At 42.0% G+C, this 61,879-nt stretch overlaps 5 protein-coding genes and 1 long non-coding RNA gene across 6 annotated transcripts; all 6 read left to right on the top strand.

The window, feature by feature from the left end:
• Positions 1–10,446: 10,446 nt before the first annotated feature.
• LOC138612190 (angiomotin-like 2a) lies at positions 10,447–17,798 on the top strand. Its single transcript, XM_069685503.1, has 11 exons — positions 10,447–10,582; positions 11,141–11,937; positions 12,425–12,593; positions 13,825–13,969; positions 14,062–14,151; positions 14,719–15,014; positions 15,112–15,287; positions 15,382–15,483; positions 15,588–15,784; positions 15,963–16,094; positions 16,520–17,798. Exons 2-11 carry the CDS (start codon positions 11,219–11,221, stop codon positions 16,603–16,605), a joined length of 2,112 nt encoding a protein of 703 aa, XP_069541604.1. The 5' UTR covers positions 10,447–10,582; positions 11,141–11,218; the 3' UTR covers positions 16,606–17,798.
• A 5,426-nt stretch (positions 17,799–23,224) lies between these two features.
• Positions 23,225–27,344, top strand: LOC138611855 (uncharacterized). The gene is made up of 5 exons (XM_069685109.1): positions 23,225–23,602; positions 24,070–24,160; positions 24,658–24,775; positions 24,944–25,202; positions 25,440–27,344. Exons 1-5 carry the CDS (start codon positions 23,297–23,299, stop codon positions 26,265–26,267), a joined length of 1,602 nt encoding a protein of 533 aa, XP_069541210.1. The 5' UTR covers positions 23,225–23,296; the 3' UTR covers positions 26,268–27,344.
• A 576-nt stretch (positions 27,345–27,920) lies between these two features.
• Positions 27,921–32,250, top strand: LOC138612002 (uncharacterized). Its single transcript, XM_069685289.1, has 5 exons — positions 27,921–28,037; positions 28,547–28,646; positions 28,734–28,854; positions 28,951–29,182; positions 30,616–32,250. Exons 1-5 carry the CDS (start codon positions 27,924–27,926, stop codon positions 31,888–31,890), a joined length of 1,842 nt encoding a protein of 613 aa, XP_069541390.1. The 5' UTR covers positions 27,921–27,923; the 3' UTR covers positions 31,891–32,250.
• A 1,603-nt stretch (positions 32,251–33,853) lies between these two features.
• Positions 33,854–35,002, top strand: LOC138611075 (uncharacterized). The gene is made up of 3 exons (XR_011309601.1): positions 33,854–34,139; positions 34,711–34,795; positions 34,915–35,002. It is a non-coding gene; the product is annotated as an uncharacterized lncRNA (long non-coding RNA).
• A 163-nt stretch (positions 35,003–35,165) lies between these two features.
• Positions 35,166–37,038, top strand: LOC138611769 (zinc finger protein 658B-like). Its single transcript, XM_069685003.1, has 2 exons — positions 35,166–35,353; positions 35,516–37,038. Exons 1-2 carry the CDS (start codon positions 35,204–35,206, stop codon positions 36,737–36,739), a joined length of 1,374 nt encoding a protein of 457 aa, XP_069541104.1. The 5' UTR covers positions 35,166–35,203; the 3' UTR covers positions 36,740–37,038.
• Positions 37,039–38,602: 1,564 nt separating this feature from the next.
• Positions 38,603–42,817, top strand: LOC138611253 (uncharacterized). The gene is made up of 3 exons (XM_069684235.1): positions 38,603–38,821; positions 39,785–39,985; positions 40,155–42,817. The coding sequence occupies exons 1-3, from the start codon at positions 38,603–38,605 to the stop codon at positions 41,529–41,531; spliced, it is 1,797 nt and encodes a 598-aa protein (XP_069540336.1). The 3' UTR covers positions 41,532–42,817.
• Positions 42,818–61,879: the final 19,062 nt, after the last annotated feature.

Below are 61,879 nucleotides of genomic sequence, written 5' to 3'. Positions count from 1 at the left end.
AATATCAGAATTTGGGTGAATATGAAACATGTTAATCTCAATGAGCCTTCCGATGTTTCTTGTTAAGTAATCTTAGTTCAAAGGTGACTTCAGTGTCATATGTTTGGAAACTGTCATGTCAGGATCATTTCTTCATTCAGTGGTTTAGTTCTGAGTAACTGGAAAACAAGCCAGTGAACGGTAATGTAACTGGAGTTGTGTCACTTTGCTTGACCCTCAGGGCATTTCAAAAACTAGATCCTATTACTCTGAAGATGATCGTAAAAAAGTGTCAGAGTTAAAAAAAGAAATTAAAAAATTGTTCAGTTATTAGTTGTTGTGAGCCAAGTTGAGGAATGTGTTTTTATGATGGTGTGAGGGGTGGACGTAACAAAAATCAAAGTATGGATCCGTTTGGTAAAATGATAACACCAGACTCGTGACAGACATCACACACAATAAGATAATAGATAAAAATGCGATGACATTTTGTCAGACCTGAAAACATGCTGCTGATTCGGCCTTTTCTCCGACATTAACGACACAGCTGATCCACTGACAGCTTTATCAATCTGGGTCAGCACACAATGTGACTTTTCATTAACTTTAAAGTGATTCAAATTATTTTTTTCCCCATCTATTGGCTGCTTGAATCTGATCCCAGAATAAATGTCTTCTCCCCAGGCTTAAAAATAGTTAGTCTGTGTAAAATAAGACAATGAGCCCCTTTGAGTCGACACAATAGAGTCTCTGTGTGTCAGCAGACCCATCCAGGACTTGAGCTGCAACCATTAACATATCTCACAGCTGAATCATCATCACTTACTGGTACCAACACCAAAGCTGGAAATCATCCGGAAGATAATGGATTTTTTCCAGTTGACACTTTTAGAAACGGTTTGATTTTTGCACAACAGGCTCACAGCGAGCCGAGGAGAAAGAAAACAAGCAGCCTGAGCTTTAAACAATGTTAAAGGAGTCATGAAAGGTCAAGAGATACTTGAAATGATCACGTTGGGGGAATGTGTCATCTAAAATCCAATTGTTACCTATAAATAAAGCAGATATATAAAGCATATAAAAACATAACCAGTAAAATTATGTAACAACACAATGGAGTGACAAAATGACACACACTGTTATCTTTAAATATATAACAATTTTATAATAAATAAAATGGTTCTAGCCACTTTTAATTCATGAATGTGAAATCATTGTAATGTCAGTGGCTGCTAAAACAAAATGTCATGTTTCTGAACTCAGTCAAGCTTTCACTTTAAATTGTCACCATCAATATTTCATAAATGCAGTGTGATACAGTAAAATAGTAGAAAGGGTGAAAGTTTTTTTTCGTTTAATTCAGGTCCTTTGAGTGTATCTAGTTACTGTACAGATTATTTTGGCTTAGTGCAGTATTGCACAATATCACCACAGGGTATTGCACAATGTTATTTGATTAACACTCGATATTTCACAATATCCGCATGACAGTTGTAGACAAGCAAATAGCTGAGTGGTGACAAAGAAAGAGTATTTACTAGGGAGTGGATCAACGTTTTTAAAATCATGTTTCACCTGCAGACTGAATAAACAACCTCATTGAAAAGTAGCTTCGACTTGAAAACTCCAAATTCATCGCCAGCATGAAGGTCACATTCTAGTAAGATTTAAACTAATGGGGCTTTCACATTAGGGACCCGGGCCCGGATTTGAGTACACTTGACCCCAAAGTCTGGTTCGTTTGATTAGTGTGAACACTGTGTGCCGTACTCGGGCCCGGTTCCTTGATCCGTGAGAAGGTCAGCTCCATTGAATGGGCTTGGGATCATGCGATTCGCACGCTTTTCTACTCTGGAACGACAACATAAACAATGTTCTGTAGTTGATGATACTCTTCTTCTTCGTCTTCTCCTTGTTTTTGAGGTGCATTACTGCCACCTTCTGCTTCGGAGTCCTACCACAAGTGTACTCGGGTACGGTACGACGCAATCATACCTAATGTGAAAATTTATTTTTATGTTTGCAGAAAAGCTGCGTTACTTGAAATTAACTTTTTTCTTCTAAGTTGATCCATTCTGGTCGTGTATTCTGTGCCTTTAACAGACCATCCACGGGGATTAAACACTATTTTTAATACGTGAAGCATGTTTCCATGACCAAGGAAATTCTCACAGTAGCATATATTAGCTGTGTCTCAATTCAGGGGCTGCATCCTTTGAAGGAAGCGGGCTACAAAGGAGTCATTTGTAGCATGCTTAGACCGCTATGGCCGAACTGAAATGGCCTAGAGAGGATTTCCTCTTTGCGCAACCAGCTGTTCCCGCCCATACCCTTGCGTCGCCAAACGCTGCTGCTGTCACCGAGCAACAGGTAGCTAGCTGGCTAACTAGCTATCATAACCAACGTTACGTAACTTAGCCTTAGCACAATGAATCTCAGGATACGTTGGACAAGAAGGATACACCTCATGGATCCTTCATGCAGGGAAAAGGAGGACGCATTTTTCAGCTGCATCTGAAGAAGCCTGCGAGATGGGACAACCTTTGTAGCGCAGCTGCGCCGCAATTGGCTGTGAAATAGTCCTTCGAAAGAAGCAGCCCCTGGATTGGGACACAGCTCTTATGGTTTGGTCTATAATAATTGCAAAGTGATGCTCACAGAAAGTCTATCACACCCTAACATCCTCAGGAGTTTTAGGCAGTTTAGAGTTTAATGTCAAGTTTCCCTCTGTAACCAAAAAGGTCAGGGCAGTAAATATTACTTTGGTGATATTTAAATGTACTCTACTCCCCTGGCCATGAGGAGAAGAGAGTGAGCATGCATAAGGAGTGCGGACGCTGAAATGAAACTGGTTATTTGATCATGAAGTCTGATGTAACGCTGTCTTACTCTCAGGTTTATAAGTGAAGTGTATGAACCAAACTGCGGCCTGGAGTCTCTGTTAACAGTGACAAACAGATTCAGTAAGAGCTGGACATCGGCAGCGACATGACCCTCCATCCTGATAAATTTTACACCCTTGACTGTAACATCATTATCACATTTTCTGCTTTTGTTTTGGGTCAGTGGCTCAGATCAACCTCCAATCAATCATCCATTCATCATGCCCCCCCTCCAATAAGTCCATCACTGCTCACCCGCTCATCTCACCCTGAACTGAACCCTCACACATGCACCCCCCACTCGCCATCCCAGCCCACATTCCCCTCATTGCTTCTGGACCATGGAAAGCCCCCGGTACATTTTCAGAGCTGCTGAGCCCGTATTCAGACACAGAGCTCTCTCTATCGCTCTCTCTCTCTCTTTCTCTGTGCTGCCAGCCAAAGCCAGCCATCAGATCACATGCTATGTGCAGCCTCAGCAGCAGAGGAGCACAGCTATTTGCTGGGGGGCACACATGCTGGGGCCCCGAATGAATGACTGGCATTCTGGTGACCTCCCAGGATGGCAGCCGGCCGCCGGGTTGGAGGGCTGTTTTAGGAGCGGGTGTCATGGCTTGTTGCTGTGTCATTCGTCTGCGGTAGGCATGTTGTCTCCGGGGCAGAAGCTGCAAAATGTTTCCACACTTCTAAAGGGCAGCTTGGATGGTATTTATAAAAGGCCTGAGAGCTTTGCTTCACAGAACCTGATCTCACAGAAATACACGAAATGACAACGACTTACTAACACCGAATTCCAGCATGGTGGAATGTAATGTGTTAAAACATGCCAGATCACGAAAATTAGCCAACGGAAAGTCAATTAAGAACCTTTGTTTTGGTGGACACACGGTTACCTGGTCCAACATTGTCACACAAAAGGTGGATGTGCTAGGTTGTTTTGTTTTTTTTACCTTAGAAAATATAATTTTACCATTTTTGTTGTTGTTGTTGTTGTTGTTGTTGCGAGGGTGATATACATATATATTTCTTAAATCCTTTAAGAAGAGTAACATGGAGGTGCTGGCTCATTTCAGTTGGTAGAGCAGGCGCCCCATGTGGCTACAGTCCACACTCTCTACTCTCAACACTTCCTGTCTCCCTTCAGCTGTCCTATCAATAAATGCAAAAGCCCCCAAAAAATAATCTTTAAAAAGAAAAGCAACATGAATTTCACATGTGCAAAAACACACATGATCACATGTTCACATGTACTTTGGACATGTGTAACGTGGTTCTGGAACATTCTGGATGAACATCATAAATAATATAACTAATGCATACACCTAATCAGAAAAAGATTCCACCCTTTTCACAGCAGTGTTATTCTGGTGACCTCACAGACTATAATAAGTACCGGTACCTCAAACCAAGAGGTATTCATCTGTCCAAAACACACACAAAAAATGCTGTTATGTCTTTCATTGTAGCGCATCTCATGTTATGTGTGTTAGTCTGCTGCTCTAACTTTTACATGGCCATCAGTCAACTGTTTCCTAAAAACAGCTTGCTAGCGCTAGCCAGTGTTAACATTGAGCTAGCTTATTCCGGTTATAGTTACCTAGCAAGCTAAATGTTAGCTGGCTGCCTCTAGCACAGTTGGATTATTTCCCTGCTAGCTACCTAAGCCTAAGTTTACCTTTAGAGATAGTCATGAGCAAAGAGCTGTCGCTGTGGTAGTGCATAGCAAAGTAACGGTGCTGAGTTTGGCGGAGTTTCAGCCGATGTACGGTGGATCTGTTTTTCAAATCAAGAAAGTTTTTTCTTCTTCTGAGACTCTGCTAAATGTCGGATGTTAGCCAAAGCTGACTCGAAGTTTCTCACACATATGACCCTCCAAAAACTGAAATGTTAGTCACTCTACAAAAATAACAAGCATTTGGCTGCTAGCTAGACATTTATGACTAATTCTCCATCTTGACCTTTGACCTTTCACAGTTTCTGTCACATACCAGCACTACAGTTAACTTACAACAACAAAACTATGTATGTAGTTCTGTGTTCACTCAAAGAGAAGTGACAGAAAAGAGGCAGGAGAAACAGGGAGAGAAAATGGAAAAAGAACTTCATTACAGTGACACTCAGCTATTTGCCCTAAGCGCTGTATGAGTAATACGTCTGAGAGCAGAGGCCAAATACTCAGAGAGTTTTGAGACAAAACGGAACAGTAAGGTTGCCATGACGATGTCAACATGTAAGACTCATGTGTTAAAGGTGCAACATGTTAACGTTTTATTACCCAATAGCAAAAGTTCCCAATAAAATCTTTGTTGAGTAGAGTTGTTGATGAATAGCTTAAATAGTTCCCGAGGTGTGGAAGATCTCTGGCTTATAAATTTCAAACTAACCTGTGTGTGTTTTTTTAACACAACTGAGGCCAATAAAAGTCTCTCACAGCACTGTATTTAAATGTTGCCAACACTAACTTCCACGCAGCAAAGCACAATACACAAGAAGACTTCTCAAATATCATGAGCGAGGAGAAAAATGTGGACTTTCCAGTTCTGCAGACACTCGGGGCTGGTGGCTTGTGGTCTCTTTGTAAACACACCTCAACATCACCGTTATGGTCAATTGAAGCAATTCAAAAGAAATAAATAAAAAATGTAACACATATACTGATATTAATTAGATTATCAACATTTACTTCTGTTGTACAGTGTTTTGGTAGTACATACAAGAAAGAAAGGCATGTTAGCTTTTTTGACAAGAGATGTAAGAAGATCAGTCCACTCTCATGTGTGTAAATAAGAAGCTGCTACTTAGCTTAGCATCAACAATGAAAACAGGGGGGAACAGCAAGCCTTGCTCCATCCAAAGGTCACAAAATCCATATATGGACACATCTTAAACTCTAACTTCTATTTTCAACCTTTTTCCACTTCAGCTTTGCTAAGCTAACCAGCTAGCTGTAGCTTTGTATTTACTGTGCAGACATGAGAGTGATCTTCTCGTCTTATATTCCCAAAATGTCCACTTTTTCCCACAACTTTGTCGGCAACATGTTCCAAACAGACTTTCATCTCCTTTAAATCAGCTGTGAGAGTCACAACAAATCAACCTATCTGAACGACACATCTGTTTTGTCATCTCTGCATACTCACACAGATTCATCTCTTGTGACTCATGTCTGAAGTCTGCTTGCTGCGAACGTCTGGAAATTCCCTTTAACATGGCTCGACTTGCTGCGACAAGCACAGATTTCCCGACTCTTCGCTTAAACTAAACCGATCGCTTATTTATTTTACTTATTTTGCTCTAAAGGTGAAAAAGAGGATTTCGATGAGCTCATAACCCCACCTTAAGTCATCAGTAATTTCATCTGGAGATCAACCCTGGCATCACAAACCGAGCTGTTGTGAAATACGACTACATGGGAAGCTAATCATCAGAGGTTTCCTGAGAACAGGATACTACTTGAATGCAGCGCACCTTGTCCTTGTCTATTGTGTGCTGTGTGAACGAGGAAGCCGTCCATGGATGTGAGACACAAGGAGAGGAATCCATCCCACTCCTTCAAACCCAATCAGTTGAATTCCTCTCCAATCCTGCCCTATCAGGTGACCTTGTCTGCTATTCTGTGTCATTCTTTCCCACACGGGCCGACACTGTTCCACGCATCCTGTCCCTTTAAATCTCTCGTGTCAGATACAGACGTTTCGTTCTCAGAGTTTATGATGCAAAAGGGAACAAAAAGAATCTCATACAGATAAAAAGAGAGCCGAACATTTGTTGTTTGGTCTTCAGTTTAACCACAAAAATCTGCGTTCATATCGTCACTTATCTTAAGTGTGACAAGTGAAGCAGCCCTTAGAACAAATAACACGTCCGGGAAAGACATGATAACTTATTCTAAACAATCCAAGAGCAAGACTGAGAACATTTATAATAAATATATTACATTAAATTACATGTATTTCTTACAAGCCTGTTCAGCAGTTGTCTCCACTGGTTTGAGGATGGATTGTCCAACCACCTCTCTAGGCATCAACAGCAGTAAACGACCTTGATTTATTTACCATGTACTTACATTTTACTTTAGTTCCTTTACACCAGACATCTGAAATGTTTGCTGGGTTTCACTCAGTCGCGTTACATTTTCTACACAAGCAGCCTCATAGCCAGTTATCCTTCACACTGATCTAACATGTATCAACGTCGTCTGTTCAGCCTGATTGTTTGGCGTATCAGCAATTTGTGGTTTCTAACTCTCAGAGAGTAAATCCAGCTGCCAGTCATGAAAGACTTTCAGGTTTATTCTGTAAACACGCTGTTAATCTATCCTTTAAACGCATCCCAGACAACCGGATTACACTGCCTTTATCTAATACTACAATAGTGCTGTTGGCAAGTGTTTTTGAAATGTTAAATGCACAGTTTTAGTGCACATGAATGTGGGATTTAAAGCATTAATAGAGTTGGGAAAATTCAGATGATACTGGAGCTGCAGAGCTGTTACTGTTACTTGTTTCAGCTACGTGATCCATCCTCATATTCACTACAAAAGTAATGAGTTTGTATCTCTTAGCTAAAAACTGCATTGGGTAAGTTGTGTTAAATACTTGATTATATTATTTAATCATTCTGAACTTTATTTAAACTTTGCACTATGGTATTTTAAATCGATAAAGTTGCACTAGAACCGAAATAGCAGTTGTAGCTTCAAGGCCTTCCTCTCTGTTAACACACACACACACACACACACACATTTTGACGACAGCATTTTTATACTGGCTTTAACACACGGCTAACATGAGTAAATTTAGAGTCAGACTGTTTCCAAATGTGTAACTGGTAGTTTAAGCTCTCTCTCTGTTGCCTCATTTGTGCTCATGTTTCCACCGAAACCTCAGTATGACTTTTCTGTGTATAGCAACAACAGAATCGTGTTTTATTTTGTATTTTGCATCCTCAAATATTCCTCGACGCCTCCCTCTCTTCAAACAAACAAGGTATAACTCATGATGTCTACGTTTTGTCTGCTCTGGGCTCAGCAGACAGTCGCTGAAGTATTTTTGTGGCACACCACTTTAGATGTCCATCTCCTGTAATGACTTTCTGAAAGCGTCCATAATTTTCAAAGGGTCAGCCCTGCATTCCTTTGGAAGTTCACAGGAAGTGTGGTACAATGGAGGACAAAATGGCCAGAGGCGTTGTCCAGCAGCACACACACACACACACACACACACATTGAGGGAGTAGAGGAAGTCGAGAGTTGGTGTTAAATGACATGAGCAGACTTTTAAAAAGGTGGAGACTGTGCTGCTTCACAGTATCTGAAGGGGAAATGCAAACATGTTCCACTTTGCTGACCAGTCGCCTCCATGCGAGAGCCGCCCACAGAGACGCAGTGTCTGCATGTTCTCCTGAAAGAGCCCGTTTCGAATACGCAGCATCTGAAACATGAGGGGAATGTGTGTGTGTGTTTAATTAAGGCAAGGGAAAGAGGCATTAGAGGCTGTGCACACATACAATCAATACAAACTCAGAGTTTTTAGATCAGTGACAATCAGCCTGAGGCCAGCGGCTGCAACAATCAATTAGAGGCCGGCTGTGTTTTCATGGCATCCGATCCATCTGATTCAGTTTTCCTGCACTTGGCTTTAGGAGTGGAAATGTGCAGAAGCAGGATCCATGTTTCTTTCTGTCTCTCCCTCCGCTGCCCAAAGACATGATTAGGTTGTTATGACTGACATCTCTGCTATTTAAAGGGCCCACAGTAAAAGTCAGAGTCTAAAGTCCTCAATATAGCAGCAGTTAGCTCGGTGCAGGTAATAAATAGCTCTGTCTTGTCTTTTAGCTCGGACAGAAATAAAGCCTGTCATAAAGATTTGCTTTCACCCTCGAGGCGAGACGTTGATCTCATCTGGGAAACAAAAATAGACACGTGCCGTACAGTGTTGTGGTCATGTCTGGAAAAGAAGAAGAAACTCTATGACCAATTAAATGACTAAATGTGCTGATGCAGGAGTGTTAACCGACATCCGTACATATCCTGATTCTACGCATAACTCGGTCTCAGCAGGAGGGCGACCCCTGCATGTTTGAGACGTGAGTCTGTAAATCAGCAGGAGGAGTGTGCATGTGTGGCATTCTGCAGGCTCAGTTCTGCACCGTGTAGTGTGATGTCGGGTACAAAGAGCCACTGTGTTTGTAGTAATGGGGCACACACAGACCTCGGATTCCAGGGGACAGCTGCCGCACACACACACGCTCAGACACACTCAGACACACGGGTAAGGCATGCACGGCCTTAACACACTTGCACAGAAGAGAGATGTATTTATTCATAGTGTCGTGCAATTTACTCTCAAAGTACTTCTCATTTAATGCCCCTTTATTCTACTGCAGAGAGAGGCATTTTTCAGATTTTACTCCAATACTTTTATAAGCAGCGATAGTAACCTCGTTTCAGATTCAGATTTAACATTAAAAAAACATGTTTTTAAAATTAATTTTAATGTAGCGTCACCTACCTAACAGTTTTTAAAACAGGTGAACTGAGCTGCACTTTGACCAACTACAACATCACTTATTAAAGATCCAAGGTATCACTTTGTGTAATTACCCAGAATGCATTTGACTGTATTATAGGATAAAGTACTTCAGACACAGTGTTCGGTTGGCACACTCACTTGATTATTTATGTCGCTTTATATTGTAGCAGGTCAGCTGAAATTGCAGCTGTGTGAAATGTGTCAATAGAGAGGCATAGAGTTCATTTATTTCTAATCCGACTAATGAATTAACACATTCAATTAAATCCTTAGTTTGTCCTATCTCCCTTGTATCTGGTACCAAATGACATACTTCTTTCCGGTTGTATACACCTACTGAAGTACTGTAGGAATACTTAAATAGGATTTGACATAAGTGAACTTTTAGTTGAGCATTGCCTTTATATGTGGCTTTCTACTTTAAATCCTCCCATATTTTCATGGGAAAATGAATGCCCTTATTACTTCTCCACGTTTAACAGCAATAGTTTCTTTTCAAAATCTCATTTTAAATGCTTAGTTTATAAATGATCTCACTGTGTAGGTCTAATCCTTTACATTTGACTGTGGTCATTGTGCTAGTGCTTTTGCCAGGCTACATGTTCTAAGTCAAATTTATAATGCAGACCTTTAACTTCAAAGTACTTTCCAGCGTGATATTCCAACTTGAACTCATTTAAATTCTTCTTCCACCACTGAATGAGTTCATCAGGAACAAAAAACGCGCGTGCACCACCACCGCTGCTGCTAAAACCTCTTTAAAGTCTCCTAGGAAGAAGAACTACTGCCAGAAAACAGGGCACATATCTCACCCTTTCCTTAAACCTGACCACATTAACTAAAAGCTCAGTCTTCTTTCCCCTATACTGCTATTAAACCACTCACTGGTAACGATAAAGCTCGTTGCAGCCTCCCTCCTCCCCCTCCCGTGTGGTTTTACGCTTTTGATCCCAGAGGGACCTCGCGTTTTACATTCCTGGCATTCCGACCTCAGTCCCTCCTCGGTTACTTATTATCGCCGCCTGCTCTCTCCACAATCATTTCACAGCAAGAGAGCGAGGCAGCCCGTCCGGGGGGAGGAAGATGATACACGTTTAAGTCGAAAAAACTCACGGAAATAGAGGAATTACTTACATTTTTAACTTCGAGGTCAAGAACAACGTTTGGTTACGATGAGAGCGTGAGCTGGTAAGAGAAGCGTCTTTTTCTGCCTTTTTCACGACACAAAAACTAACACAAATAGAGATGAAGTAGTTGAATAGTAGCGTCTGGTCGTACACGGTGAGAGTGTAAAGTGTGTTGAGGAATTAAAAGTCTATTTATAGTGTTTTAAATCAGAGAACTGTGCTGAAAGAGCAAAGATAAAGTTATTTTACAATGCGGTTTTGTGCGCTTTTGCTCCCCCGTGAGATTGGAATTTTTGGCGCATGCTGTTTCAGCCTGCTGTGAAAAATGTCTCCACATCTCTGTGTTGTCGCTGTTGAGGATGTAAACTCAAGGCTAAACTATTTCATATACTAATCTAACTAAAGCTATAATAAGTGAACTTAATATGATTTGGAATAAAAGGAAATATGTTTACGTGACATTAAAGTTTGTATTGCTAGTGTTGCTGTTATTGATAAGGCCTACATGCTTCAAACACAGCCTTTCCTCAACATGTGACTGTATTGATGCTATGTCAAAGCTATAAGTTGTCTTGTGCTGTGTATACTCAGACTGATTATTTATTCTGCTCTGTTCCAGGTTCATTTATTTAAATAATTTCTGCATAAGAAAGAGCTCCACCGTCTTAAAAGAAGAAAACAACGTACACAGAGCATAATGTCCACTGAAGAGCCGTCTGGAACGGTCTTGCACCGGCTCATCCAGGAGCAGCTCCGCTACGGAAACCCCACAGACACCCGCACCTTACTTGCCATCCAGCAGCAGGCCCTGCGTGGAGGCAGCGGCAGCAACAGTGGACCCAGTAGTGGAGGCGAAATGGGCAGGAGCCCAAGATCCTCTTTGGAGAGTCTCACCCAGGAGGAGCCTCCTTTCCCTCAGCTCTCAGCGAGGCAGGAGCCTCAGGGCCAGGAGCATCAGGGGGACTACCACCACTCAGAAAGTGGCTACCAGCTCTACCAGCTGCACGGGGAAGAGCTGCCCACATATGAGCAGGCCAAGGCGCACTCTCAATATCTGGCCTCTCACTGGGGAACCACAGACCCCATCAGGCAGCTCCATGAGGGGACCCTCCTGCATGAGGGGACCTTCCACGAAGAGGCAGATCTGATGGAGCTGAAGTGCAGCCACGTGCGGTCACTGAGCGAGCATCGCATGCAGATATCTCTGGAGAGGAATAATGCTGCTGCAAAGGCTGAGGCCATGAAGAGCACCTCTCACAGCTACCCTGAGCTTCCTTACTACACACTGCACGGCCCTCAGAGCGTGGGGCCCAGCATGGACAAGCGCACCCCACCTCCAGAGTACTCAGCCCCCATGCAGGGCCAAGGATTTATCCCTCAGCAGGTCCAGGAGCCGATGCAAGCACAGCAGCACAGGTACAAAGAGGACTTTAGAAGTACATGATTAAGCGCGTGATTGTGCGTGTGCACCTACTTTAACATTACATCATGTTCAGCGGTGTAGCTTTTGTACAAGAGCCAGCCGTGCAATCATCCTTCAGGACTCGTCATTGTGTTTCACATGCGTAAACACATACTTATCGATGTTAGTCACACCGTACCGATTTCCTTCTTGACATACTTAGAGCAAAACAAGTCCAGCCCTGTAGCTAGTTGTAATGCCTGGCATACTGGAACAGGATAGTTTCACATGCTTGTGTTGCCTCGGATGCTTTCACAAGAGTATGTTCCTCATATAGGCTTATACATTCTTCACAGCCTCTGGAGTCAGCCTGTCTGCTCGCTGATAGAAAAAAAAAATTCAAATGCTCTGCTCAAAAAATAAAGAAGCACAGATTTAGCTGTAGCAGCCACAAATTCAGACACATGAGTTTGTGTTGACTCAGTTATGTCTCTTTCATAGGTTTGTCCAGTCCAGTCAGCCTGCTGAACTCCCCTGCTACAGCACATTCGCCAGCCTGCCCCCTGCTGGCTTGGAGGAGCCCAACCAGGTGGAGCTGCTGCTGATGGAGAATGAGAGGCTGAGGCAAGAGCTGGAATCACACAGGGAGAAAACCAGCCGTATTCAGAAGGTAAGAGAAGGGAATCCATGTATATTTTTTTATGCTGCTGACTGATGTTTCACTACACGCACGACACTCAGTTACTGACAGCAGCACAAAACAGCAAAAAGTGAATTAAGAGGGAAAGCATCTCAGCCAGCTGTCTGAAACACAACCCCGGTCGACAGTTGTCCACCCGTCGTCCAAACTCCGGGCACACTCCCTCATCCGAGCTGGACAGATGAGATCAGCAGCTGCTACCTTCCATACCACAGAGGCACAAACAGAGGTCACAGCCCGCTACTGTGTTTACACACTCCTTTCATTGTGGGGCTGACCTGTTTGAGGCCAGAGAGTGTGTGTGTGTGTGTGTGAGTGAGTGTGCTTCCAGGGGAGGCCATAGATTTTCAGAGTAATCTAGGGCTTGTCAGACAGCAGTCGATCGGGATGTGACCCACACACACAGCTGATGGGGGGTGGGGTGGGGGTGTGTGTGGCAGGTGGTGTGTAAAAAGTGAAAGGCCTCTTTTGTTTTTCAACCAAACAGCACTTTTTCCATCTTTTGCTTTTAGCCCCAATTTCTATTTCTCTATTTTGCCCACTAAAAGAGATTTTCTTGTTCAACATGGTGAAAACAGCTTCACAGATATTTGACACCTCAGTCAATCTTCGTAAAAGTCCACCCGCTCTCTGCTGGAGTTATGTCACATGGCCCTTGTCTCAGCCGAAAAGAATGATAATTGCCGGGGTTGGAAAGTTTTCTCCGTTAGGCCGCAGCCCTGAGTAAACATGCCTGTGTGACTGCTATAATGGTGGGTTTCTCTTTGCCGTTTCCACAACTCCAGGCACAGGCATGCACACCTTCCCTCCGCTGGCAGCCCTCCCAGACCTCTGTGTGTGTGTGTTTCCTTGTGTGCGTTTTCGGCAGTGTGTTGTGTAAATGCGCGCGCCTTGTGTGCTCACACCTGGAACGAGAGCTATCAGCCCTCAGGAATGTAGATATAAATCAGTCTCACAGGGAGTGGTGCGGGCTTGAATTCCTTCTCAGAGTTATACCACACACACACACTGAGTGTACTGTATACACACAGCCGCATATGTACCCAAATGTACATCGTACATAGTGTATGTAAACATACTGTAACATGAATCTGCATTCCAGCTCCTCCCTGGCATGTGAACTAGGTTAACCAAAAAATTCCTCTTCTCTACCTTCCCCTCTCCTCCATCTCCCCTTTTCCCTTTTCTTCGCTTTTTTCAGCTGGAACAGGAGATCCAGCGTATTTCAGAGGCCTACGAGACACTGATGCAGGGCAGCAGTAAGAGGGAAAACCTGGAGCAGACACTGAGGAGGAGGCTCGTGGCTGAGATCAGGAGGCTGCAGGATTTCAACAGAGACCTTAGAGGTACAGACTTCACACCAAACAACGATTAATTCCAACAGATCTATAATTTACACATTTTACGAGTTTAATTTTGAAACTTTGTCGCCTTACAGAAAACTTGGAAAATGCCAGAACGCATGTCGCAAAAGAAGTGGAAGTAGCCGACCATAACCAGCACATCATGGCGAAGCTCCTTGAACAAAGTAAGTTTGGTTTGGCCCATTTGTTACATCCTCCTCTGGGCTGGATTGGATTGTCTCATAGCATGGGGCCCTATTTCAAGCTTGTAGGAATTTCACTTGCATAACCTCAGCCTATTTAGTGAGAAGGCTAAATAACAGGGAATTCAATCCACACACCTCATGGCAAAGGGAAACTCTAAATCACAGAGCAGCAGTGGAAGTGGTGGAAATGAGGCTCCCCCACCTGTTGTTAGTGTGATTTATATTGTCTGTTTAAGGAACTGGACTCAAGCAGAGTGGTGCTGTTTGTATGGCCTTGATGAGGAATGCTCTGTGCTATGTGGGTCAAAGGGATAGGGCGGCTTTCTCCCCCTTCCTCCTCCTCCTTCCTCCTCTCAGCATTCCAGAAGTGCTTCGCTAAATGAAGAACACTGGCCACCATGTAGAAACTCTGGTGCTTATTACTGGGGTTGGACTCAAGAGGGGGGAAATTTGTACGAAGAATCTCCTGCAGATTTGTAATGCTTTTTCAATCTACTCATGAATAATGTAATTAACCCCGCAACCTCTCCTTCTCCCTTGCTTCAGACGAGGAGCAGAACTTCGAGCGGGAGCGCATCGAGCGGGAGGTGCAGCGGTTACGCTCCACGGCAGAGGAGCAGAGCGCCAGGGCAAAGCGGCTCGAGGAGGCCCTGGAGGCATCTCGAGGACGAGGTCGCCAGCTCGAGGAGGAGCTGAGGAGGAAGAGGGCTTATGTGGAGAAGGTGGAGAGGCTTCAGAGCGCGTTGGCTCAGCTCCAGTCTACCTGCGAGAAGAGGGAGAGCCTGGAGATGAAGCTGAGGACGCGACTAGAGCAGGAGCTGAGGAGTCTGAGGGCACAACAGGTACATGTCCCCAAAAATGTCCGATTGTCATATTTCAGTATTATATCATTCCAACAATTCTTATTAACTGTTTCAAATCTTCTCTCCTCCACCTCAGAGGCAGTCCCAGCCTCCAGGAGTGACCATGGGCTCCCTCCAAGAGCGCCTGCGCGAGCGCGAGGAGCGAATCCTGGCCCTGGAAGCCGACATGGTGCGCTGGGAGCAGAAGTATCTGGAAGAGAGCACCATGAGGCAGTTTGCAATGGAGGTGGCCGCCACTGCTGCAGCCCAGAGGTAAACATTGCAATGCCAATGACATTAGTTTGATGCACTTTGTTTTTTGTAGCTCATTTGAACTGGAGTTAAGAGAAGTCTTTTGCTTTTGCAGAGACACCACCATCATTAACCACTCGCCCTGCCACTCCTCTAACAACAGCTTCAACGAGGAGCTGCCTGTCGCCGACTACAGGAATCAGGAGATGGAGAATAGGTGCGTACCTATTCTTTAACTCTCTTGTTTTCAAAGAATGACCTACACATATCATGACTTTTTTTTTTCATGAGCTAATCTAATGTGTTTCTCTTTTGCATCAGGATCCGTGCTCTCTACGCTCAGATCTTGGAAAAGGATGCCGTGATCAAGATCCTGAACCAGCGGCTGCACCAAGACCAAGGGAGGAAGGACGAGCAAAGTCCCCGAACGAACCTCCTGAACACGGCGGGGGCTCCTCTTAGACCCGCCTCCTCCACTCCCTCCATCAGCATCACCAAGAGCACCACGAAGAGTAGAGGTAAGAATCTTACTTTTGACTAATTATTTATTTGGCTGGCATAAAGGCCAAGCAGAAGACTCTCTGCCCTTCTCTAGATGTTGCGCAAGCTGCTAAAAGACAGTGCTGCTAAAAAGATGTTCCTATTCAGTGAAAATTGAGCACTTTACTGACAGATACTTACATTGTGTTCTTTTAGGGAAGAGTCTTTCCGATGATCAGACTTTGCCAAACCGCCAGTTCTCCGCTCAGTCTGAACCTGGAACGTTAGAGCGGCAGGTGGAGGGAACCAAAGCCAGAGAGGCTGCCAGCACGTCTAAGCTCAACAGTGGTGAGTGATCTATCAAATATGCATGAGTGTGTTTGTGTCAGAGGGCCAATAATCCCATAATGCTCTGGGTGTAAAACCTCAATGCTAAATGATTTGCACACATGCAGCACAGAGCAGAGAAGCGCACTCTTCTGTCCGCATAAAGGGAGTGTTGGACCTCGGCTTCATGGATGTTCACATTGATTAACCATGCCGCCTCTTAAGCAGCCAATCAGAGAGCATGTGTGCAGGTCATGGTTCATACTGTGGGCCTGGAGGAATGTGCATGGTTGGGAAATAATGTGGATCTGTTGACTGAGCACATTCACTGTGTTTTTGACTGTGGAAAATCTTTGTTAACCTTTAGTCAAGCCAAATGTGAACATGTTTTTCACTCTTTTGGCCTCAAAGCATTTGTGTAAATAATTTTCCTTTTTTTTTTCCAGACAAAGCAGCGCCTAAGAAGTTGCAACTAAACCCCTTCAGAGGCCTGGATGAGCTGGAGTCAGAGGCAGTGGAAATCTTCATTTAAAGAACTGAGAGACAAAAAAAACTCCCTGAGAATCTGTGAAGAGTGCAAGTCTCTGAATAGTGAATGGATTAAATATTGGATGCAAGAATGTCGTGGAAAGAGGCCAATGCACGAAAAAAAAGAAAAGGACTGTTTTCACATTTTAGAGACAGAGCTGTGCTCCGACTCACTCCCTCTCACTGAGCCGGACAGCTGCAGGCGGCCTGCCCGGCCAGGGGAGCCAAGATGAATCTTCTGAGGTACTCGGACAGTATTGTGGATTGTAATAGGGCAACATGTTCTCAGAGAGTGTATGCCAAAGTATTTATATAAATATATATATATATTATTGCTGCTTTCCCCCTTTATCTCCTTTCCCAATCCAGTGAATTAAAAAGCTTCATATTTATCTTATCTGGTGTCCACATTCCCCAAACATTATGTTAAGCCTCAAGCTCTTCTAGATGAATATTCAATGAAAGGTTATTAATGTGACCTGCATTCCCCTCCCCCCCTACAACGATGGCGTCAATCTGAGGAGCCTCATTCCCGTCACACGGATCTTATCTATTTAGGAAGACTTCCCCGTGTTCAATAAATTATCTGATAACACATGAAACACTGCTGATTTGAATGCTCCCGCTGTCCATGTCTCTGAAGCTCGAGCGGCTGGTTCTGCAGAAGCCAAAAGATGTGTAAACAGCGAGATGCAGAGTATATAACGAAAGACAATTTGGTGGGTTATTTTGCCAAATGTTTGTAATTTTAGGAGGGCGTTGCATCGTGGTGTTGATTTCATCATCTGTTGCTTTTTCTGATAACTCCTCAGAGTATGTTTGCATGTGTGATGACAGTATGTGAGTGTGTTTCCTGATGTGGTGATTCAGCTGGTTTGGTCGCCACTGAGGGATAAGAGTTGAAAACTACACCGTGTTGTTTACTGTGAGCTTTGAACTAACAAACAGGTTAATTATTATTATTATTATATATTTTATACAGATGTTTGTATTGTTATTTTAGATATTATAGTGCTTTGAGCAGGATGCCAAAGAGTTTATGTTTGTTTGTTGTAAGTTATGTGCCGACAATCACGGTCATGTCAAGCTGTACACAACCAACCGAGTGTTGACTTCAAAAACAGACATTTCTGTGAACTTCAGACCATATGAAGGTTTCTACAGTTGAATTCATGCAACATTTCATAAAGCAATAAAATATTCTAATATACATGAACTGGCTCTGGATATTTTTCTGTTCGCTGATATGAAGATGATCTCAAAAAACCTCCTGCTTCACTCCCTCTTCTCGCTCACATTGTCACCCTCTCTCCTCATTCCTGCGCTCTCTCTCTCTCTCCGGCACACAGCAGAGTGCTCTTCATTAATGAATACCAGAGCTGCATTTTTCTGGGTTCAACTTTCTCGGGTGGCCTGCTCTCTTGTTCTCCTCTTGCCGTGGAGAGCGTGCTTGACATAGATCACATTCCCACAGGGACACGTAACCCTAGAAGCGACAAAGGCAGGTTTCTCCCAGATTAGCCGCTAATGCCGTTTGAAATTCCTCTGTGCCGCTGTGCACCTTTTGCTAACGTGCGCTGCATTCCTGCGCGCTTTTATTGCCTCCAATTTAACTCACACCCAGAGGTGTTTGTGCACTATTATAGGCTGTGCCATCGGATATGAAGATGAGCGAATGGAGAGCTCTGTGGTATCTGTTTTCAGGATAGATCTTTCTTTCCCTGTCACACACACACACACACACGCACACACACACGCACACGCACACACACACACACACACACACACAGACACACACACATCGACTTGCACCAGTTTGGGGCGGTTGAGCTGCACTGACAATGAACCTTCACAATGCAGCAGGACAATGAAACTGAACGTTATGGTGACTTCAGCGTCCACTCGCATATTTCACCAGTGTACTGCCACAACATGTGTGAGATATAAAGTATTGCCGTGGTAACCAATACCTTTTAAGTGATAGTATTAGATAGCCTTTAATGTGGGGGGGCTGGGACAAATATTTGGTTTGGTTTTTGTCAAATTAAAACATATTGAAGATTTCTTTTCAGGCGTCTTGGTTGTTTTTGTTTATTGTAACATTAAAACTTTAATAATGCAACCTTTATAAAGTTGGTATAAGCTGTAATTAATGCCTTAAGGTTAAATAGGTTAATGCTTTATAGATCAGTCAAGTACTTATTAACATATTAACATTGTATTTACACTTACATCCACTGCACACTTAACTTTAAACCCATTTATTTATGTCTTAACATTTATAACTTCATGGCTTATTGGGAAAGTGACAAATACCATCATAAATACCTGTTTTATTACCAAATAGATAGAGAGGATATAAAAAAGCTTTAGTCCATTGATTATTTATCATCAGAGTTAATAACTAATCTATGATGGTAGAGTCTGTCATCCCCCACTCGGAAGGTTGATGGTTCGATCCCCAGCTCCTCCAGTCTACATGCCGAAGTTACTGAACCCCGATTGCTCCCATAAGCACACCCTGCTGTGTGTGAATGTGAGCGAATGATTGGCTGATCAGTGACCTTGCATGGCACCACATTAGTGTATGAATGCGTGTGTGAAAGGGTGAATGCTGCACTCCATTTACATTTGAATGACAACCTGTACACTTTTTTTTTATAAATGGGTATAACTTGTCAGCACTAGACTTATTTCCATCAGTGTTTCTGGTGTTTCTCACAATGTTGTAAAGCATCCCTACTGTAGAAGAGTCACTGAAAAAGACGGTTAATCTGAAAAGCTTTATAAGGGCTTGGTTTGGTGCGGTGATCTCCCTTTGTAGTGAGGAAATCAAATAATGAATGTGTCTGCGAGTACTACAAAACAACTTCTTTGTGTTGCTATAATTAAGATATGACTAAACTTTGGGTGGAGTAGTCATGTGCACATCCACAGAACCTGAATAGGATTGAGGGAAAAAAATAACAGAACAGTACCTGCACACTGTAATTAAAGCTCCCTTACACTTTTCCTGAGCCATGTTATGAGCCAACACAAGTCATCCTCAGGCAAACAGACCTGTGTTTGGTGGATACCTCGCTTGTAAGGGAACTTTTATTCCAGTGTGAAGGAACTTTTTCATGAATATGCCCATATTAACACGTTACATATATTAAAGTAGAAAAAATCTTCCATGTTGTTTGTCATCTATATTCACTTTATTAACTGTTGGTAGAGTTGTCCTGATATTGATACCAGTATCAGTGCCTGAATCAGTACCAGTAACGGCCTACAATACTGCCTAATAATATCTGATGTTGGGCATCAGCGAGTATGCCAGTCTATTCACCGATCCTATACCATAATCAACCCCCCAAAAAATCCACTGGCTTCAGGTAAATTATCATGTGACAATAACAAACAACAGTGCTAACAGAGCGTGTAATGTAAGGCTAAGCTAGCAAAATGTCAGCTATCGGTATTTTGCCACCGATATTATTTATATTTTTTTGATCACACTATTTTCAGAGGGGAACTCGGTATCGGCAAGTAATCAAGTCAAGGTATCAGGAAGACAAAATGGTATTGGGACTGTAGACGTTGGTTCATGTGGCAGTAGAATTCTCTGAAGACTCTGGAGACCCCTGATGTGATTTAATGAACTTGAGTGTCTTTGTGGAGCCAAGTTGTCCATTAACCTTTAACTTTATCAAAGTATTTAAAGTCAGTTCTCTATGCCAGCTCTGAAACTTTTCTTATTAACAACTGGGAACGTGAAGTTGGAAAGTATCCCACTGTAGTGCGGTTTGATAATCGGCCGGGGAATTTCGTTAAAACACCTGAGCATGCCCGGACTTGGGCAGAGAGGATACGAGCAGGAGAGATAGCACGGATGCTTTCGACAGAGGAGCTTGTATGGGAAAACACAGAGCAGGAACTGGTGGTATGCGATGCCATCAATCTTATTTATGAACTGAGAGCTCTTATCTGGTGCACTGACTGACAACATTGTGAAGACTCGCCAACATTCCTCTGCGAATGTGAAAGGCAGCTGACATGTTTCGACTGCGGCTCTCTCCTTCCCAGAATTGAAATGATGAAGGAGGATAGAACGTAAATGGGAGTCAGGGGTCAAATTCCTTTGTGAAAATTACATTTTCTTCACATTTTGGAGCCGTGTTCCCTCCTCTCTTTCTCCCTCTCTCTGGCTCAGTCACATGGGAACTTCATATTGGCTGCAATCACCATGAAAGGAATGGGTTTGTTGCTGTGTAAACCGTGGAAATGATCCTCTCACACTGTGTGTTTGTGTGCACTGCTGGCTTTATTGCCCCATCCTAATGTTTACAGTTTAACAGCACATTCCTACTAAGCATCGGCCTTTGAAGATTCAGCACGTTCAGCAAATATGCTGACAATGGATGATGATATCAAAGAGTAGAGAGGAGGTTTTTGAAATGCAGATTGTCCTCGGCTCACATTGGTATGCTAATAAATGCAGCCTTATCATATATCTGATATATCAAACACTTAAAGAAGGAGAAACTATAATTCACACTTCAGTGGACTCAAATTCTCCTTTACACAAAACACACTCAAATAATAGCTGCTGTATACATGCATGTACACACATACTAACACACACAAGGGATATAGAGGAATGTGTGTGATGAGACATTGATTGACTGGCTTCCTCGGGGCAGATACACGCAGCACGGATTAGATCAGAGACACAGCAAGCACACATCCTCAAAAAAAAACTGTATCATGTCTCTTGTCATAAAACCCGAGCATGTTTTTGGATATTGGTTTTACATGTGATATGCCCAGAGGGACACAGAAGTATAACATCTTGTCACCACCTGTTACACAAGCCTGCCGGAAAAGCCGCTGTTGTGAACGGCATTCCTGATTGTTAAAGGGGCCGTATGTGAAAAATCCACAAGGATGACCCTGTGTGTATGTTTCAGCAAGATGTAGCCTTCACATGGCCGGGATGTCTTCCTATTTTAACACAAAGCCAAAAGGCTCGAGCAGGAATTGAGGAAAAATGTGTTTAAATAGTTAAATATGATCTCACTAGGGAGTTTAATATTAAGACATTTGATTTGTTTTCTCTTATCATGCATATTATTATGTTATTTTTCCGTCTGTTCAAAACCAACTGCAAAGAACACACAGGCAGCATTACTTGTCATGCACAAGCTGCACAATATTTTGACTCCGGACTCGTGGCCCTACAGACATTAAATGGTTAAAAGACAGAATTCTTGAGGATTGTTAACTCTTACACATCCTCCGAGGCTCAAACATTAGGCATGCACTGTAGCTTTCTGCTCCACCTCTTGGAAAACATGTGTTATTTGACTTGGGGGATTAGTTCTGTTAACTGTTTTAAAGAGCTAAACACACACACACACACACACACACACACACACACGTAGGTCATCTTTTGGGAATGTATGACAGCGTAAGTCAGGGGAGGGTTTGGCGAGTATTTTAACATTTTTTGACCACTGAGTCAGAAACTGTACTCTACAGTTTCCTCACTGTTAAGATTTGGACATTTGATCTCCACATTATTTTGACACTAAACTGTCTGAGTTACAACATTAAAATCACTTCTGAAATCCATTGTTGGGACATTTTTTGGATCACTTACGGTTGCATTTTATATTTGCACATGATTTTAAATCCCCGGGTCTGGACTAACAGTTAAAATAAGAGGGTAACATTTGCAAAAGGACACAATAAATCCTACCAGTTACTTATATATGTCACTTTCAAATGATTTTAATGGCTGGGAAGTGAGTTTTTATCACTGAGGCCTACAATAGACAACTACTAGCAAAAGTCAAGGTCAGGATAAAAAACATTTGAAGCAGAACAGCGCCACCTTCTGGACGTCTTAAGACTGAACACACATTAGCACACATCCGTCTGTTTTGAAACTGCAATGGGACTTACCTCTGGTTTGTTCAATGTTTTCCAATCGTTCACTCGATGCACTGGCATCACCAACGGTCGAAACTGTCGGGAAACGCGAGGGCGTTTGAACCAACAAATAATTAGCAGGGGAAAAGTGAAACAAAAGCCAATATTAATCCTGCCGCAATCACTATGGCAGGCCAAAAACTCATCCAAAAATCACAAAATGTTGTCATATTCAAATTAACATTATCATGGTGTCATAAAATTGTTCTTTAGTTTAATGTTAAAAAGCTGTGTCTTGCTAACTTCTTAGCTGAGTAATTTATTTTCTCTAATTCTGTCACTTTGAGTCTGCTAGGTTTTAATAACTATTGAGCCGTCATTGACCATACAGTACTTATATTGAACCGACAACCGGTGCACGCTTGACGTTAAACTAAACATACCCGTCCGTAAAAACCCGCGCAGTCGACATTTACCTCGGAATGGCCCGCCCTATTCTGCCTTTGATTGGCTGACCAGGTAACACAACCCAAACCCTAACCAATCATACTCCTCGTGTATGACGAAGCAACAATTACTAGCCAATCAGAGGCAGAGTAGGGCGGGCAATAACTCTGGTCTACACTCCAACACAGTAGGTGGCGCTAATGCAGCTAAAAGCTGGTGCCACCCGCCATAAAACAAAAAAAAAAGAGGAAGAAGAAGAAGAAGAAGGAAGCAGAACGGCGCTGTTGAGTTTCAGAAATTGCTAAACTACCCATTAAAGCTGAGATCTTAGGATGTGCTCGGTTGTTGGATGTTATTCGGGGCGTGGCAATACGCCAAGGTTCAAGTTACCAGAGGATCCAGAGATGAGACTGGAGTGGGTTCAGTTTCTCGCTACAGTCAACAAACAACGTTTTAAGGAGTCGTCCTGTACAGACATTGCTATTTGTATGTATCACTTTAAAAATGATTGTTTTGAAAAACATTCGGGTTTGACTGAGAAATTCCAGTTAACGTTAAAGCCCAGTGCAGTGCCATCACTCTGTATCAAACCAGAGTCAGACGAGCCTGAGCCACATCTGGAGAGCCCAAAATGTGAGGTGAGACTTTAATAGCTGACACAATAGGCTCTGATTTAAAGAAAGTTGTAGTCTATTCAACATTCCGACGTACACAAAGCATCACCTAATGCTGTATGTGCGACATTATACTGCTAATATTCTAGGGCTCACTTTAAGTAGAGCACAAAAACAAAGTTTGGTTTCATTTGCTGTTACGTGTCAAGTTAACATATACATTCATAAATGAAAATAAATGGATAGTATTGCCATTTTCAGGTAAAATTTCCAATGCTTTGTATTTTGCTTTTGGTTAACAGCTCGATTTTGAATTGGTTTCTCTTGTAGATAGATAGATAGATAGATAGATAGATACTTTATTGTCATTGCAATGATAAAACAATACAACGAAACTTAGTTCAGCTGCATCCTTGTTGTCTTAAAATGATAAATAATGTCTTCAAACCACTAAGTGTCCTAAAATATTATATAATTATAACTTTGTTTAGGAGCCTTGGAAAACGACAGAAGTTTCTCCTCAGAGTAATCAGCTTGAACCACGTGATAATCCAACTGAAGAATTAAGACTGACTCCACAGGGTAAAAATTATGTTATTATGTGTTAGTAAACACAAGTTCTGAACAAGTAATTTGATTGGACCAGAGGCGTTCCATGAGCAGTGATAAAGAGTATAACAGCACTGTGACTTTTAACTTGATCACTCTGTCACAGGTGTTCTGAATGCTGTTACGTTTTTTTTTACGTTGCACAATGAACCTTACAGTCTTTTATTTATTTGGATTGATCAAGCTGGTACCTTAGTATAACATGCCTCCAAAGCATCTGTTAACAGACTCTTATATTAAATATCTGTTTTTGCCTTTCACTACTATATAGTGCTTGTAGAACTGTTGTGTAAAAGCAATATCACGAGAGGGAGCGCTGGCGTACTGAATATCAGCATGGTATGGACTGTCTTTGGCCACAGCCGTTCTGATATGCAGTACAACAGCACTCCCTCTTGTATGTCATTGTATATGTAGTGAAGAATTTTCTCTTTAAACCTTATAATTCATCGTTATCACTTAATTTGCAGCTACCCAAGGAAGCCCAGTCCCAACAAGAGTGTCATCTATTGATTCTTCAGATGCTTTCATATCCATACATGACACTTTGCAACCAAATAATGTGAATATTGATTTGATCAGAGAAAAGTAAGTTTTCTTAAAATCTCTGCTAAATATGTTTGCTTTTTTTTGGCTGCTTTTAACACAAAGTTGGTATACTATAATAGGAATCAGAAATACTTTATTTATCCCTTGGGGGAATCCAGGAAGCGAGTGTTTTGGTATAACGTTTTTGTTTCTTTTTTTTTTCTTAAGAGCTGCAAGTCTGAAGATGAAAGGAAAGTATGTTGTGAATGAAAAACGCTTCCTCCAGTTGTTAAACGGAAAGTGCCCGTCATGTGGCTGCAAACTTCAGATGGAGAAGGGCACCTACGGGCTGCACACCATCTTGAACCAACAGTGCCTTCAGTGCGAGTACAGACACCAGTGGAAAAGCCAGGTCAAGGCCAATGTCCCAACAGATGAAGGTCAACACCTGACAGGAGGCACAGAAGTCACACCGGAGACCCAACAGGTACAACATATCAAGACACCCTGCATGTAGCATCCAAGAAAATGTATATAAAGAACCATACACACATATGATGTTAAGTCTCTGTCATAAGAAGCCCAAAGGTTCAAGTTTTTTTTATTGCATTCCCTCACTATATTTTTGCTTTACTTGCTTCTTAGGTTTATCATACATCATAATTAACACCAGACTTAAAAATGTTTAATATTACTCATGCAAATTCTTGGCATTGTATCACAGGTGGCGCCAACCGACGACACCCGGAGCAGTGTCACAGGGGTCCCTCAGAGGGTCGAAGTTATTGATGAAGAAAGTGATCACACGGACATATCAGATGAATCCAGTATTCAGGGGGACAAGGATTCAGATGAGGACTGGAATCCAAAAGACAAGCTTCATAATGACCCTGAAGAGGAAAGCGACTCTAAAGAGGATGATAATCCTTCACGTTACTCTGCACTCAGTCAGCTCTGCACAGAGTGTGGAAAGTTTTACATTAAACATAGGCCTCACACATGTGAGCACAAAATCAAACCCTTTTCTTGCAATATTTGTGGAACAAGATGTGTCAGTGAGGACGCTATAATTCGTCACAGCAGAATCCATGATGCAGACTATGAGTTTCGGTGCAAATTCTGCCATGTTACATTCAGAACAAAGGCGGACAAAATGTCCCATGAGCAGATCCACATGACTGATAGAAAACCGTATAAATGTCCTGATTGTACAGAGTCGTTTGCCACATTTAAGCAACGCAGAATCCACATTCCGAGTCACTTAAAATGTCACATCTGTGGGATTAAATTCTCCTGGTCAGGTTCTCTTCAGAGACACTTAGCTGTGCACACAGGAGAGAAGCCGTACAATTGTTCAGTGTGCCAACGTGGCTTCAATCAGCCAGGACACCTGAAATCCCACATGCGCCTGCACACAGGGGAGAGGCCTTTTAAGTGTCAGCATTGTGACAAATGCTTCAATCACAACGTGAGCCTGAAGAGCCACATCCAGCGTTACCACTCATCCAATTCTGATGGTGAACAGAAGAAGGCAAAGAAAAAAAAACTTTAAGCAACACTGATGCTCAGGACAATTGCAACAAGAGAGGTGCAGATACAGAGCTTGACAACGTAGAGGAAGGACAGGATATGGTGCAGACGGAGGGAATATATAGACCTGAATATAAAAATAGAAGCACAGACGGATCCAAAGGAAAACCAAAGAGCTATAAAACAATCACTAACACTCCAAAACAACGGTTGCGGAAGTTAAAGAGAAAACATGGAAATTAAGTGAGTCAAGTGACAGTGACGTGCTTGGATGCCACAAAGGAGAAACAGGAGAGGAGCGAGAAAGACTTTAAAGAACACAGTGAGATCAAGAATGAGAGCAAAAAACTCTGATACTCAGATTTTGACTCAGATGACAGGAAGAAAAAGGGGTACAGCACCAGACAGAACAGAGGTAGAAGCTTAGTGAAAGCCCAGGGGAAGAACCTGAATAGTCTGAAGCGCTTTTCTTAAAATCAACAGAGCTTAACAAACCAACGTCTTTTACAAATGTGAAAAGAAAGAGCTGTATAAAATAGATATTCACACTAAATTACACAATAGAAAATATATGTTAACCAAGACCAGGTTCCAGGCAAAGTTCCATTTAAATCCAAGGGAAGTTGTTTGAACATTTGAAACATTTGTATTCAGTCTTTTAAGAAAGTTATTTCCTCACGCTCCTGTAGTGATGTTTAGTCATGCACACAGTTTTTGCTTGAGGTTACTTTCACAATTTTTGATATCTATTTTTGAGATTTCTGTCTAATACAGTACAGGTGCATTGAATTGGGTGTTATGCGTTCACTGCGTAGTAATTTACAATGTAAAATTCAGAGGCAGGAGATGCATTCATATGTTTCAGTTGAGTGGTCATAGCAAAGGGCTTTGACACAAGTAAAAGACGTATTGCCATCAATGATTATTAAAAGTGGTACCATAAGTAAAAAATAAATAAATACATTAAAAAAATTGTAGAATGTTTCGTATCATGTAATTGAGTTACAATTATTGATGCATTCATGTGTATCTGAAGCTGGTTAAGGTGAAGCTGAACTACGTTTTTTACTTTATCTGCTGGAGAGCATGAGAATTTCCCCCCCGTATGAATCAATAAAGTTTAGTTTAATCTACATGGATTTTTGTGTGTGCGGTAAACAGTAACGGGCCCCCTCTCTCCGAATTACCCAGACCTCATTGTATACTTTTCAAGTTTTAAAGAGGTTCATCCAGAGATTATTTTTAAGATGCTCATAGACACGTTAGGGCTTCCGTAGTTAAGCCGGCATACGCTTGATAACAAACCATGCGAACCCCGCGTTAAAGCGCCGCCCGTTAAGTCTCCGTCATTGTTGTAGCAGAAATGGCTGTGAGCTTATGACTATAAGGAGAACTGGGTTTGGAATACCTAAGTCTTTCTACTAGAGCGAGTGTAAAACATTGTCCAACTACTTTTTAACGCGAGGAAACGTATCTTGAATCCAGGATGTGCTCGGTTGTTGGATGTTATTCGGGGCGCCGCAATGCGCAGCGGTTCAAGTTACCAGAGGATCCAGAGATGAGACTGGAGTGGGTTCAGTTTCTCGCTACAGTCAATAAACAACGTTTTAAGGAGTCGTCCTGGACAGACATTGCTATTTGTATTGATCACTTTAAAGATGATTGTATTGAAAAACATATGGGTTTGACTAACAAGGTCCAGTTTACGTTAAAGCCCAGTGCAGTGCCATCAGTGTGTATCGAATCAAAGTCAGACAAGCCTGAGCCACATCTGGAGAGGCCAACACGTGAGGTGAGTCTGTTGTAGCTGAAACTAAAGGCTATGACTCCATTTAAACGTGTATTAAACCTTCATTCAACCTGCGTTTGACCTTATACAACTAATGCTTTAGGGGGTTAACTTTTATAAACGAAGCAGACTAACTCGAGTCATAGTTCAATCTCACTATGACTCCCAACACTTCCACGAATTGCATTCAGTGGCTTTTATTTGTTTAATACGGAGCCCCCGAGCGGACATGCATCCATACGAGATAACGAGAAAAAGACCAGAATTAACTCGTTATAACGGGAAAACTGAGTTAATAAAATGTATGGATGCATGTACGCTATGGGCATCCGTAGTCCAATGAATACAAACAAATAAAATGAAAGTGATTGATGATACAAAATTAATAATTAAACAAAACAAGTAACGCTAACCCGTGTTACAATTGAGAAAACATTCCAACAATTGTTAATGAGTACAAAAAAATTAAAAGAATTCCTAAATGTCTTACTTGTTTTTTTAACTTTGTGTAGGAGTCTGCAGAAACAATGGAAAGTTCTTGTCAGCGTGATCATGTTAAACCACATGATGGTCCAACTTCCAGTTCTGAGGAATCAGGACGGATTCCAATAGGTAAAATCATGTTATTATTATTTATTAAATATAAAGTGAAGAATTTTCTTTAAACTCTATGTTTTCTATTTTTAACTTGATTTGCAGCTCCCCAAGGAAGCCCAATCCCAAGAAGGGTCTCATCTTCTACTGATAAGCCACATGCTGCTGTGTCAATTCATGGCCAGATGCAACCAAAACAACTGAATAATGATTTGATCAAAGAAAAGTAAGTTTTCTTTACATCTGTGTTCTGTACATTTGTACTTAATATGGCTACATTGTTGTAACATGTTTGTGTTGTAATATTTATTTCGATTTACAGAGCTGAACGTCTACAGATAAAAGGAAAGTATGTTGTGAACGAAAGACGCCTCCTCCAGTTGTTTAACCGAAAGTGCCCGTCATGTGGCTGCAAACTTCAGATGCAGAAGGTCACCTACGGGCTGCTCATCATCTTGAACCAACAGTGCCTTCAGTGTGACTACAGACACCAGTGGAAAAGCCAGGTCGATGCCAACGTCCCAACAAATGAAGTCCCTACAGAGACCCAACAGGTAGGACGCGTTATAACACATCCAGACACACTGATTGTAGCTTAAGAATTATACATACATCCTTAAATCCACATTAAAGAATTAAAAGGACCACTTTTAACAGTTCACTTTTACACAAGAAAAATGGCACACAACAATTGTTCATTTGCAAAGTTATGAAATTACTTTGTCAAAATTCTAAGGAAAAAGATTGTTGAAAAGATGTGGCTTAACTTTCAGCACGCTCGACTGCCCAGTAAATATTGTAACATTGCGGGGTAGTTAGATGGATGGAGGGAGAAAGAGGAAGAGGTGATGTGCGTTGCTAGCTCAACAGAGCCCAGATTTATTTCGCTGCTGCAGCAAAGCTAACACAAGGTGGAGGTGTCCCCAGAAAAACAAAAAAACAGGTTGGCTCAGTCTTTTCTCTTAGCTCTCCCTCACTCAGCATGTCTTCCCCTCCTGACTTCTCAGCCAATTACCCACTACGGTGGGCACCCCCCTCAATAAACAACAGCAACAAAACAGAAACTTAGACCCAGCATTACAATATCTCCCAAGGTGGTAAAGGTACTCCGTTACCAGGAAGTACTATTCTTATTCACCATTCCCAATTGTTACATAATGTAATTTTGAATAAGAGTTCTTACATTTACAATATCAAGAAATCAACTTATTGCATTACTGTAAGAATGAATTGTAGGTATATAAACCTGCGCATACTGTAAATATTCCTACCAATTTCTTCTAAATCATGTCAATTGCAGTTTTTGTACATATGAACTTAAATAATGGTGTGCTGCTCAGATAAACGATGTTTAGGCTCTCACATGACGAGCCTTAATTGCAATCAGTTTAAAACAATAACTCAAATCTTTTTCAATGTAAATCAACGTAGAATACATGCCATGTTTCCTTCAACCAACTGAACATCGTTCTTTGACCGTCTGCTTCTATCCTTCAGCTTTAATCTATCATTATCTTTATATTATCACTATCTAAAGATCATAATGATCTGTCCCCCATAACAAGAAAGCAGACTCGGTTAGATTCTTGAAAAAGGCATAAAGCACATAGCTTTGATTAGTTAAACTCTTTATCAGACTCGTTCTCTTCTGGCAAATCATTTTGTAACCAAGCTTTTTTACTGTGTTTCTTTGGGTTCTTAGCTTTTCTTTTGCCATGACTGTGAATATGAACTGTAAATATATCAATCTGCAAATACTGTACATTTTCCATACAATTTCTTCTCACACACAGTGTGAGCTATTGTTGTTTTACATATTAACTTAAAATGACGTGCTAACTAGTCAAACAACAATAAACTGCATTTGGGCTCCAAAAGTTATTACTACTAAGATACTAGTTACTAAGTTACTAAGATAATGTACATACTATATAAAGTGAGAAAGTGTTGAAATTTACCCTTAGCGGTTCTTGTCATTGTATCAAAGGTATCATCAACAGATGCCACCCAGAGCAGTGTCACAGGGGTCCCTGAGATTGTTGCTGTTATTGATGAGGAAAGGGATGACATGGACGAATCGGAGGGATCGAGTGATCAGGATGAGATGGAGTCAGACGAGGACTGGAGGCCGGCTAGAGTACCTCAACAAAAAGCCACAGTGGAAGATGAAACTGAAGAGGACGATGAAGATGAAGAGGGAGAGGGAGATGACGAGTATCCTCCTCTTGCATCCAAACACAGTCAGCTCTGCACAGAGTGTGGACGGTTTTTCAATAAATTTCGGCCTCACACATGTGAGCACAAAATCAAACCCTTTTCTTGCAATATTTGTGGGAAAAGATTTGTCACAGACATTGCTCTAAGTCGTCACAGCAGAATCCATGATGCAAACTATGAGTTTCGGTGCAAGTTCTGCCATGTTACATTCAAAACAAAGGCGGACAAATTCTCTCACGAGCAGATCCACATGACTGACGGACAGCCCTATAAATGTCCCGACTGTTCAGAGTCGTTTGCATCAAATAAGGAGCGCAGAATCCACATTCAGGACCACAGAGGCCCCCCACAGTTAAAATGTGAAATCTGTGGGATTGAATTCTGCTGGCCACTTGCTCTCAAGAGACACTTAGCTGTGCACACAGGAGAGAAACCGCACAAGTGTTCAGTGTGCGACCGTGGCTTCAACCAGCCGAGCCACCTGAAATCCCACATGCGCCTGCACACAGGGGAGAGGCCTTTTAAGTGTCAGCATTGTGACAAATGCTTCAATCACAACGTGAGCTTGAAGAGCCACATGCAGCGTTACCACACATCCAATTCTGATGGTGACAACACTGTTGATGCTCAGGACAATGGCAACAAGAGGGGTGCAGATTCAGGGCTTGACAATGTTGAGGAAGAACAGGATACAGAAGAGGAGGTGCAGACGGAGGGATTATGTAAACCTAAGTATAAAAAAAAAAGCACAGGTAGACCCAAAGGAAGGCCGAAGAACTATGAATCAAACCCTAAGAAAAAACAAAGGGTGCAGAGGTTAAAGAGAACACAATGCAATGATGAAGAAAATGAGGATGAGCAGAGCGACAGTGACATCTCCTTTGATCCAGCAGAGGAGGAAGAGAAGAGGGCCGAGAAAGCGACAAAGAACACAGCTACATCGAGGAGGAGAGCAAAAAAGTTGAATAGTGAAATGAGCGACAGCAGCCAGAACACTGGTCAGAGCTTAAGAAAGCGCAGGGGAAGACCGAGGAAAAAACTTTAGGTCTGTTGCTTTTAGGAACAGAGCTAAAGCGAATTGTAAAAGACAGTAGACTTATAGAGTTGGCCTATACACAAACTAAGTAGATTTGGTAGAAAATAACATGACATGCAAAACATGTAACCGAGGCCAGGGTCCACTTCAAATGTAATTATCTTTTACTGTTAAGATAAGTTGTTTGAATGATTACAAAATATGTCTCTACTCTGTTGCTGGATGTGTGCCCTATGTCATATACTTGCATAAAAGTACATTAAACAGGACTGATGTTAAGTGCTAATGATCTACACCTGTAAACATCTTTACTTGTCATGAAAAGCACACGTCGTTCCAGCCCCACCCTGGTTCAGTTACAGTGAATGATATCACTCAGGTAGGCACTGTTTTAATTATGAAAACAACCAAACCAACATTAACTTTTTTTGTTATCCATAAACAAGACTAGGTCGAAACCTAGTATGTGGCTGACCGCATCAGGTCAATGTGTTACAAGGACAGTCGTTGTGAGTCCGCTGACAACTTGTTTGAAAGCAGGTGTGCGCTGCTGATGTAGGTGAGGACAGCGGACGAGCAGTGGATGAACAGCCCCGCCTACTTCCCAAATAAAGTATCCAGAGTCGTATAGACAAGAGTCGCAGCCCCACCTACTCCCCAAACAAAGTATCCAGAGCCATGTGGACAGAGGGTCGCGTCAGTGTAGGTCCAGTATGCTCCATGATCCGCCATTGCGATGTCACATCTCTCTCTCTCTATAGCTCTGAAAGTACTGTCAGTCAGTCAGTCAGTCAGTCACATACAGACCCATGTGTAGGGCTGACCTCGGCGGTCAGCAAAGAAAAGGTTAAGTCTGTCAGTAGGACTTGGCTATAATTTCCTCAGTATTAGCCTCTGTAGTCTGTACTCACTAGTAATCAAGCTATTCTAATTTTCATTAAAAGTTTTCTCTGTCATGCAGGGCAACTTACAAATATGCAATTAATTTCTGAAGCAGGTAGTTACATTTTGCATGGTTTTGATGCCCCCCCTCTCTTTAAAGCCAGTTTTTAAAAACATGATGTTTAAAAGCTTATTCTTGTTTGTGATGTCTGTGTGAATTTCTGTTGGGGACAGGGTGATACAATCTGTAGAGCGTGAACCATGCCTCATTTAGGAAGTTTACATATAAAATAAACAGAAAAATGCTGTCATACTTTATAAAAATGTAATTGAAAAAAGTAAAAACACAATGAAAACATTCTCTCTGAGTTGGCTCACTTGAACAAGGCATAATGATTTGGGGGGGCACTTTCCTTCTTGGTTTTAGATTGAAGCTAAAGCTAGTTTTAAGCTTTGAATTAAAAAAAAAAATGTAATAAAACACTCGAGAAAAAAGGGAGAGCACTGACATGATAAGCTTTCTTTAATTAATAAGGTCAATATGGGAGCTGTGGCTATCAAGGTACACAGAGCTCTTTGGTGTACAGTTGTAATGTTACCTGTATTGAAGTAAATAAAAGTAGCTTTACTAGCCGTCTCAGTGTCTTGCTCGTATCAGTAAAATATCATTTGGTGGTCCTCGTTAACCTTCGTGTTAGTATTGGAGATAGTTAAATATTGTTTGGTTAGTAATTTATGTATTCGTCTACAGCAGATTAGGCGGTTTATGATAAACCTCGTTCATATCACAACTAAAGCACTGCTTCCGACGAGGAGGCGTCTGATTGGCGTACTCTGGTATTGACCCCAACCCTAACCAATCACAATCCTCCCCCTACGAAGCCAACGAGTACTAGCCAATCAGAGGAACAGTAGGCGGGGAAGTTCATAAGGATTCTACCCAGCACGGTTTTAAACGTAGCTTTTTAGCTAACGACCTCACCGCATGGACACTTCTTACAAGTCGACAACGAGGTCTACATTCCCTAGAGACACGCATTATTTTTAAGCCGTATGACCAGTGGTAAAGTCAAGTAACAGGACTTAAAACCAGGATGTGCTCGGTCGTTGGATGTGATTCGGAGCGTCGCAGTAAGCAGAGGTTTAAGTTACCAGAGGATCCAGAGAGGAGGCTGGAGTGGGTTCAATTCCTGTTAGATGTCAATGAACAACAACTTAAAGAGTCGAACTGGACTGATATCACCATTTGTAGCGAACACTTTACTAGAGACTGTTTTGAAAGCCTGACACCTACGACTGTCTCGGCCCATTTAAAGTGTGGTGCTGTCCCATCACTATGTATAAAGTCAGAGCCAGACGAACCTGAACTGAAACAGGTGAGCCCAAAGTGTGCGGTAATAATTCTTTTTGAGCTTAAACCTCCGTCTCTCTCTACACAGAAACACCAACACAGCATGTAAACAGAATGCTAGCAACACAGCATGTGTCTCAAGGTTGGATTGTTTTCATTCACAAATCAAGCTGAGTGGGCGGAGTTAAATAACAATTTGTATGGGCCGACAGGATATCGATTGCTTTTTATATTATTTATTTAAAAATTGCAATAGAAAGTACAACTGGTTTTGTCACAATTTTCACGTAACAAACCAGGATTATGTCAGCATGACAAGTTAATCTACAATTAAGATTTGTTTTTTCAAGAGGGAAAGAATAAAATAAGAGTAAATTAAAAGTTAGCATTTATGTTAAATGTTACTAAAAAGTAACTGATCATGGTGGTCCTATCAGAAGGGCATATTACGAGTAATAACAAAAGTGCTATATACAATATGTTTATTCCAGTATATGAACTGTTTACATCTTGAAAATCCCCTAACAAGAAGTACTGTAAGCTGCTTAATGGAAATGTCTGTCATAATTACACACTTTTTTTGCTGCTTTGTGTAGGAGCCTGGGGAAACCACAGATGATGCCTTTCAGTGTGTTCAACTTAAAACATCTGACAGTCCGTCTCCCCCCTATGAAACATCAGGTATAACTTCAATGGGGATAAAACTTGACATTGTTCTGTTTTAATAAAAGGGGATCGAGTATTCACTCAAATGACTTTTTAAATGAAAGCAATTATGTCTAACTTTTTTTTTGCAACAGGAGAATTAAGCCCAGCGCCAAGCAATTCTTCAGATGCTCACAAGTATGATTATGCTCAGATGATACAACAAGTTGCAAACATTGATATAATCAGGGAAAAGTAAGTTAATCTTTCTTAACAGTTCTCTTGTAATAACACTGAGTTAGGTTTTTAACCCTTGTAATTTCTTGTTTAAATATTTTTTTCAGAGTTGCACTTCTAAAGATGAAAGGGCAATATGTCATAAATGAAAAACGCCTCTTCCAGATGTTCAGCTCCAAGTGTCCTTTATGTGGTTCAAAAGTGAAGATGGAGAAGTTCACCTACGGGGTGCTGATCGTCCTGAACCGACAGTGTCTTCAGTGTGAGTACAGACACCAGTGGAAGAGCCAGGTCAACGCCAGTATCCCCACAGCTGAAGGTCAGCAACTGACAGGAGGCACAGAAGTCGATCTGGAGGTAAGACAACATATCCAGATACACTGCCAGCTTAACAGTTTAGCTTCATTTTACTGGAATTGGGCAACAAAGAAAGTGCTTAAATATTCACAATCTACCTACCCTCCTTTTTTGTAATATCCTTCCTGTACGGACCTAAACAATGTTACATTTTACCCACAGACAGTGGAAACAGATAGAAACCCCACTACTACCACAGCAGCCTCTGAGGACCCTCCTGTCTCTGATGAGGAGAGTGATGTCGTGGATGAATCAGAGGAATCAGGTGATGGTGACATGGATTTAGACGAGGACTGGAATTCATCAGACTCTGAAAAGGGAATCTACTCCGAAGAGGATGATCCAGTAGCCTTGGAAAACAGTCAGCTCTGCACAGACTGTGGAAAGTTTTTCAGTAAAAGGAAGCATCACACATGTGAGCATAAAATTAAACCGTTTTCTTGCAATGTCTGTGGGAAAAGATGTGTGAATGAAGCCGCTTTAAATTGTCATAACAGAATCCATGATGAAAACTACGAGCATCCTTGCAAATTCTGCCATGTAACATTCAAAACAAAGCCGGACAAAATCACTCATGAGCAGACCCACATAAATGATGCAACGCCCTATAAATGTCCCGACTGTTCAGACACGTTTGCCACAAGTAAGCGACTCAGAATCCATCGTCGGATTCACGGAGAGCGACACTTAAATTGTCACATCTGTGGGATTCGATTTTACCGACCCCTTTCTCTCCGGAGACACTTAGCTGTGCACACAGGAGATAAGCCGCACAAGTGTTCAGTGTGTGAACGTGGCTTCAACCAGGCCGGACACCTGAAATCCCACATGCGCCTGCACACAGGGGAGAGGCCTTTTAAGTGTCAGCATTGTGACAAAAGCTTTAATCACAACGTGAGCTTGAAGAGTCATGTCCAGCGTTACCACACACCCAATTCTGGATCGAAGAAGGGCGAAATAAACTATTCTGTAGGTGATGAGGCAGAGCTTGACAATGTTGAAGAACAACATGATAAACAAGAGAAGGTTCAGAGGAAGAAAAAAGGTAACACACATAGGAGCACAGGTAGACCCGTAGGGAGGCCGAAGAGAAATGCAGAAGGCAACTTGGAGGAAATTCAAGATCAGTGTTCAAACACCAAGTCTGCAAAAGTAAAGGTACGTAAGTTAAAGAAAACACGTTGCCATGATGAAAGTGAGGATGAGCTGACTGAAAGCGACGTATGCTTTGACCAAACAGAAGAGGAAGAGCGGACTGAGAAAGAGACACGGAGCACACGCAAATCAAGAAGCAGGGCTCAGAATTCAAACAGTGAGTCTGATTTTGAACCAGAAGACTCGAAGAAAAAGAGGCACAGCAGCCCGAGCAAGAACAGCATCTGTTAACAGATCAGGTCGAGGGGAAGACCAAGAAAGAGTCAAATAGTTTAAGACAATTGTTAAAGACATTGAGCCAACATTGAACTTTTTAAATGTCAGAAAGAATGGGACGGGGAAAAAAGGTATATAACACAAACAAGGTACTGTACATACATTAAAGAAAGCTAAAATACATAGTTATTTTTTAGGATAATTTATGCCATGGGATCAAACTGGGTAAAACTTTAAAATTTTGCCTTTGTGTGATTATGCAGTACATGATATTGCAATACAGAGCATGTGAACCACTGACTGTCTATGATCTGATTCTGATCGTGGTTATGTTTTATGTATAATTTGTATGCATTCACTTTGTTCCAAATGCTCCACTTTGAAAAATAAACTAGTTAATATAACATTGATGAGTGGGTTAATAATAAAGAAATTTAAAGGACACATGCGTTCATAGAGGGTGAAGCACAGGTGTTAACTTACGAATGACATTAATGAGGGCTCCACTCTATTCAAGTGACCCTGTAAACCATGTAAGGGTGACTGTTTGCAAGGATGCACAATACCAGGACTCTTAACTAGAGAAGCTGAATGGAATTTAAACATTAACATTTACTATTTACACCTGTGCTTTTCCTACTGTGACCTGTCAACATGTCTATTAGAAAGAAGGCCTGTTGCCCTAATGCCTGACACATGAAACTTAAAGGGCCAGTTTGGGGATTTTCAACCTCAATCCTATAATGCTATTATTGGGGAGCTAATGCCATTATGGTAGGAAAAAAATGCAATTTTGCTCTGTGCCTTTGGAGGACGTGATCCGCAATGGGCGCACCTCTGCCAGACTACGTAAAACGTGTCACCTGGCAGAGGTCAGGGAGCTCGGTAAACTACACTTACTCAATCTTCCTCCGATGTCATGTCTTGTTCAAAATCGTCAGGTTTGAAATGTAGAGTGCAGACCCGAAGGTCATTTAGACGATCCACCGGTATAGTCTCGTCATATTTCTGATTCTGTACCGCTTTGACCCATTGCCTGCAGCGATCATTGTCCTTGACTGGAAAACAGTAGTATTTCACTCCAGCGTCTCTCGCTGGGCCATTCCTTTCGAAAGGGAGGGGCAAAATGCATGCTGGGTGTTGTAGGAATGTAGAATGGGCTAAACCACAAGCTGTTTGTAAAACTTTCTCCACAGCTATGGCGCCAATTTTAAATATTATTGCTTCCATCGATTGCAGAGAACACCAGCTTTGACTGAGAGTGGCTTCTTTCCAGGGGCAAATTGCTTCTTAAAGTAAACTGCAAAAGGAGTTCTAATAATGTCGTATCATGACAACCATTACAGCCAAGGTCATACAGATAATATAAGTATGCATATCCAATACGTCTTGGACTTGCCCATCAGTAAGCCTTCATTTATCATGTAACCTCCATAGGACTACACACATACTAATTGTTTGGTAGTAGAAGTCGAAGTTAGTAGTGTGTTCATGATTAGTTTGGATGTTGTGTTTGTTAAAAGTGCTTTATTGACGAGAAACATCGTTCCTGGGACTGGCAAAACTGCGTGAACAAGGTATAAGAAGACATTCATTATAGTCAACCGAAAACCGGGACACCCCTGTTATCAAATCGAGCCAACTAACAGCCGTGGAGCCCCGCCCCCTCCGTCACCGCCACAGCTACTAGCAAATATTGCTAACTGTTAGCTTCTCACTGTTGTTGGTTTTGGAAAACACGCTGGAACTTCCACTTGTCTGAAACATAAACTCAACAATAACCACATTAATAAAGGGACAGGACTTTAACCGAGGATGTGCTCTGTCGTTGGATGTTATTCGGTGAGTCGCAGGTTCAAGTTACCAGAGGATCCAGAGATGAGGCTGGAGTGGGTTCAGTTCCTGTTAGAAGTCAATGGACAACGACTGAAAGAGTCAGACTGGACTGATATCACCATCTGTAAAGACCACTTTAGTGATGACTGTTTCCTAAGCCCGACTCCTGCGTCTGGCACGGTCCAGCTAAAGAGTAGTGCTGTCCCATCACTGTGTTTGAAGGCAGAGCCAGACGAGCCTCTGGAGAGCCCACAGTGTGTGGTGAGTGTGCTGCAGCATGTGTCACTAAACCACTGCTAAACACAAGAGGAAGCATGCTTTCACTAGCTGTTTACCTTAGTAAATAAGTACATACTGAAGTGATCAATCACACAGAAAACATGTCAGTGCCAGAGCCCATAATAAATGTCAAGAACATGGCCTTTTTTATTGATAAGGTTTTTATTAAACTATGTTGTGACACTCTAATGACAGAATATATGACTATTATATTAGTATTATTTTCATGTATATTCTTATGTATATAGTAAGAGGAGCATACAATTATTATTAGCTTAGACCGAGATGTTAAAGGCACCTTACCTGTCTATATAATTGTTCTTTGTGCCTAATTTAGACAGAGGAACACAACTAGTCGTTACTATAGTTACTATTCCCTTTGCACATCTCTATAGTGCTTTTAAGGTCACAGACTATACAGTATATTTAGCACTGTATTCATGGTACTGTATGGTGCTTTCGATTGAAATATCAGCCTTTGTTTAACTGCAAGCTTTTATTTTGTAATTTGTGCAGGAGCCTGTTAAATCCACAGATGTTGCTTCTCATTATGATGACCTTCAAACATTTAATAGTCAAACTTCCTACTCTGTAAAATCAGAAGCTTTAACAGGTAAGACACTTTTCTTATTGTGTTATACTAAAAAAGATGAACAGACATTTAATTGCTTATCTATTTTCTAACATGCTAATACCGAAACTTTATTTTTTATTTTTCCAAGCAAGTCCTGTGTCAGCGTCACACTCACCTGATGTTTCAAAGGCTGGATTTTCCTCTGGATCAGACTTGAATAAAGAAAAGTGAGTAACAATTATGAAACATTTCTCTTATTTTCGTTTAACTTTAGGATGGCTTCTTTAAAACCTTTAATCTGTTTGATTTTTAGAGCTGCAGTTCCACAAATGCATGGAAAGGTTGTTGTGAATGAAAGCTGCCTCCTCCAGTTGTTCCGCCGCAAGTGTCCGTCATGTGGCTTTAAACTTCTGATGAAGAAGGTCACCTACGGGGTGCTCATCATCTTGAACCAACAGTGCCTTAAGTGTGACTACAAATTCCAGTGGAAAAGCGAGGTCAATGCTACTGTCCCAACAGCTGTGGAGCAACACCTGACAGGAGGCACAGAGGTCCCACCAGAGATCAAACAGGTAGGAATTGAAGCGTCAGACATACCTCACCCAAACTGCATCAAATGTTTACACTCCTTCTGTCGTATAAAGACTTCAAAAACGTCTTTCTCTACGAAGACCCAGAAAGGTCACGGTGGAAAGTTTTCCTCCTGCTTGGTTTTCATTCTTGTCACTGTATTGTTCACAGGAAGTGGTAGCAGACGACGACCCGAGCAACAGAGTTTTCTCCGAAATTGTTTCTTTCAGCGATGAAGAAAGCAATCCCTCAGAAGAAGGAGAGGAAGATGATGAAAGTGGGGTGAGTTCAGATGGAGACTGGAATCCGACCGGGGATTTTTTGCTGGCCGAAGAGCTCTCAAAGGAGTCTGAAGAAGAAACTGAAGATGAAGGCGAAGAGGAAGAATTTGATTCCCAAAGTGGCCTCAAAATACAGGAGCTCTGCACAGAGTGTGGAAGTTTTTACACTCTGAAGCCTCACACATGTGAGCACAAAAGTAAACCATTTTCCTGTAACATTTGTGGCAAAAGATGCGTTACTGAGATCTCCCTAAAAAACCATAGTATAATCCACGATGAAACCTACGAACATCCGTGCAAATACTGCCACGTTACGTTCAAAACGAGGGTGGACAAACTGAAACACGAGCAGACTCATCAGGACAGCAAACAACCCTACAAATGTCCCGACTGTCCGAAGACGTTTGCCACCAATAAAGCACGCCGCATCCACCTGTCTAATCACAGAGCCCCGGAGGCGATCAAATGCGGAGTTTGTGGGGTTGAATTTGGGGACTTGCACCATCTTCGCAGGCACTCTGTGGTGCACACAGGATTGAAACCGTTCAAGTGTTCAGTGTGCCAACGCAGCTTCAACCAGTCGAGCAACCTGAAATCCCACATGCGCCTGCACACAGGGGAGAGGCCTTTTAAGTGCAAGCATTGTGACAAACGCTTCAATCACAACGTGAGCCTGAAGAGTCACATCCAGCGTTACCACTCGTCGGGCTCAGGGTGGGAACCTAACACGGGTAAGGAAGATGACGGGGACAGAGAGGATAGCGTTGCTGAGGACAATGGGAATAAGAACGGCTCAGACTCTGAGTTTGATGATGTAGAAGAAGAAAAAGACAGAGAGGAGGAGGTGCAGAAGGAGACAAAAGAGATGCCAAAAAGCAAAAATAACAAGAGGAAGACAGGTAGACCCAGAGGACGGCCGAAGAGAAATGCAGCAGGCGACTTGGTTCCGGCTGGGAGGAAAAGTGGGTCGAAGAATAAGACTAGAAAATCAAAGGTGCAGAAGTTAAAGGACACAGGTTCCAGTGGTGAGGATAGTGAGGAAGAACTATCAGACAGTGACATATCCTTTGGCTCAGTAGAAGAGGAGGAAGAAGAAGAGAAGACGGTGAGGAAGAGAAAAGGGAGATCACGAGGAAGACCCAAAAATGACAGTGACTCTGATTTTGACCCAGAAGAAGACACAAAGAAAAGGAGGTGCAGCAGCCTGAGCGGTGGTGAGAGCTCGGGCAAACACAAGGGAAGACCGAAGAAGAACGTAGAGGTCTGACGGGTTATGAATTGATTTGGTAGGGAGCAATTATGGCGATGGAGAACTGGATCGATATGAGTAGACAAAACATCCACTAGGCCACAAAGTCTTTCTGAAATACCTTTATTGTGAAGGTATGAAGCTGCTTTGATTTTCAAACACAGAGCTAAAATGGAAAAATTGGATTAACCAGGGCCGATGAGTTCCTTTTCAGTGTTTGTTCAAATCAATATGGACGTGCAGTAATGGCCGGTCACTCGATAAGTCACAAGATCTGTTTGGAAAATCATACATACTCCTTATTGAGTATTGGGTGTAAGATAGAGAATAGCGTTGTTTGACAAAGCTATTCACTTTTGTATAATTGGGGTCACCACATATAGGGGGAAAAGGGTATAACTGTTTTATAGCTGAGAATTGTGTACTCAAATCAGCCAGTTTTAAAGTAATGAAAATACCTTCACACTCTTTAATTTAGTTCTATTTCATTCTCTGTAAAGCTGCATAATTACATAACTTTAATCGTTGATCAGTCTGTAGGAGAATCAATCAGGGTTAATCACTGTTCCATGTTTTGTTTTATAAATCAATATTACAACATGTACCTATCTGCCAGTAACACAGACCCTGTAATAATGTTCTTTTACACAATGCCTTCAAATCTATACAAACATATGGTGGTTCACCTTAGACATGCAAGTTTTTGAGATGCTGCATTCCAGCATTGTTAAAGAACACTACTACTGGTTCTGTATTATTAAGCCCATCGGCTACACGGTGTTGTGTTTACATTGCAGCCGACCACTTTGTGTTGATTTGCTTCTTTTCTGACACAAATTGAATTCCAGCTTTTTAATGCTGCAGAAATCTGCCTGCTGAAGCCTGAAACTAGTTTGAGATACGGACGGAGACTCATCACAGTGAAGAAGAGACGGTTACGGTTCTGTTACGCTCCAATAATAATACATTTATTTTGAGGGGCTCTTTTGAAAGTCGCGATACTCAACTCATGCCTGTTGCTGGGTTCAAAGACAAACTGCTGTCAGAGATTTCACAGCAACATTGTAATGCTGCAAATGACTCATGTAACCCACGATTTGCGATTATGGTGTTAGTGTTGGATTTCACTTCCTCGTCAACAGTTGTCAGTGCAGTGATTTTTTATTTATTTTACAGATGATTATAGAGGTTAATAACTTCCTTACCTATCCCAATTAAGTTTCAAATCTCTGCAAGTTGATTGCCATATTGTTAATAAAGTAACTATAAATAAATTGTATATTTTCATACATAAACATAAACTGGAAAACACTATAAAACATGCAAAATTACCTGTATGGGCAAAACTTTACATATAAGTAGAAAAATAAATGTTTCCAGCTGCCATTTTGAGTTTCTGTCATCTATCCATATCCTCCATAATTGATATATACAGCTTTGAAAAAGAGTTAAGAGACCACTGCAAAAATATGTTTTTCTGTGGTTCTACTATTTATAGGTTGTGTTTGTAAAATACACTTTTGTTTTATTCTAACATTTCTCACAACTTACATATCAAATTTTCTCATTTTGGTCTTTTATTTGCAGAAAAATCTTTTTTTGCATCTTTTTCTTAAGATAACAAAAAAAAGTCTTTCAGACTTCGAAAAATGCAAAAAAAAACAAGTTCATTTTTAAGCAACAGAATACTAATTTGGGGCGGCTGTGGCTCAGTGGTAGAGCCGGTCGGATGTTTGATCCCCAGCTCCCTCAGTCTACATGTCGAAGATCCCTTGGGAAAGACACTGAACCCCAAATTGCTCCCGGTGTCATAGCCAACGGGTGTGAACGTGAAGAGAAGAAACCAAAAGCAAAAAAAGGATGTTTCTGGATGTTTAGAAAGAAAGGCGATGAGGAAACAAAGGTGGAGGAAGCTGCTGGCTGTTCGGCTGAGGCTGAGCAACAGTAGCTCCCTCTTCCTCCCTCATCTCCTTCCTTCCATCCTCCTTCTCTTTCTTCCTCCCCCTTCCTCATCCTTCCAGTCACGTCCTCCGCCCTTTCCACACCAACATTCTCCATCTCCCTCACCTCCTCTCTTCACCCTTTTCCATCTCCCTCACCTCCTCTCCTCTCCCTTTTCCATCTCCCTCACCTCCTCGCTTCACCCTTTTCCATCTCCCTCACCTCCTCTCTTCACCCTTTTCCATCTCCCTCACCTCCTCTCCTCTCCCTTTTCCATCTCCCTCACCTCCTCTCTTCACCCTTTTCCATCTCCCTCACCTCCTCTCCTCTCCCTTTTCCATCTCCCTCACCTCCTCTCCTCTCCCTTTTCCATCTCCCTCACCTCCTCTCCTCTCCCTTTTCCATCTCCCTCACCTCCTCTCTTCACCCTTTTCCATCTCCCTCACCTCCTCTCCTCTCCCTTTTCCATCTCCCTCACCTCCTCTCTTCACCCTTTTCCATCTCCCTCACCTCTGCCCTCCACCCTCCCTCCTCTCCTACATCCCCTCCCTCTTCTACCCTCTCTCAACCCCCCCCCCCATACATTAAAAAATATCCACCAAACACCCAAAAAACGGGTCAAGGCAGATGACCATCTACCAGGAGCCTGGTTCTGTCCGAGGTTTCTGCCCACAAATAGTTTCTCAAATTAATCAGACAATTATAGAGGCTGCACAGTGGTGCAGTGCTTAGCCCTTGCGCCTCACAGCAAGAAGGTTCCTAGTTCAAATCCCGGTTCAGACGAAGTGGGCCTTTCTGTGTGGAGTTTGCATGATCTCCCCGTGCATGTGTGGGTTCTCTCCGGGTGCTCCGGCTTCCACCCACGGTCCAAAGACATGCTCAGTTAATTGATTACTCTAAATTGCCCGTATAGTTGTGAGCATAAAAAGTTGTCTGTCTCTATAGGTCAAAACTATGAAACTTCGAAACTATTAACATCCATTAAAATAAAATTTGAACCATATTTCTGTTTCTGTTTGGAACTGTTATTAATAAGACAAAGACTCAGTGAAAACCAGAAATTGTACAGTTTAATGACAATATTTAACAGTTACACAGTTACTTCAACAGAAGAACTGAAGCAGTATTTTGATGAGGTAAACAGTCTTTCAAATGACTACTCCAAATTTAAGTATCCTGAGCAGTGATTTGTCCAGCAAATTAAACTATTCTAAAAAAAAAACTCTACTTGGACTCTGTAGTCTTAAATATCTTTGTCAAACCTGTAACTAAAAGTCCAGTCCTTATAAACGGATAAGTGCGTATGCAAACTATTTGTGGGCAAATCTGACATTTTTGGATTATGTTTGTAGTTTGTAGTCCGAGTAGTTCTGACTAATCCTGTTTGAACCAGCTTTGGATGCGTTCAGGAAAATAGTCCATGTGCAGAGGAAAAAGAGCAGTCAAATTGGAATTTGAAATGAATCCAGAAACCGTTGACTATCGTCAAACAACAATTTAGCCTTTTATTGATTTCTATTGACAAATATTGTGTAATGTAGATTTATTTCCCTCATTAATTACTCAATTCTTACTGTTTAAGTTGCTAGTTTGACGGTAAACCATAAACACCAGCTGGCTAAAATGGAATCCCTGAATATTGGCCATTACCTCCTGATGCTTAATCGTTGTCATACAACCAGCTGCATATTTCAGCTGGTAGCTGGAGAGGTGCCAGTTCCTTTCCCGGACACTGTCGAGGTGTCGTTGAGAAGGCACCGAATCCCCCAATTGCTCGGGGTGCACGTCCATGTGCAGCTCCCTCACTCTGACATCTCTCCAATAATGCATGTATATAGTATCCTGTTTGTGCATGTGTGTATATTGGGCCTATGTGTGTGTCGCATGTAATAATAAGAGTGAAAACACTGAATTTCCACTCAGGGATTAGTATTACTTCTAGTAATTACTTCTTCTTCTTCTTGGCATGCACTCCACCAGTCTTTCACATTGCTGTTGGGTGACATTAGGCCACTCTTGGCGCAAAAATTCCAGCAGCTCGGCTTTGTTTGATGGCTTGTGACTATCTATCCTCTTGGATCACCTTCAGGAGGTTTTCAATGGGGTTCAGATCTGGATTCGGCTTGCCATCACACAGAGAGAGATGCCGATTTAAGGAACATTTGGAGTGGTCTGTGAGCTGTATAGTTGTAAAAAAAAAAGATAAGGTTATTCCATTTCAATTAAAAGAATTAGACAAACTGGTCCCTGGCAGCTCAGATGGAGCTGCTGTGGGTTTAGTATCTTGCCAAAGAAGTAGATTTTTCTCCCCTACCTATTAAAATGTACGGCTGTATCTGAGTTCCAACTTTGATTTAAACCCTGAATGAATCCCCCCCCTGCTTACACGTTTATCCTCTTTCTCTGAGTTTGTGCCAGTGCCTAAGCTGCCTTCAAGGCCCATCAACTTTGTTTTAGTTTTGCAGAAACTTGTTGGTATTAACTCTCTGGAAAAGAGCCTGCCTGTTGCTGGCCAAGCCCAAGGCTGCTTAGTGGATTATGCACGTGGAGGGTTGTTTGGGGAACTGAAATAAAGGGAAATGATTCTGTCTTTTAATGAGCTACAGACGTTGTTAATTTGAGGTTGTAATGATGCGCTTCAGAGCAGAAACACAAGGGCTCTGTGGACAGGAGGTAGACAAACAAAACTTTCCCCAGAATTCCTTTGTTACATCAGTATTCATCCCAGAATGTGTGAGGGACGACGCAGAGACGGGCCAGGTGATCACTGGAGATCCTCAATAACACACAAAAATCATATTGTTCCTCTGTCTATTAGTCCAAACGTCAGACCGATAAGAATATCCTGCAAGTTTCAGGATCCCCACTAGATGTCATCCTTCTGCCACAAATACCGACTAATATACAATAGTTTAAAAAAAGCTGCTGTGTGCTTTCTCTCCTCCTTTCTTCCTTTCCTTCCCAGGGAACCAGTGTACTCTCCTAAGAGCAGGCAGGCTATAAGTGGAGTATCACTCCTGCTCCATATGTACAGGCTCTATAGGTGACCTCCTGGTTTTGCAGATTTCCTAAAGCCTCCCTCTGTGAGTACGTGAGTGTTAAATAGGAGCTAAGATCCTCCCCACGGAGCCAGCTGCTGATGCCTGCAACATTATGGTCACTGTCATATACTTACACCCCATGGACATCAATGTCGCAATTTTCTGTGAAAAGGTAGAGACATAGGCTGTATACATATTATTTTCCTCCTCTCTGATGCTCTCTCTCTCTATCTGCCGGTATAACTCTCCCTCTCTGCCTCTGATGATTTGAAGCAGGTCCTTTTCGGATGTTAAATAATCAGAGCTGCTCTCTGTTGACCGAGGAATAGATTGTCCCTTTGAGACCTGAGATGAAGAGTGCACCAGAGAGAAAATAACTGCTTTGACATCAGCTGGAAACCATCGGCGTGAGGATAATGGTTATTTTGCACCATAAATTCGCACTCATAAAATGTAGTTTCTCTGTATTTCAGTCTATTTCTTGCACAGCGCAGGCCAGAGAGACGGGAACATTAGCTGAGAATAAGGAATATATCAACTAGCAGGTAGATCCTCTTCTGTCACTTTTATGGTTTCTGTATTTGCTATAGAAATCAGATATGAAAATAGGTTTCCCACACAGGAGCTCACATGCCTTCCAAATGTCATAAGCCAAACTGATAGGAATCATCCTGGGCCGAATGACACTTTCTCGCTTACCAAGTCCCAGGCAACGTCACTGAGTTTTTTATTAGTCTCTGTCTTAGCTCACAACTTACTTGATCCTTACTTGATCCTGTCAAAACAGTTTGTTTTTTTCATTCGAAAATGGGCATTTAAAAGCTAACAACAATCAGATTTACAGTCGATTTGTAAGCGTGAGTGATCGCATGTACTGATATTTTATTACGCTCAATGTTGTCCTCTAAGTCTAAGTCTTCCAAAACTGTCTTAGAGTCTAAGACAGTTTTGGAAATACGCTTACTTGTGAGTTAGATGATAAGTTTGACACCACTCTCGTATCCATACGCCAGCAAGGATAGCTGCTTCCCCTCCATTTCCAGTCTTAATGCTAAGCTAAGCTAAGCTAAGCTACCCGACTGCTGGCTCTAGCAAAATACTTAACATTTAGATATGTGTTTGGTATCAATCTTCTCAGCAAACTCTCAACAAGAACGTGATTAAATTTGTTTCCTAAAATGTCAAACTATTCCTTTGATTGAATAATTATCCACTTAATCTATTTGAAGTTCTAAGGATATGGAAAAAACAACTTTGTGCCTTCTTTCTTGTAAGTTATGCAAAGATATTCCTCTTTATATCTCTTCCTCTGTGAAGTTTCACTGCGGCAGTCATTCATTGATTCAGAATGGCCTTGCCAGACTTTTCACAATGAAGACAGAGTGCTGTCATACAGTATTTATCAATCATACAGCATTTGTATTCCGTTATTTACCTGCAGCCCCCCTCCTCCTTCCACCCCCTCTCTGCGCTGAATTACCCCCATCAATGGTGCAATCACTTGTCTCTTGCTATCCAGCCTGGTTGACTGGCATGTATTAGTTTGCTGCCTGTGTCACAGCGCCGGATCGTCAATCCAAAACAGCAGGGACCGAGTGGTATGTCTGGGATGTCAGCAAGTTTTCTCCTTGAGTTGGGAGATGTGTTAGATCTGATTCAGAGATGAGCATAAATTTGATCGGAGAGGGGACAAAAAAATCCATACGGTTGTTGGTTTTGAATTTAAATCCACACGTGAAAGCAACACTCTGAAACCTCACATAGCATCTGTGAGTGTCAATTTGTCAACTTTAATGTTCACAGCAGAGATATGTGTATGAACACGTGCGCATTCAGCTCGCCTAATGAAAAGCAAAAAGTTCAACCTGAGAAGACAGATTTTATTTGCAGCACTGACTTCTCTTTGAAACATTCATTAAAGCGGCTGTGAGAAACTTTCATTTTGTGTTGATTTTGGAGTCCCCGTGAGGACGAAGCGGCCTGTCTTACCTCCCTGCTGATCCGATTCTGTACGTAGGCTTATTATTCTCTGAAGAAAAATCTCCTCCTGCTTCCTTTTAACTGTCTAACAAGTCAAACTTTGCAGGTGGAAAATGTAACAAAGGCTCTTTTGGTCCGCATGCTGTAAATTGCTTCTTCCCAATCAGACCCAGTGACAACCTTAAAAATAACTGTATGGACAAAGTCAATCTTCTAGTTAATGGTTTGTTTTGCTTTGCAGGTATGGAGGCATCATTGTTAAATGAGGCTGTTTTCTAACAGCTCCACACAGTAGTTTGAAAGTATTTTGAGACGTGCACAGTAACTAAACACTAATAACACAGCTGGAGGTACAGCCAGCAACAGGAGACACTTTGTCACTGTCTAGTTATGAAGTCATGCCCACCAGCAGCGGGGGCTAGCAGGAAAATATTCATGAAATAAACAGTAATATTAACATATAGACACATTGTTCTGGCTTAAATATAGAGATACTCAAAGTTTTCATTTATTTGATGACGTGGTAACGCGATGATAATTGTTGACCTTTGCTGCTTGATGTGCCATTTGATTGGCTGGCTCGTATCTTTGCTACCATGATTGAATGTCTGGGAGAACATAAACATACATTACTCAAACAGTTTCAAGTCTAGAAGTTAGTACAGTTGGCAAATCACTTCAGTGATATACTATGCTTTATAGTGTGTTTAAACTTATCAGCTGATTATATACGGTTTAACTTTTGTAATCGTTAAGAAACAAAGCAGAGTTTATGATGTTGATGGCAACAATCACAGACTGCTAACTCTAGGATGTTAATTGCTAACGTGGTGGAGACATCAGCTGTGTCCCAATTCAGGGGCTGCATCCTTCAGAGGACGTATTTGAAGGCCGATTGCATCACAGCAACGCGTCAAAGGCTGTCCCATTTCAAAGGCTCCTTCAAATGCGGCCGACAAAGGCGGCCTCCTTTTCCAGGGTACATCCTTTGCGTCCTAAAGTATCCCAGGATTCATTGCGTGCTAATTCAAACAGACGGCGGACTCTTAAACGGCAGAGAAATACACTTTAAAATGTAAAAGTTTTGGTTAGCTAGCCAGTTTAAGAAAAGGAACGGGCCCTCGAAACGAATCATCTTTAAAATAATAGGCTAAGTTACGCAACATTAGTTATGATAGCTAGTTAGCCTGCTAGCTACCTGTTGCTAGGTGACAGGAGCTGTGTTTGGTGATGCAAGGTTAAGGGCGGGAACAGCTGGTGATGCAAACAGGAAATTCTTCACAGACCAGACCGTCCCATTTCAGCACCTTAGCAGTCTACACAGGCTACGAATGACTCATCCTTCATAGACCGCGTCCTTCTAAGGATGCAGTCCCTGAATTGAGACATACTATCGTGTTGCCACAGCTGGAGAATAATGAGGACGATGAGGAAGACAGTAAAGAAGAGGACTGTCTGACCGTGTTGCTTTAATGCTGTAAGTTAGCTTTGTGAATTGAAAGTAAGCTACTTGTGTCATGTGATGTGTGACTCGGGCTAACGTTAGCTAAAGCAGCTGCTAGCTTTAGTTGTGTGTTGCTGTTTTTATGGTCACGGTGGATGAATCTGCTTTACCATGCAGCATTGCATTGTAGCCAGCAGCCACAGTCTTCTTGCCCACAGCTGAAGTATTTTGTAAATCCTAAGGCGCTTTTATTGACCCTGCATTATTGATTTTTTGTTGTTGTTGGTGTTGTAATTATAGCTTCCTACATCGCATAACACAGTTCCTTTCTTGCAGCCACTTCCTGGTGCTGATTTCATGCCTTATATAATCTTTTCATGTCACTGAAGTATCAAAAGAACCAGTGTGGAGACAGGAGGATCTATTGAGTGAAATATAATATAATATTCATAAGTAATGTTTTCATTAGTATATAGTCACTTGATAATATGATTCATGGTTTTGTTACTTTAGAGTGAACTCTTCATATTGACAGAGGGAGTCACTAAAGCCACTCAATCCTTCACACTAATCCTTAGATTTCACTGCCATTGAGAGAGCCAATCAAACAAGTGCTGTTAGAGCAAACAAGCAACAAGCTGCATATTTGAAGTTCATGCAGACTAAACAGTCAGTATCCTTGGTCCATGTTTCCAGTGTAAAGCCCCTGATACCTGACAGATAATATTAACATCCCCACCTCCTGCATATTGCATAAATTCAGCATCCCTCTCCTCGCTGGCGATGAAACCCTCAGACACCAGCAGATAAAGCAATCCAGTGAAAATATGCTGCATTGTGTGACATATTTATAATATAAAGACATTTAGCACACTCTGAATACTAATGCACTCTGACTACAAGTGAAACAGAGAGCGAGACAGCCACAATGAAGTCATTTTAGCTGTAGTTTAAGTATAAAACACAATGAGGTGAAAACATGATGACAAAAGTACACAGATATCTGTCATATGAACATCATGTTTCAGGTAAACACACAGAGAGACACATCTGCTTCGTGTTACCTCCCGTTCCTGATTTACAGTCATTTCATCCAAGGATTTTAATCAGCGCCTAAAATGTTAATCACTGTGTTGCTCACAAGAACACTACACACACACAGGGCGGCAGTCTGTGGAAAATCAGAGGTGACAGAAACTCCCCGGTGGCTGTGACAGTGGCAGCCTGAGACACAGACAGTTATCTGTACAAGGCCACTGTGTTCCTCCAAATCCACACAGGCATATTACATTTCCACCCACCGCCTCACAGCAGATTAATACGTCCCTACAGGATACATATGCACACACACGCACACGCACACACACACACACTTTTGTGCTTGCAACTGAGTTTTGAAATATTAATAACCTGGAGACAATTTAGGTTCCAATATACACATACAGTATATCATAGTGCAAATATTGTGCAGGTTTCCTAAAGAAGAAGCAGCTGTTACTTGCTCTTTGTGTTTTTTTATCCATGCCAGTTATTGGATGAATCCTGCTGACTTTTGTGATCCCCGGACTTTTCATCTGGCCTTAATATCCCGGATGCTAGGAGGATGCTAATTGCTAATGTGGTGGAGACATTGTGTTGCCACAGCTGGAGGATGATGAGGACAACAAGTTGGACAGTGAAGATGAGGACTGTCTTACCGAGCTGCATTTATAATATAAGTGAGCATTGCTAAAAGTAAGCTACTTCTGTCATGTGCTGTGTGCCAAGGGCTAACGTTAGCTACAGCTGGCATGCAGCTACAAGTTAGCAGGAGTTGTGTGTTGCTGTTTTTATAGTCCTAACCCTTTCCCACCGAAGTTAGCGTGTTGACGCGGGTTTTTGAGACCCAGGAAGACCCTCTAATAAATGCCAATTGTCTCTTTTCCCATTGCCAGTGAAGTATACTTCTTTCAGTCCTTTCGGTGCTGCGTCACCATCTGATGTCACAAATGCACCGGAAACAGGGTTAGTAAACAGTGAAGATGTTACGGTGGTTAGGTCTTTGTTGTATCTATTATTCATTCAGTCTATTTATCAAACTTAGCGCTGACAAATTTGGAACGATGTTCGAGCGCTGCTCGGACGGAGATGGGAGGGATTTGTAGCTGAGATGACAAGGAGTCGCAGAAGTTACCGACGGAGCATAGCATCGCGACGGAGAGGGGTAGGAGATTAGGGTTATCTCAGGTTTTGTGTTTCCATCAATGCCGATCGGAGCCGAGGCGATACTGACTTGGGTCTGAATGCCTTTCCCCCTAAACCTGCAAAACTCTTAAAATACCCATTACTTTGCTTAGTGCTGATAACTTAAAAGCAAGCTAACATGCTAAGCTAGGAATGTTAACATGGCTAGCATACCAGCTAATAACCAGTGTGTTATTATCATTGTGAACATGTTAGCATGCTAATGTTAGCATTTAGATCAAGGCATCACAGCTGCTAGCATGGCTGTACTCTCAGGCCCAATTCAGACTGGCTTTATTATAGCATTACCTGATCTGAGCCATGATTTTAATACCATCTGGTGCTTCATTTATGGGTCATTTTTCACACCCATTCATGTAAAAAATTACAGCAGCAATTATTGTATTTTTTATTCAGCAAACTTGCTGTTTTTGCTCTCATTTAAATCCCATCCAGAGCGATGTCCTTGTAATTAAAAGTGGATTTCTGAGCTGCTCGTCCTTTTACTGCGATTTAACAGCTTGGTGAGAAATTAGACTTTTGGGTCGAGTTCAATCTTGTGAAGTGAAGCACCTTGACTCTAAAACTCTTCAACACATTATATACAAAAATACATGGAGCAGTTTCTACTTCCAGTTTCTTTGGAAGCTAGATATTCGGTTAGCGCTGCTTTTCTCGGGGCGTTTGGCTCGTCTACTGGTGACACTGCAGTCGCTAGTTTTCCCTGACATCAGGCATCCAAGACAACAATCTGCTGCCAACAGACGTGGTGTCATCTATTTTAGAGCCTTGGCTATAATATATATTCCTGCCAACTTCCAATGTTGTGCTGCTTTATGAAATGCATTTGGACAGTTTCTTAGACCCAACTTTAAAGCGCTGATATTGTATACACTTTTATTGCCTCACTTTCCATGCAACTCCACACTGTCTGCTCTGTCTGACTTGCTCCCTTAATGGTCATTGTCCCCTTTGCTCCTTCCTTCATCTGCTTTTACACATTTCCCCATCCAACCTAGAATTTTAATCTTTCCATCCATCCATCATTCCTCATCTCATGCATCTCTGCTCCCCCGTTCTTCCTTCCATACCGCTGCTTTACAAGCCACCTCACACAAGAAGTAATTGGATTTGATTGAAAAAATAGACATTTGTGGGCTCCAATGCTCTGAGGCGGCACATGTTATTAAGATCAAGGCTGTGTGTGTGCATGTGTGTGTGTGTGTGAGAGCCCATACTGGTTTCAGATGAGTAGTTGATTTGAAGGTCATGTGAAGGATACACCATGGGGATCATGAATATGTATAAAAATATCAATCGCTTTCAAAGGCGGGGTTGTCAGGCTAAATACCACCGCTGAGTGCAGATAACAGCGAGGAAAGTGGCGGGGTTATATCTCCATCTCGAGCCAGTCGATCATATACATGCTGTGCATCCTAACATCAGGAAATATAACAGAACTTATACTTGTTATGCTCCCAGAATGACATTATTAATTACTTTATTCTTATTCTCAGGTAGAGTTCAGCAGTGTTGGGACATGCAACACATTTTGGATGTATTCCTATTTTCAGGTAAGGATAAAGACACACCTATGTAAAGTGAAACACTGTTGGTGATTACCGTCGCCTCATGGTGCTGCTTGTAAACCCTGTCCCGAACGTTTGCAGAAGCCCTGAGTGATACGAAGAGCTTGAATATTATTTACTCTATTATGACGCCTCCTCAAGGTCCATGGGTCGTTTCTTCCCCGCTCAGTGATGTCACAGTGATGACCTCACGGCACACACACCGCTGCTCGACTGCACGCACTGCCAGAGACATGAACATGATACATCAGGCACATTACGGTGTCTGTAGCGGCGACTCTATCAACTTTCACTGCCATTAAACCAAGGACGAAGTGGACATCCTCCTCGCTCAAGTCCATTCACACATCATATAAAAGGATATATGGTGTGTGTAATGGCCTTTGATAAGCACTCTAAACTGATTATCATTGGCCCTGCATGACCTTGTTGGCATAACACTCTTACATTGTGCTGCACTCACATGAACTTCTATTGTAGAGCTGAGTTTTGGTTTAAAAGTAGGGCTAAACTTTATGGCCGTCATGAGACAAGTTCAGAAGTTATCAAGTAAATTCGTCTTATGCCACTCATGATAGATTCTATAAAGCAAAAATCCCTGTTTCATCCTCTCAGCTATGAGACTCTTTTACTGTTGCAGGCTATGTTTTGCTTGTGTGTGTAACAGAAACAGCACGCAGCTCCCGGTGGCATAAAATGCACTTAAAACCACATCTGCTGCACAATAAAAGAACTAGTTAAGTCAAGATATAGGCAGTAAAGCTTCAGGGCAGATACGCTCTCTAGTTTTTAAGACCCCGAGATGTGGTGGAAGGATATCAAGTGGACCTTGTGTTCAGATTTTCAAGGTCAAGAATGAACCTTCAGAGTTTTCTTAGATTACGATTTGAACTTGCTGCACCTTGTTGCTGTGAGAAATTGCTGCAACTATGATGTTCAAACGCCTAAAAGATGGTGGAGTTTGACCTCAGTTCAGAACCAAAGTGTTATACAGACTCAAATTAAGACTTTGATAATCTCCCGACTTTTCCTCCAACGTGAGGTCCACACTTGTTTTTAGTGAAATGTCTTGACAGCTTTTGGAGGGATTTTGAGACGTTCACGGTGCACAGATCAGATAGGTTGCAATCTCTTTACAGGTTCTACATAAAAATGTAGAACCTGTAGGCAGGGACTTGGATTTTTAATACGGGAAGCGTTCTGGTTTCCGTTTTGTATTGACCAATCACGTATCAGCAGGCTGCGATGTATGCAAGAAAAACAGTCTGTGTGGAGAGCAAAAGCAGGCAGACCGGCTCCCATCCGCAGTCATCTGACAACGATTTAGCTTCTTACTAATCTCTATAAACAGACATCTGCATGCTAACAGCTAACTATCCTTCAAATTGAACAAACTTCAGCACCGTTCAGCATTTAGATTTCATACAACTATTTTAAAAGTAGTTTTCTTCTTCTCTTGAGGACAGACCTGACAAAGCTTGCATTTTTTTCTTTACAAAATCTGCATTTTCATGTTGCAAGTTCGGCAAACTTAAGACCCACTAAATGCAAGTAAATCACAAGAAAAATGGTTTATTTTTCGGGTTCATACCGCTGAAATAAGCCAGAGTGACGCCTCTGTGTAACTATTTACAGTGAAACTGAGAAGCACCACAAACAGATGAGCAGGCGCTCCTCCGGGGGATTTAAAGGACCATGAAATTATGTAGCACACGGAAAAGGAAGTCTTGCTTCAGAACGGCCTCCTGTTTACTGTATATCAAAAACTAGTATCCGAAACATGTTTATTGCAAAGTGTGTTTTCACATACAAGAAATTATTCTTGATCAAATCAGAGAAATTCCCCCAAATTTGAGAAACTTTGAAAACAAAACTTACTAACTTAGTAATCCAAATATGAGCAGTAATATGACACACTGAGTCAGATGTGCAGCCTTGATGTTAACGTAACGTGTACCGTCCTCGGGGTGGGATTAGAGTCGTCTCAGCGGGGGTCCCGGGTCTTGATGATGAGGCCAGCTGTCGTCAGGAAGAAACTGATCTTAACGGAGCGAGCGAGAAGATCCTCCACACCCTCAGTGATAAATATTTCAATATGTACATGTCTAACTGCAGTCAATATTAAGAAGCCTGAATTTTAATTACACAATACGCTGCTTTGAAACATTTATGATTGAATAGCTTAAAGAATTGATGAATGATGTAACTCGTTGCAACACCCTTTTAAACACATTCGTTTATGCACATTGCACTTTCAAAAGAGCCGTTTGTTCTGCCTCTGATGGACTTTACATGAGCATCACATAATGTTACACATCTTCTTTAACTATTTTCTGTGGAAACAAACTCTAAACGTCACAAAAGTATGAACAAAACTGAGGTGGGAAAGAAACAAACAAGCCGTGACCTGCACAGTTACAGTCCTGTCATAAGCATTGCGTCAAAAATGGCCGCCCCATTTGGCATGTGAGTGTTACATCAACTCCTGCAGCCTCGTCCTGACACAGAGGTACGAATCGGACTCCAGGCTGGAGAGGAGGGGGGAGACGGAGAGAGGGGAGGAGGGGTGAGAAGAGGAGGGGAATGAAGGATGATGTTTGAGAGTAACTGAGAGGGAAGTTGGAGGGGGGATAAATGGATGCAATGTTTGAAATTATAATTTACTTCTCTCCACACGCGGCTTCTTCTCGCCTGGAGCTCAGTGCTGCTCACAGTTTGCTATTTGTTACTCTCTCTCTCTCTCTCTCTCTCTCTGTCGCTCTTATTACAGAGCTCTTATGGTAAATCCTGAAGGTAAATCCCCGTCTATTAAACCAGCCTCTAAAGCTCTCACTGACACCCTGTGTGTGTGTCTGTGTGTGGATGGTATATCTGCGTGTGTGTTTCTGTGAGCTGTACATTATCCCAGCCTGATTCCATAGTTTATTTCGTCCGTGCTATCACTGGAGGGGAGACATTTCTGATAAGAGGCTTTTTTTTTAAATGTTAGATTATGCATGTTGTTGGGGGTGGAGTGAATGATCTCTGACAAGTTGAAAACTACTTGTGGGTTTTTTTACTGACTGAAAAAAAGCGCTAAGTGGATTAAGAGCTTGTTATCGTGAAGGAGGAGAGAGCAGACGGGCAGAATTAAAACATTTAGAAATTCTGCTTGGATTCGGTTCTCCCGTGAAGTCAGGTTGGAAAATGAAGTGTGTTTATTTTTGCTCGCTCTCTTTTAAAAGCTGTATTCTGCATCCTGCAGGAATATGGGAAAGATTGCATTTATCTGCAGCCCAGGGCGAAGTTTTATCTGTACAGCATGTTTGCCTGTCCATCAGGAGAGACTGTGAAGCAAAGAGGAGGGATCAAGATAAACAGTATATTTATTATCTCCCCTCCAGCAGAAGGTCCCATCAGGACACACACTCTCACACAGAAGCTGTGTGGTGTCATTGTTTCAGGACGGACAGCTGGACACCGAGATTGATGGCCTCCCTTCTGTATTCAGACGAGGTGCCGGGGGCGTTCAGGGCGTACGTATACTCTCTCTCTGTATCTCTGTCACATGCACACTTTACTCCAGCAGCTCCATTACATTAATGGTGACACAGCTCTGAGGAGAGTAAAGGAGAGGAGGCATGAGAGACATAGAGAAGTAGAGGGTTTTTTTGCACGGTAAAGAGAGGAGAAGCAAGGTCAGTCCTTACTATGTTATTTCATGATCACTTGGTTTCCTTTAGAAGGTGTAATGGAGCCTATCAGCACCTCAGGTCAACCGTGTAAGAGCCTGACAAGTTGATCACGGAGGAAACGAGACGCTAACTTAATGATACACTACCCCTTTTAGCTGTGACCCCTGGCTTTTTGATTGTGTTTTGGGGCGACTCCAGGCCACTGAAGCTACACGACAGCACACTGTAAAAAAGGAAATCACAAACAAAAACCTTTTTTATCATTTTATTTTTATATCTTAACATCATTTTCTTGCTTATAAGCTTTGCTGAACCTTTTTAATTTATGACCTTTCATTTGATTTTCAACTTTTTTTTTAACCCCTGTTTTATTTTTATAATTTATTAGAGGCCCAAAGAGGGAAAACAAAGAGCTGTAAAGTGAAGTTATCATATATTTCCAACACAAACTACCTTTTGTTCTACTACTAAAACTATCCAAAGATAATTATGCTGGCAGTAATTCAATAATGCAATTGAAACATAATGAAATAGTTCCTCATTACTCTTCATTTTAAGCATTGAACTAATTACACACTACCACAACTAGGGCTGCATGGTGGTGCAGTGCAGCTAGCTCAGGGGTCTCCAGCCCTGCTCCTGGAGAGCTACCTTCCTGCATGTTTCAGGTGTCTCCGTACTAACAAGCCTGATTCCAATGTTTTGCTCGTTATCAATCCCCTGAGTCGCTTTGGTTGCTTGATAACGAGCAGATCATTCAAATCAGGTGTGTTAGAGTCCGGAGAAACCTAAAACATGCAGGGAGGTAGCTCTCCAGGAGCAGGGTTGGAGACCCCTGAGCTAGAAGGTTTCTGCTTTGAATCCCTGGTTCAACCTACGGGGGCCTTTCTGAGTGGAGTTTGCATGTAAATTGACTGCACTCATGTAGCGCTTTTCTAGTCTTCCGACCACTCAAAGCGCTTTTACACTACATGTCACATTCTTAGGGAGCAATTTGGGGTTTGGTGTCTTGCCCAAGGACACTTCGACATGTTACTGTAGCAGTTGAACCACCAACCTTCCGATTGAGAGACGTCCGACTCTCTCGACCGCTGAGCCACAGATGTATGTTCTCTTCTTCAAAGTAAAGCAAAGTTTAGGTTTCTTACCCAGCCAACAATGGTTGATTTGTAAGGATAGTATAACAGCATTAATTCATCTTCTTTGGTTGCTGCAGGTTTGCATTCATACCACTATCACTTGGAGAGAAGTGGACATGTTAATTATATATCCAATTTAGCTCTGTATTTTATTTTCTCCGCTTGCATACTAACTAGTTTTTACCTGTCAGTTACAGTATGTGGTGTTCAATTATTCAGACGCTCACAGTGATTTGTTTGAAGAAAATTGGATAAACTTGTATCAACGTTTCGAACATTTAAACCATCAATAGAATCATTAAATTGTCACTTTTTTAGGTTTTAAGGCGCACAATCTTTTGACAGCGCTGCAGTTTCATCTGCTGCAAAAACACAAGCCCTCCAAAAGTCTGCAGACTGTAAAAACTGTAAAAAACATCAGTTTGAAAACTTTGATGCGGCGCAGACATTTGGAACAGATTTCTCTTTCTGCAGGCCGCTGTTTGTTCTACAGGAAGTTCATTACTGTCCTATCAGCCACAAAACAGATCAATAGCTGTCTGGAATCGCTTTCTGTGTGTGGGCGAGAGTGCTTGTGTACGGTGCTGTGAGCGGGGGAGATAGAAAGAAATGGTATTAGTTGCCGTGGCTCGGGATGGGTGGAGGAAAAGGGGGGCGGATGCGAGGAGAGATGGACGGGTGAATGACAGGAGAGGGGAGGGGGATTTGCTTTCGTGATCAGAGCTTTGACATCTGTAAATTTAATTAAAGCGTGTGTGTGAGAGAGAGGGAAAGTGAGAGTTGGTGTGTATTTTTGTGTCATTGTGTGTGTTCCCCTGCGGGCACAGCGCTGCCTCTGTCGATGGTTCGTCCTTCATCAGACGGCCCAAGGTCGGATAATTAGGACTGTGGACACGAACATGCACATTTCCTCTTTTCCTCATCCTTCCTCTTAAACTTAAATTTCCTCATTTATCTTCACTTTCACATCCAGCTTTTCTCCCTTTTTTACACATTTGCAGCAAATATTTTCAATTTTATCATGATCCACTGAATAATGACGGCGCTCACTCTTCATTACAGCCTGTCGTGAGCTCCTCTGGACCATTAGAGGGGGGCACTCTGAATATCGTCATGTAAAGGAAACCATCTTTGTCCCAGTCTGTATGTACTGTATGTATGCTTGTTTGTACGTATTCAACCGTTCATCCAATCCACCTCACACCTGCCCTCTGTTTATTTGAGGACCCAAAGGAATGCAGCGTCCAATTTGGTGCAAATTGGCAGGATACTGTCGCTTTAACAACGCACGTTTTGCCTGAAACTTTTAAAGAGGGTATTGTAATGCTGGGTATAAGTTCCTGTTTATGTTTGCTGTTGTTTTGCGGTTGTTTGTTGAGGGAGGTGTCCACTGTAGTGGGTAACTGGCTGAGAAGTGGCCCCTTCTGGGGGAGGGGAGAGGGAGGTATTGTTATAAAGCTACTTCGAAGCGGAGTTCTGGGAAGAAGAAGACGCGTTCAGCGAGCGAGAAAAGCAGTCAGCTAACCTGTTTATTCTTTTTTCGGGGACACCTCAACCTCGGGTTAGCTTCCTCGTTCTTCCTCCATCCGTATAGCTGCCCCGCAACGCTCCAGTATATAAGCAGGGTATATGATTGTTTGCATTTAGCATTGAGGTTGCAGATTGCAAACAACTTACAACTCTTCTTCTCCCCATTCAAAGAGGTAGGAGAACCTTAGGTGGCTACACCAGCCTAGGGATGAAACATGGCAAGACCTTCCCCCTCTGAAGATGCGAAGAGCTCATTTTAAGGAAATTAAACTAACAATTCCTTTTCTCTGGTTATTATATACCAATGAAATCATACTTGTGGATATTATATTGCTTTCGTGCATTTAGCTTTGCTAATAGATCCCCCAATCCTCCACACCTGACCTTTAAATCTGAGACACAATATTATATATTTTCCTGGTGTCTGTGAGTCATGGCTGATCTATCTTTAGGCATGCCCATTTCTGACAGTCTGTTTTTGCCATACTCCTCCTAAAAAGTTTAGTAATCTTTATCAAATTTGGTACAAGACACAAAAAGTGACTCTCTTAAGATTTACACAGTTTCTCTATCGCTGGCCCTCAGATTTCACACAAAGGACATATGGTACAAAAAATGTCATATCTCCTGAATGCTTTATGTTATTGCAACCACATTTGGTTGACATGTGTAGATATGATGTCTGAGTGACCATGGCAAAATTGGTACCATTTGGCCATTAGGTAGCGCTATAGCAGCATCAACTAATCTCTGGAATCTCTGTCTGCCTATCCGTCCTTCTGTTTGTATGTTGGTCCTTCGCATATCTCAAAAACCGTTCATCCGATCATCTTCACCCTTGGCAGGTGTTTTGCTGAGGACCCAAGGGAGTGCAGTGTTGAGTGTGAAGTTGATCGGATGAGTAGTTCTTGAAAACGCTGCGAGCAAGAATATCACGGTTCTCCACAACGCTGGAAGCACCGGTCCAAGAGCCGAGCAGTCCAAGTCTATTTGAAAATCTGCTTGTCAGTAAAAACCGGACCTAGTTAAGCAGCATGTGGTGAAGAGGGGTACATTTCCAGTTTGGTTTGACAGAAAATAATTTTATGCCAGCGTGACTTATGCCAGGTCCAACCTGTGGTAAGTGGACAGGTCAAATAGAGTGAATATGCACTCATATTTCCTCACGTATTTTCCCATTCATTTTTAAGTGAGTGCAAAAATTCTAATGGTTTAAATAACCTTTAGCAGTCTTTTTTTCAGTAAAGTGGAAACATATAAATATGCAAAGTAGGCTAATGGTTTGAATGACCTTTAGCAGCCCTTTTTACAGTAATTACCACACATGTAAACATGCATTTAGAGTGTCCTTCATGCTGGGACTAAGTGAAATGTCATTGAGTCATCATCAGACTGAAAAGTATCCACCTCGGCATCCATTTGGCTCAAGGTCTCAGAGGAAAGTAACCCTTCTATCATTTCTCTCCCTCCAGAGATTCTAATAAAACGCCCATTGAATGACACTGTTGAGTTTCAGTATAGCACATTTAGGATTCGCCAATGGTGCTTAACCCTATAAGCTAAAAGTCAAGATATCTCCGCCTCAGCTGCTTTGATCTGTGGATTTTCTTTTCCTAATCTGTCGCCTGTGAACACACAAGCTTTATGAAAAAGGTTAACTAAATTGCTTCTCCACTTTTGGTTAGGATCAGGCAACCAAAACGTTAAAAACACCTCCACGTTGCATCTCTCGACATTTAAGACACTTCACATCCTAGAATTGGAAATTATGCGGTTATAATCATGCAATGTGGATGTAATTCGTA

Source organism: Semicossyphus pulcher, unplaced genomic scaffold, assembly GCF_022749685.1.
Source record: "Semicossyphus pulcher isolate SPU_LCO1_2020_fin unplaced genomic scaffold, fSemPul1.0.p SCAF_7, whole genome shotgun sequence".
Classification (NCBI taxonomy): Eukaryota; Metazoa; Chordata; class Actinopteri; order Labriformes; family Labridae; genus Semicossyphus; species Semicossyphus pulcher.
Note: the sequence above shows the minus strand (reverse complement) of the source record. Positions and strands in the feature narration are given on the sequence as shown.

What these genes read in the sequence shown, in the direction of transcription:
- LOC138612002 (XM_069685289.1), top strand. Translation starts at nt 27,924, where the DNA reads ATGGGTTTGACTAACAAGGTCCAGTTTACGTTAAAGCCCAGTGCAGTG. An exon ending in TGGAGAGGCCAACACGTGAG is followed by an intron (nt 28,038 to 28,546) that starts GTGAGTCTGTTG and finishes AACTTTGTGTAG; the next exon opens with GAGTCTGCAGAAACAATGGA. An exon ending in AATGATTTGATCAAAGAAAA is followed by an intron (nt 28,855 to 28,950) that starts GTAAGTTTTCTT and finishes TTCGATTTACAG; the next exon opens with AGCTGAACGTCTACAGATAA.
- LOC138611769 (XM_069685003.1), top strand. Translation starts at nt 35,204, where the DNA reads ATGGAGAAGTTCACCTACGGGGTGCTGATCGTCCTGAACCGACAGTGT. An exon ending in GCACAGAAGTCGATCTGGAG is followed by an intron (nt 35,354 to 35,515) that starts GTAAGACAACAT and finishes TTTTACCCACAG; the next exon opens with ACAGTGGAAACAGATAGAAA.
- LOC138611253 (XM_069684235.1), top strand. Translation starts at nt 38,603, where the DNA reads ATGAGGCTGGAGTGGGTTCAGTTCCTGTTAGAAGTCAATGGACAACGA. An exon ending in TGGAGAGCCCACAGTGTGTG is followed by an intron (nt 38,822 to 39,784) that starts GTGAGTGTGCTG and finishes TGCCTCCTCCAG; the next exon opens with TTGTTCCGCCGCAAGTGTCC. An exon ending in TCCCACCAGAGATCAAACAG is followed by an intron (nt 39,986 to 40,154) that starts GTAGGAATTGAA and finishes TATTGTTCACAG; the next exon opens with GAAGTGGTAGCAGACGACGA.
- LOC138611855 (XM_069685109.1), top strand. Translation starts at nt 23,297, where the DNA reads ATGTGCTCGGTTGTTGGATGTTATTCGGGGCGTGGCAATACGCCAAGG. An exon ending in ATTAAGACTGACTCCACAGG is followed by an intron (nt 24,161 to 24,657) that starts GTAAAAATTATG and finishes CTTAATTTGCAG; the next exon opens with CTACCCAAGGAAGCCCAGTC. An exon ending in ATTGATTTGATCAGAGAAAA is followed by an intron (nt 24,776 to 24,943) that starts GTAAGTTTTCTT and finishes TTTTTTCTTAAG; the next exon opens with AGCTGCAAGTCTGAAGATGA.
- LOC138612190 (XM_069685503.1), top strand. Translation starts at nt 11,219, where the DNA reads ATGTCCACTGAAGAGCCGTCTGGAACGGTCTTGCACCGGCTCATCCAG. An exon ending in AAACCAGCCGTATTCAGAAG is followed by an intron (nt 12,594 to 13,824) that starts GTAAGAGAAGGG and finishes CGCTTTTTTCAG; the next exon opens with CTGGAACAGGAGATCCAGCG. An exon ending in GCCACTGCTGCAGCCCAGAG is followed by an intron (nt 15,288 to 15,381) that starts GTAAACATTGCA and finishes TTGCTTTTGCAG; the next exon opens with AGACACCACCATCATTAACC.